The 60,948-nt window shown below is 39.5% G+C and overlaps 1 non-coding gene and 1 pseudogene across 1 annotated transcript; both read right to left on the bottom strand.

Moving 5' to 3' along the window:
• Positions 1-215: 215 nt before the first annotated feature.
• Positions 216-27,631, bottom strand: LOC132494689 (thiamine transporter 2-like; annotated as a pseudogene).
• LOC132495585 (U6 spliceosomal RNA) lies at positions 3,887-3,989 on the bottom strand. Its single transcript, XR_009533311.1, has one exon. It is a non-coding gene; the product is annotated as a U6 spliceosomal RNA (small nuclear RNA).
• Positions 27,632-60,948: the final 33,317 nt, after the last annotated feature.

The following is a 60,948-nucleotide window of genomic DNA, read 5'->3' as shown; positions in this document are numbered from 1 at the left end:
GGAGTCTGTGGCTATGAGGTAAAGCATGTAGTTGTGGATCCTGGTGAGATTTGAGGGTTGGTGACCAACACGGAGGCTGTAAAAATATAAGGTAGGAAAAATGAAAGTGCAAGTGGGCTATTCATCACACAAGCTGGTGTAGGAGCATCTCTAGCCATCACTGAGAGCGCAGAGACCTTGGTGGGGATGTTTGGTGGCTGACTTTCTCCCAAGCTTCATTTGCAACAGGCTTGCTGTTCAGAACCCATTTTGCCAATCTGGTAAGATCGTTCTTCAGGAATTTGAGCGAGAGGAAATGCTGTGTCGTCCCCAGGGCTGACTGTGGTGTTATCAATGATCCCAAACCATTTCTGTGGTATGTGGACCAAAGAGCATTTCAGCTGCTCAGGGGGTGCTTGTACAGGGGTGAGCAGCACAGTGGAGCTGAGATATGTGAACAGATGTGAGAGCTTTTAAAGAGGCAGAATCAAAAGAATTTGGTGAAAGACTAGATATGGGTTGAGAGAAAGGAAGGATTCAAAGATGACTTTTTTTAATAGATTGCCAAGTTGATGGGTAAGGAACAGTGGAGAAATTTACTTTTTGTGGGGGGTGGGCAGGGAAGATTAGGACTTGAGTCTGGGGCAACTGACACTGGAACTGCCTCTGAGATACCCGCAGGGAGAAGGTGGACTGCAAGTTGGCTAAGTTTGGAGTCTGGAGAAGATTCCAAGCTGTATGTGCACACTGAAGGAACGAGTCCAGGCATATACATGTGGAAGTGGAAACCATGAGTGTGGATGTGAGTCCTAAGGGAAAGATTGCAGAGTGAGAGAGGAGAGCATTGGATCCAGGCTTTTACTAGACAACTTTTGAGGTTAAAAAAGAAAAGAGGGTCATTTCATTAAAAAATTTTATTTTCATTTCATTCCAAAAATTTTGGAAATATAGCCATGAACTTGTAACTTCACAAGAACTAAAATGGCCAATTTAATGAGGTGGAAGGCACACAATAGTAACAAATGGGAAAATTTTGAAAGAGAATGGCTTCTTCAATTTGTATATTCATATTTACTCATCTGCATCTCGAAGTTTCTGTTAAAGCAGGGTGATTTCAACTGAATATTTGGAGAGAAAACCATTGAGGAGAAACGGAACAGGCGCTGGTAGTAATCAAGTGCCTTCTTGATTCAAAATCTCAAAGATTCAGGGGCTTCCCTGGTGGCGCAGTGGTTGAGAATCTGCCTGCTAATGCAGGGGACACGGGTTCGAGCCCTGGTCTGGGAGGATCCCACATGCCGCGGAGCAACTAGGCCCGTGAGCCACAACTACTGAGCCTGTGCGTCTGGAGCCTGTGCTCCACAATAAGAGAGGCCGCGATAGTGAGAGGCCTGTGCACCGTGATGAAGAGTGGCCCCCGCTTGCCACAACTAGAGAAAGCCCTCGCACAGAAGCGAAGACCCAACACAGCAAAAAAAAAAAAAAAAAAAAAAAAAAAAAAAAAAAAAAAAAAAAAAAACTCAAAGATTTAGCTGTGTTTCTGTGAAAATGAAGATCCCTTCCAACATGTTAGCATCTCTTGGTTTGTTTCTAAAATGACTTTAAAGAGAAAAGCTAAAATTAGCAAATGTATTGGGTCAAATATAGTCCATAAGAATGTAAACAAGGAATAACCCCAGACAACGCCATTTGGAATCTGCAATGGCAACAATGAGGGAGTGACCACTGGTCAGGAGTCCTGGGTTGCTCCCTCCCCCTTCTCCCAAGATGGTACATAAGGGCTTCTTAGAAGGCGGCATCAGACCTCCCTCCCCTCCTGGGTCTCCCTCCTCACCTCTCCCGAGTCCTCTCTCCCGACACTGTGGGCAGCTGTGGCGGTGGAAGGGCTGTTGCCAGCAGAAGAGCTGCTGCTGGAAGCAATGCTGCTGCCAGATGGGCTGGTGTGCAGGTGCTGCTGGTACCCATTCTGTTGGTAAGACTTCCCTCCTTCCCATTCTGCTTGTTTTTCCTCCATTCTATGGTCCTGGACTCTCTTCCTGGCTTTCTTTTGTACCTCAAGTCTTCCCATCTGCAAAGTTTCCAAACTAATAGGAAACATCTAATGGAAAAAATATGTATGCAGCCCAGCACCTGAGTAACTGTGCAAATCAGTAAACTCAGCTGAATAAAATCATGATTCCTAATGTTTGGTTTTATGGATATGAATACATCCAACTGACTGCCATTCAGCTCCATCTTTCCTCCGTTTTTGCCTGTCCTCATGCATGGTTTTCTTTTCTTTTTTTCCTTTTGTGTTCTTAGTTATCACAGAATATTGTCCAAATTTCCTAATAAAATAAAAACTAGATGCCCATAAGAAAACATTCTTTTTGTCTTCGTTGTATTTGGGCACACTGAATCCTGGTTTGTCTGTTCTGAAACTTAAGAGAGAATTTATCTTTGAACAAAGCCTTTAAAACCCTCACAGTGGCAGCATCACAAGCAAAGGTCGGATAGGAAGCTCTGCCAGGTCAGGGGGGACTAACCTCTCCTCCCAGTGAAGGAGCACTTTGCCTCAGTGACTCCTCCCTCCCTTATACCCACGCGTGCAGCCTCTTCCCTGTTTCATTGATGCAACATGACATGGCCCATCAGCAGCTGCTCCGCAAGCCAAACAAGGCCATTCCCTTCAGGACCCAAATACAGAATTCAGTGGTGGGACTAAGACCACTTGGGCTTTTGACGGGTTTCTTTTACTGACATATTCAATCTTTTTCTTCTCCTCTTCCTATTCTTTGTATATGAAGTTTTCAATTTTTTTCAGTACACTGCAACATTCAATAAAAGATATTGAAACATTTTAAAATAAAACACATTAGATTGCCACAAACTCTCCCAATGCCTCTGTCTTCTCAGCTATCTTTAGCAAAAGTAATAAGTGAAATGAAGGCCTGAAGAAAGGAAACCAAGGGGAAAGGGGGTTTTCAATGCATTTTTTCCGGGAGGAAGTCTTTTCTCCCACTCTTTCAATTTAATTAAAAGCAACAGGGTAACCACTTCTTTTCTTTTTCCTTACCTTTCTATTCCTTTCTTTCCCTCTCCTCTTCTTTCTCCTCCTTTTCCTTACCTTTTTTCTTTTTCTGGTTATTTTCTACAACTTTCTCCAATTGTGGAGATTTTGCTGTTTTATAAGGAGTAGAGATCGTAGGCTGAGGAGATTTTGAATAGCAATGGTTCAGTATTTTCACATTGATGCAACCTCTATGTTCAAAAAAGCGAAAAAAGATCTAGTGTGGATAACAAATAAAAATAAAATAAGTTATAGTATAGCTGGACTCAAAATCAAGATAAATATCCCCATGGAGAAGACACAGAATGAGAATGCAGAATGCAAGGCTGTAGCCATGGCCTTGTTGGGTTTTGGGCTTGAAAATGGGCTATTAAGAGACTGGGGATATGATAGCAGAGACTAGATATCCCACATGAGATGGGAGACCAGAGCCACGCTCACTTTCAAGGTTAGGTGCCAGGGGGGGTCCTCTTGGGTCTTGAAAAATATCTACTGCTCTTTGCTGTCTGGGGCTATGGCTTCTAAACTATTGTCCACCAGAGAGACTGGAGGATGGACACAGTCCTGAGATGGCAAATCTTTTCCTCCTGCTTCTGCTCCTCCTCTTCCTCTCCCCTCCCCTTCCCCCTCTTTCTTATTCTTTGTTTGTTTGTTTGCGGTACGCGGGCCTCTCACTGCCGTGGCCTCTCCTGTTGCGGAGCACAGGCTCTGGAAGCGCAGGCTCAGCGGCCATGGCTCACGGGCCCAGCCGCTCCGCGGCATGTGGGATCTTCCCGGACCAGGGCACAAACCCGTGTCCCCTGCATCGGCAGGCGGACTCCCAACCACTGCGCCACCAGGGAAGCCCCTCTTATTCTTTTAAATATGAAATGTTCCATGACTTTGCATGTCATCCTTGCACAGGGGCCATGCTTATCATCTCTGTATCATTCCAGTTTTATATATATGCCACATCTGAGACCACAGATTGACTTAAATCATCTGTGGTTTGAGGATAATCTATGATATCCCATGACTGCTATGGGATGGGGTCTGCGGGTGGGGCAGGAAAGATAACTACAAAACTTCTAGACAGGAAGAAGCAGGGCGTGGGGAATTGGGGTGAGAAGAGAAAGAAATGAAAACAAAACCGAAACACCTCTCACTTTAAGTAAGTCTGCAAACAAGTTTCAAACACTCTTTGTAGTAGGAGCCTCTAAGATGGCGCCCAATGATCCTTGCCTCCTGGAGTTGACATACTTGTGAAATCACCTTCTCTTGAGTGTTGGTTGGATCTAATGGCTAATGACCACAATGCCACACAAATCGGAGGATGTCACTTCCATGATTAGGTCATAAAGTCTGTAACTTCCATCTTCACGCTGCCTCTTGATTTCTTGGCTTGTACACTTTGATGAAGCAAGCTGCCGTGTTGCAGAGACCCACATGGCACGGAATTGAGGACGGTCTTCAGTCAACAGCCAGCCAAGAATTGAAGGTCTCGGCTCAACAGCCCACAAAGAACTGAATTATGCCAACAGTCACATGAACTTGAAATGGATCCTGCCCCAGACAAGCCTTGAGAGGACCACAGCCCAGTCAATACCTTGACTGCAGCCTGTAAGAGACCCTGAAACACTGAAGCAGAGGACCCAGTTAAGCTGTACCCAGATTCCTGACTCAGAAACTGTGAGATAATCAATGTGTGCTTTTTAAGTCATAAAGTGTTTTAGTAATTTGTTATGCAGTAATAAATAACTAGTGCACATTTGAAAACATCTAATGTTGAGAAAGAACAATGAAATAAAACTTAGGACATGAATTCATTTAAGATGAAATTGACTTTATAGAACTGACAATGTCTTTTTTTTTAAAACATCTTTATTGGAGTATAATTGCTTTACAATAGTCTGTTAGTTTCTGCTTTATAACAAAGTGAATCTGTTATACATATATATATGTCCCCATATCTCTTCCCTCTTGCATCTTCCTCCCACCCTCCCTATCCCACCACTCTAGGTGGTCACAAAGCACCGAGCTGATCTCCCTGTGCTATGCAGCTGCTTCCCACTAGCTATCTATTTTACATTTGGGAGTGTATATATGTCCATGACACTCTCTCACTTCGTCCCAGCTTACCCTTCCCCCTCCCCGTGTCCTCAAGCCCATTCTCTACGTCTGCATCTTTATTCCTGTCCTGCCTCTAGGTTCTTCATGACCATTTTTTAAAAAAATTCCATATATATGTGTTAACATATGGTATTTGTTTTCCTCTTTCTGACTTACTTCACTCTGTATGACAGACTCTAGGTCCATCCACCTCACTACAAATAGCTCAATTTCATTTCTTTTTATGGCTGAGTAATATCCCATTGTATATATGTGTCACATCTTCTTTATCCATTCATGTGTCAGTGGACACTTAGGTTGCTTCCGTGTCCTGGCTATTGTAAATAGAGCTGCAATGAACATTGTGGTACATGACTCTATTTAAATTATGGTTTTCTCAGGGTATATGCCCAGTAGTGGGATTCCTGGGTCATATGGTAGTTCTATTTTTAGTTTCTTAAGGAACCTCCATACTGTTCTCCATAGTGGCTGTATCAATTTACATTCCTACCAACAGTGCAAGAGGGTTCCCTTATCTCCACACCCTCTCCAGCATTTATTGTTTGTAGAATTTTAATGATGGCCATTCTGACTGGTGTGAGGTGATACCTCATTGTAGTTTTGATTTGTATTTCTCTAATGATTAGTGATGTTGAGCATTCTTTCATGTGTTTGTTGGCAATCTGTATATCTTCTTTGGAGAAATGTCTATGTAGGTCTTCTGCCCATTTTTGGATTGGGTTGTTTGTTTTTTTGCTATTGAGTTGCGTGAGCTGCTTGTAAATTTTTGAGATTAATCCTTTGTCAGTTGCTTCCTTTGCAAATATTTTCTCCCATTCTGAGGGTTGTCTTTTCATCTTCTTTATGGTTTCCTTTGCTGTGCAAAAGCTTTTAAGTTTCATTAGGTCCCATTTGTTTATTTTTGTTTTTGTTTCCATTTCTCTAGGAGGTGGGTCAAAAAGGATCTTGCTGTGATTTACGTCATAGAGTGTTCTGCCTATGTTTTCCTCTAAGAGTTTTATAGTGTCTGGCCTTACATTTAGGTCTTTAATCCATTTTCAGTTTATTTTTGTGCATGGTGTTAGGGAGGGTTCTAATTTCATTCATGTAGCTGTCCAGTTTTCCCAACACCACGTGTTGAAGAGGCTGTCTTTTCTCCACTGTGTATTCTTGCCTCCTTTATCAAAGATAAGGTGACGATATGTGTGTGGGTTTATCTCTGGGCTTTCTATCCTGTTCCATTGATCTATATTTCTGTTTTTGTGCCAGTACCATATTGTCTTGATTACTGAAACTTTGTAGTATAGTCTGAAGTCGGGGAGCCTGATTCTTCCAGCTCCGTTTTTCTTTCTCAAGATTGCTTTGGCTATTCAGGGTCTTTTGTGTTTCCATACAAATTGGGAAATTTCTTGTTCTAGTTCTGTGAAAAATGCCATTGTTAGTTTGATAAGGATTGCATTGAATCTGTAGATTGCTTTGGGTAGTAGAGTCATTTTCACAATGTTGATTCTTCCAGTCCAAGAACATGGTATATCTCTCCATCTGTTTGTATTATCTTTAATTTGTTTCACCAGTGTCTTATAGTTTTCTGCATACAGGTCTTTTGTCTGTCTAGGTAGGTTTATTCCTAGGTATTTCATTCTTTCTGTTGCAATGGTAAATGGGAGTGTTTCCTTAATTTCTCTTTCAGATTTTTCATCATTAGCATATAGGAATTCAAGAGATTTCTGTGCATTAATTTTGTATCCTGCTACTTTACCAAATTCATTGATGAGCTCTAGTAGTTTTCTAGTAGAGTCTTTAGGATTCTCTATGTATAGTATCATGTCATCTGCAAACAGTGACAGCTTTACTTCTTCTTTGACAATGTCTTTCAAATAGTAATTTTTTTTTGGATTTTCTAGGCGATAAATAAAGGGATGACTTCCATAAAAAGAGAATAAGAATTTAGAAGGCAAATACAGGTAGAAATGAAATACGAATAGGTTGATATCAAAACAACCAATCTGAAATTTTGGGAATAAAAATATGCAAGTTGAAATAAAAACTCAAGCAACAAAATAAATGTGGGCACCATCAAAGAGAGAATTTGTGAATTGTAAAATTGATATGAGGTGTTTACTCAGCACACAGCAGGGAGAGATCAAGGCCCATAGTAGAGAATAAAGTAATTTGTCTCAACATTCTATCTAATCTGGGAAGAAACGTTTTGAAAACTTTCCCAGTGGAGCTGCCTCCTATGCCCAAGCATTTCTTACCACTACCCCTAAACTCATTCAACTTGGACTTAAATTAAAGACACCTGGGTGGATTAAATTTCGGGCATCTTTTATCCTTGGGTGGATTAGTTTCCAGGCAGCTTTTACTCTACTAAAAACATCAGACTCCAAATTATCACAAAGCAAATGTCAGTGTTTTCCATTACAACTTTTAGTGAATATTGAGTTGCTTAAAATTAATTAGAACACCTCTGCTTAGACAGATCGAGTAAGAATTTAGTAGATTGTGCATCTGTTTATTTTCTGGGGATGCTAACCAGCCAACACCACAGATCTCTGTGAGTTAGGCTATTCTGATCACTGCTTTGGCTCCATTGTGGTAACCATACCCATCTTGTCTTTGGCAATTAAGTGACAGCACTTGGGCTCTGCTACCCCAGGACCCTATTATCTCCATTGCATTTAAGTATCTCATTTCAGTGGTATCAGCTCCCACTGTAATTTCTGACCTGTAGAGAAAAGCAACCACAGAATTCTTCAGGAATGCCGAGCTCCCCTCACAAATGCATTTCTCACAATCATGGTAGCATTTTTTAGCAATAGTGTATTTTTTAGCTAAGATTTGTATGTTATTTTTAAAGACATAATGCTATTGCACATTTAATAGACTACAGTGTAACTTTTTTTTAACATCTTTATTGGAGTATAATTGCTTTACAATGGTGTGTTAGTTTCTGCTGTATAACAAAGTGAATCAGCTATATGTATACATATATCCCCATATCCCCTCCCTCTTGTGTCTCCCTCCCTCACCCCCCATCCCACCCCTCTAGGTGGTCACAAAGCTGATCTCCCTGTGCTATATGGCTGCTTCCCACTAGCTATCTATTTTACATTTGGTAATATATATATGTCCATGCCACTCTCACTTTTTCCCAGCTTACTCTTCCCCCTCCCGGTGTCCTCAAGTGCATTCTCTACAGCTGCATCTTTATTCCTGTCCTGCCCCTAGCTTCATCAGAACCAATTTTTTTTTTAGACTCCATATATATGTGTTAGCATACAGTATTTCTCTTTCTGACTTACTTCACTCTGTATGACAGACTCTAGGTCCGTCCACCTCATTACAAATAGCTCAGTTTCGTTTCTTTTTATGGCTGAGTAATATTCCATTGTATATATGTGCCACATCTTCTTTATCCATTCATCTGTCAGTGGACACTTGGGTTGTTTCCATGTCCTGACTATTGTAAATAGTGCTGCAATGAACATTGTGGTGCATGACTCTTTTTGAATTATGGTTTTCTCAGGGTATATGCCCTGTAGTGGTATTGCTGGGTCATGTGGTAATTCTATTTTTAGTTTTTTAAGGAACTTCCATACTGTTTCCCATAGTGGCTGTATCAATTTACATTCCCATCAACAGTGCAATACAGTATAACTTTTATATGCACTGGTAAACAAAAAATTCATGTGACTCACTTTATTTTGATATTCACCTTACTGAAGTGGTTTAGAACCAAACCTGCAATATCTCTGAACTATGTCTGTATACAATACTAGTATAATAATAATAATCACACATTGATCACCTAATATGTATTGGACCTGTGTTATGTATTTCTTTATCTATTATCCAAATCAAAACAAATCACACTTTTATGAGGTAGGGCACAGACAGCTAATATATATCATTCACTCTAGGATATTTCATCTTTCTGCTCTTGTATATTTCATCTTTCTGCTCTTGGATGATCCCAGTTGTCTGATTTCCATGTTATTTTGGGGACAGACTTGAAAGTATTGAAATAGTATTTTGGGTCCCAGTTGCTCACTGAGACCATACAGATGGTTTGTTTCAGTTGCATCAGCTCCATCTTTTGGTTGTATCCTGTTTACTGGCCAATAGCTGAGGCTTTAATGTGATATTGATGAGGTTCATGATGGTCCTGTCTTTCATGGTATCTTAGTCTAGGATAAAACACTAAAGAACCATGTATTTTAGCACCATACATATTCAGAAAGCCTGTCTTCTGAGTCCATGGTGGGAGAGACCAGACTAAAACTGTGTTACTGGGCTCCTGTCAGGAGTTGAGTCCTCTGATTCGTTTAGTTTCCGATCCATAGTAGAACTACATTTTCCCTTTCTGTATTTGGCTGAATAGATTATGTAAATTCTTATTATTAGGAGAAGTCCAACAATGACAGAAACTTAACTCCCCTAAACTAAAAACTAAAAAAAAAAAAAATGAAAGAAAAGGACATTAATGAGTCACATAAGTCTGACACTTAATATATATAATGATATTTTACTACAAGCTGAGAGGTTCTGCAGGTGTGATTCTTTGTAAAATTAGAATAATAACAATACCTACTCACACACTTGTGAGGATTAAATAAGTTGTTACATGTAAGGCATATAGAAGGGTGCCTATATAGTATGAATTCAGTAAATTTTAACTTTGTATACTTCTGAAACTCTCCAAATATATACATATTCTAAAACTATAACTATATAGTTATATATACAGATACAGTACATATTTACTATATCTATATATATAGTTTATTCTTTTGCTAGAATGTAATATACTTGAAAAAATTGCAGTGTTTCCATCTAGAACCATTGAAATTATATTAATAGACCTATAAAAGTTTTGAATTAATGTATGTTTCTAATGAAATAATTGAACCCTTAATTGTTTTAATGACTCTCTTTATATGTCTCGATCAAGAGGCCTTAATTATATTTTATATTTTAAAAATTGAACTATAGTAACTTAAAAATTTTTTTGTTTGTATGGTGTGAATTTTCTCTTTCCCCCATCTCCCCCTTGAACTTTAGATGTTCTTGTATTTTAGATGTGTTTTCTATAAATAGAATATATTTGGAAACATTTATAATGATTCCATTTATAATTGGAATCCTGTCTGGCAATACCTTTTAGTATTTTACTTTTTTTTACTGGGTAATTTAACTTAAAATTGTTTGAATTTAATTTTTAAAAAATTATAAACATTCACAAAAGTGGACAGAATAGTTTACAAATGCCTATTTATCCATCACCAGGCTTCATCAATTACCAGCTCAGAGCCAATCTTGTCTTATCAATGCCCCAAGCACTTACCCTTTCCCCTCATAGATTAATTTGAATCCTGTATCATATAACTTAATAAATATTTGTGTGTATCTTTAAAAATAAGGACTCACGAAAGCATAACCACAAACTACTATCACACCTAAAAACATTAATAATTCTTTAATATCTCTAGTCAGTGTTCAGATTTCCCTGATTAGTTTTATGGTATGAATCAGGATTCAAATAAAATTCACACATAGCAATTGATTGATAGATCCCCTAAGATACTATCAACTTCTTTTTCTTATCCCCTTGAATTTTATTTGTTGAAAAGAACCATAGCTTCCCAGATTCTGGTGTTTTTGAGTGATATCCCTGGATGTTATTTAATGAGTCCTTGTACCTCCTCTATTTTCTGTAAATTGATAGTTCAGTCTAGGAGCTTGTTTATTATTTCTTACTACTATATTTTTCGTATTTTTTCATGCTCCTGAATTTCCCCCTCCTTTCTTGAATTCTTTAGGGTTATCTTTTTTCCATAATATGTTTTATTCCTCTTTTCTGTATATAAATTATGTAATCTATTTCTAATTTTTTAGTAGTTACACTTGACATATTCACCCTTAAACAAAGCAGGGGTGTATAAGAATGCTGATGGTGGGAGTTGTCTGTCCCGGGTACAGTCAGTAAGGGGGAGAATTGTCCGTAGAGAATTTAAAAGCAATAATAAAACAGATTAAAACTCTGTTTGCATTTTATTATTGCCATGATCCAGCAATTCCACACAATGTTGCTGATAATTCTTTTAAAACCTTTGTTGGTCTGATTATGCTGTTTATTATTTCAGTTGACTTGCTTATGATATTTTATATCCTTATATGATTTTGGATTTTTTAATCATAAACTCATATTTGGTAGAATTTCATCTGTGCCAGTATTTTGATTCTTGTATTGAGGGACACGCTTCTAGAGAGCCTCTGCTTTTTTTTTTTTTTTTTTTTTTTGCGGTATGTGGGCCTCACTGTTGTGGCCTCTCCCGTCGCGGAACACAGGCTCCGCGGCCATGGCTCACGGACCCAGCCGCTCTGCGGCATGTGGGATCTTCCCGGACCGGGGCACGAACCCGTGTCCCCTGCATCGGCAGGCAGACTCTCAACCACTGTGCCACCAGGGAAGCCCAGCAGATGCTTTTAATACATATATGTGCTTGCAACCATTGCCAATACGGACCACTTTTAAAAAAAAAATAAATTTATTTATTTATTTATTTATTTATTTTTGGCTGCGTTGGGTCCTCGTTGCTGAACACAGGCTTTCTCTAGTTGGGGCGAGGAGGGGTTACTCTTCCTTGTGGTGCGCGGGCTTCTCATTGGGGTGGCTTGTCTTTGTTGCAGAGCACGGGCTCTAGGTGCATGGGCTTCAGTAGTTGTGGCTCGTGGGCTCTAGAGCGTAGGCTTAGTAGTTGTGGCACACGGGCTTAGTTGCTCCATGGCATGTGGGATCTTCCCGGACCAGGGCTCGAACCCGTGTCCCCCACACTTGTAGGTGGATTCTTAACCACTGCGTCACCAGGTAAGTCCCTGGACCACTTTAAACTAAATTCTCAGTTTAAGAAAGAAATTAGCTTGCAGGAATTGGGTTCTAGAATTATTTGAGTGCTGGCTTATGAAGACAAATTCTTAGAGTTAATTCTTCCAATTCCACCCAGATTAATCTTCTTTGTTAGGGTTTTCCCCCCGTTTTATTCTATTTCACCACTCACTGAGGATGTAGCCCTTTGGGGTGCCACTGAAGCCCAAATTCCAGGTCAGTGGGAGAATCAGCAGATGCCTTGAGCACATGACAGACACAATGCTTCCTTGCCTATCTGGTTTCCTGTCCTGCTTTGGCCTCTGAGGATTTTTTCTTACTTATTACCAATTCAGACATTTATTTTTAAAAGTTAAATTTATATCCACAAGTTTTAGGTGTTTTGTAGTGTAAGGATTTTCCTGATATCTAGTCGGTTGTTGCTTTAATGGAAGTAAGCCTTTCTTATTTTAATATTTTTAAAAACACTTGTTGAAATTTGTTTAAATGTCAAACATTACTCTCTTCTCCTTCAAGTTCAATCCCTCAATCTTATTCCCCTGAAGATAACTGCATTGAGGCCATCTCCACGAGAATAGAAAGGTAAGAAAAAAAGTTGTCCAAATGATCAGGGCCCAAATGCGTTGAAAATCCATATAAGTCGTTGTTTTGTTTGATATTGAAAATCTGGCTTTCAACTTCAGCTATTCTTTGAGTTGACTCCAAAATAGCTTATGAAATAGTGAAGCCTAGGGCTGAGCAACTGTACACATCACAGGTTTGGATTAATGGATGTGAAGTGAAAACACTCATCTGAGCTACCTGGGCTGGCAAATATTACATGCTTTAAACACATCTGAAAATTTTCAGTTTTGGTGTATGTGAGGCTGCCCCAAATTTGAACACAACCCTATTTCATGCACTTAAAATAACAGCATCACTGCTCTACTTTCTGTGAGGTAATCTTTCTGTTTAGAGTGTCCCTCCCTTAATTAAGCCCTTTGGGGTTATAACTAAAAATCCATTTTCATGATCCTAATTTTATTTAATTTAGGGTAGACGAAGGCACCAGTTATCCTAGCTAGATAACCTAATGGAGTGTGTAATCAGGGTCCATCTGGCAGGTCCTAGAGTAGCTGAGTGCAATGGCTTTCTGCCAGGAGAGCTAGAAAGGATCATTTTGCATTCCCCAGGGAGGACAGGAAAGACAGAGCAGCACAACACTGTGATTTTCATGACATCAAGTGACCACCTTGCACCACTACTCTTCTCTTCTTTTTCATGTGTACTTCCCAAACTTGGTGGTAATGGGGTTTAGGCCATGCTACCCCCAAATATGCATCTTGGCATACGAAATATTTTTTTTAGTAGTTTCTCATTTGTTATCTATTTCATACATAGTAGTGTATATATGTCAATCCCAATCTCCCAATTCATCCCACCCCCCATTTTCCCCCCTCAGTGTCCATATGTTTGTTCCCTATGTCTGTGTCTCTATTTCTGCTATGCAAATAGGTTCATCTGTACCATTTTTCTAGATTCCACATATATGTGTTAATATACAATATTTGTTTTTCTCTAATATTTTTAATAGGAATTTGAGACACTGCAGGTGCAGGAAGGACTTTCTGACCTTCCCCTGAAGCAGGTCATTAGACCCTCATGTGAGAGGTGCCTTCCCTATACCCAGAGGAAAGGAGCATCCTTACCTCCAAAGACAAAGGGACACAGAAAGGAACCTGAATAAACAGGCTATGCTAAGTTTCTCCCAGTTTACTACTCTTAGCTCATATCCTTTCTGTCCTATCACATTTTTTTCATGACTTTCCAGTCTTCATCAAATCTAAGATAAAAACACACAGGTTTAAATATTTCTCTGGGTCTTCATTTCCTTATGAAGGCTCCTGTGGCACATAAAACTTAGATCAAATAAATTTGTATGCTTTTCTCTTGTTAATCTGTCTTTTGTAACAGGGACCCAGCTAAGAACTAAACACGGTAGGAGGAAAAAATATTCTTCTAAAATTACAGAGTTGCTTTTCATATCTTAAGCCTCCAGACCATCCAGGGAGGAGGAGGGCGAAGGCAATGAGATCCATGAATGGGAGGAGGTCCGAACTGTCAACTCTCTTAATCGAGAAGAAACGGCTGTTCACCCAATCTGTTCCCCATTCAAAAGAGTATCTTTGCAAGTTGGAGGTTGGAAGGATGTGTGTGTGTGTGTGTGTGTGTGTGTGTGTGTGTGTGAGAGAGAGAGAGAGAGACAGAGAGACAGAGAGAGACAGAGAGAGACAGAGAGAGTTGGAGAGATAGAGTAACAGGCAACCAATTTGTCAATAGCTGGGTGTTTGGTGTGAAACTAGTGAGGTGTTATTACTTCATTTACTTAGCTAAAGGGTTATCTGAAGAAGTTAACCTTTATTGAGAGGTTGTGTGGTTATTCACCCACTTCCTCTAACACCCCGTGCCCCACCCCCCATATTTTAGACTGAGGAATTTCATCTATCTTTTATTTTATTATTATTATTATTTTTTTTTTGCGGTACACGGGCCTCTCACTGTTGTGGCCTCTCCCATTGCGGAGCACAGGCTCCGGACACGCAGGCTCAGCGGCCATGGCTCACGGGCCCAGCTGCTCCACGGCATGTGGGATCTTCCCGGACCGGGGCACGAACCCGCGTCCCCTGCATCAGCAGGCAGACTCTCAACCACTGCGCCACCAGGGAAGCCCTCATCTATCTTTTAAAAATAAGATTCCCCCCAGGAAATTATGTTACATCATCTATATATCACAACATATTCTTATGCTTTTAGTAAAGATAGAGACTTTATAGTTACCACTCCTTGCCTAATTGGCTGTGTATTTAAAGATTATTATTAAATTACTCCTTAACTCTTTCTAGATGCGGTAAAAGGATTCTTTTAGCTTTCCTCATGGGCCTTTTCTCCCCCTAGCCTTTCAGTAATCTTTGAAGATGTGCTTGAATCATCTTTTTAAGCTCTTCATTGGCTTTTTTTTTAATTGCAAAATTCATAAATAGCCTATGTTGTCATAACGGTTTGAGAAATGCTGAGAAAATAGAATTACTTTAGGATGTTTCAATGCAGTCTTCTCTCTGATAAATCTCTGTGTCATGTGGAAAATGCTGACATTGTACTTTCTATTTTTTTAGATTCCAACCTTTTAAAATGGCATTACATTAAAGAGCTCATGGGATGTCATAAGTGCATAATCAATGATAAATGAACGTTTATGATGGAGATTAGGGAGTTATTAATCAAATATCTTTACAGTCTTGGCACTTAGAAGTTTAACTCAAGCATATTTAATTAGATTCCTACCAAAAATCAATTTTGAAGAAGTTTGCTTTTCAAAACCAGGGATTTGCAATAACACATTTTTGTCTAGGGAAATATTTTATTGAAATAGGATTTGTCTTCTATTATGCCTTTGGATTGTATGTTTTTTTGCTTACTCTGCTCTGGCACCTGGATAAACAAGTCCTTTCTTTGGGAGCTGAGGTTTAAAACAATTTTCAATGAAAGAACCTCAATGAAAGTTGTTCCTAGTGCTGAGGATGTTGGCAGAAACTAGAAGAGAAAATATAGAAATACAAAAAAAGATTTTGGAGAAGTTTCTTAAATCTAGATTCCCCTTGGTTGAGAAGTTAAAAAGATTAAAAATCTTATATTATCAGGGGGAACAAGATGAGGCTTGACTTTTTCTGCCAAATTTAATTTTTTTCTGAGTCTTTGATATTTGCATGAACTCCCCAGAAAGGTCAAAATGATTTGCCAGCAAAGCAGACATTTAAATCAGGTTATACAAAATAGCAGCAGAAGGAGGATAGACAGATTGATGGATAATTTTCATCTCAAGTTCTATTTTGCCTACTTCAGTCATAGGAATATATTCATTTCAAATTAAGACACAGTGGATTTGTGTAAAAAAAAAGAACTATCTGGAGATGATTAATGTAAAAGTCCTTAGAAAAAATAAGTACATCCTAACAGTGTGACTAATGTGAATATTTATTCAATTAGGAGAAAAGAGAAACACACCCATGTATTGAATACACTATGGGCCAGGAATCTTGTGTTTAATAGGCTGGTATTTCGTCTCTGTAAAACTTCATGAAGTAGGTGTTATATTCTCCATTTTATTGATGAGAAAACTGAAACATTAAAAAAGGTGTGGAATTGCATGAGGAGTACAGATGAAACAAGATTGACCACAAAATGATAATTGTTAAAGTTGGGTGAAGTTTCACTACACTATTCTACTTTTTAAAGTGTATTTGAAATTTTCCAAAATTAGAAGTTTTAAAATAGTTACTAATAAACAAATAAGCAAATCTATATTTTTCTGATTTCAAGCTTGTATTCTCTCCATCACACACTTAATAATTTCTGAAAAACAGGGAAAAGAATTGCAAGCCAGATAATAAATCGGGAATTCAAATTTAATTTTAGAGAGTAAAAACTGCTTGCTTTATTATCTCAGAAAGTATTGAATCTATATGAATCTTAGTTTTAATATTTACTAAATGTAGGTATCTTTCCTTCTATTGAACAAGTGGGAGGTTAAAATAGATTTTTAAAATATCCTGGTGTTATTTTATTTAATTGTGTTTTGTGAAATGATTTCTATTTTTTTGTTTTCAAAGAAGATAGCTCAATATTCTAAATATTTTGTATTACATATTTATAGAGATATGTAAAATTGACCATTTTGTTCATGAGATTGAGTAGGCTTATGGAATTTGTGAACTAAGCTTTAATGAGAATGAACTTTAGCCAAGGCAAGGAAAAACCTTTATCTGTGGGAAAGGGGAACCACTTAAACGGGAATGGCTTTATGGTTCTATTTTAGGTAGTTCCTTCATTCTTTCACCTGTTTAATAAAAAGCTCATCTGTTTAATGAAAAAGCTTCTTAAGAAATAGAATGCATCTGAACTACATTATATTTCTATTTCTCAATGCAGAATTATTCCATCTGAAGACACTATGAGAAATGGAAGAAGCCAGAAACAAAAAGCTATATACTATTATAATTCCATTTCTATAACTTTCTAAAATGACAAAGCTATAGGGATAGAAAACTGATCAGTGGGCTGGAGAGAGAGGTTGAAAGAGGAGACTGACGAAAAAGGGGCATGGGGAACTGTTTGGGGTGAAAGAACTCTTCTTGATTTTCATTGTGGTGGTGACTACACAGTTGTATCTTTGCTCAAATTAACAGAACTGTACATAAATTTATTTATGTGTAAATTTATTGTATGTAAATTATGTCTCAATAAATCTGATTGTAAAAATATACATATTTTTAAAGATGTGCCTCTGTGTCAATGCAGGCACAGAAGCAATGCACTTACCTCAATGTGGGCTGGAAGCCCTGGTCCCTGGTTGTCAATCACGGCCACAGTCAGGATGGTTTGGGTCAGCAAGGCAATGAAGGCATTGACTCCCAACACCAGGGCAGAGGGTTCCATGCTGAGATTAATGGCGATCTGAAATCTGACATCGTACAAATGGGAAGAGTTTTGAAAGAGCACATATGTAGGCTTTTAAATACAGAGCAGTAAATCGAGTTGCTCTGCTCAGGAAGCCAAGGCTTTTGTTGACACTTTTTTTGCTAAAAGCTCTTCTAGCAGAGAAGAAGGAAAGAACAAATGGAATAGTGAAATGTTGCATTTTAACATTCCATGGGGGGATGTGATAGATTATGATAAGAATTTAAAACTAGTTAACCTGTTCTAAAATTAAGCCAAATATTCCAACTACTCTACAACTAGAGGATATTGAACATTATGTGATGTAGATGAGGTTCAGAGGTCACCTTTTTTGTTTTTTAACATCTTTATTGGAGTATAATTGCTTTACAATGGTGTGTTAGTTTCTGCTGTATAAAAAAGTGAATCAGCTATACGTCTACATATATCCCCATATCCCTTCTCTCTTGCGTCTCCCTCCCTCCCACCCTATCCCACCCCTCTAGGTGGTCACACAGCACCGAGCTGATCTTCCTGTGCTATGCGGCTGCTTCCCACTAGCTATCTATTTTACATCTGGTAGTGTATATATGTCCATGCCACTCTCTCACTTCATCCCAGCTTTACCCTCCCCCTCCCCCTGTTCTCAAGTCCATTCTCTATGTCTGTGTCTTTATTCCTGTCCTGCCCCAGGTTCATCAGAACCTTTTTTTTTTTTAGATTCCATATATATGTGTTAGCGTATGGTATTTTTCTCTTTCTGACTTACTTCACTCTGTATGACAGGCTCTAGGTCCATGCACTTCACTACAAATAACTCAGTTTTGATTCTTTTTATGGCTGAGTAATATTCCATTGTGTATATGTGCCACATCTTCTTTATCCATTCATCTGTCGATGGACACCTAGGTTTCTTCCATGTCCTGGCTATTGTAAATAGCTTGCATTTGTTTTTAATGTGAGGATTTTGGAAGGGATATAAAAGTAGTTAAAACTTCTCATTTGGTTTTATGTTTTTAAAGAGACTCAAGTTACAAACGTTTGAGTAAATTGCATGGAAGTATTCTAGTTGGTATATGTTAGCTTGGCCTGACTAAATTTAAAAACCAGTAAGATTATTTAAAATGAATTAACTGCCACATATTATCACCTGTGAAAGAAAATAATCTGTGAATTTTCCAGAGAAAAATTCACCTATTAGACTCTGAAACTGCTAATTTAGACAATCAGTGATCCAGTGAACAATCTCCAAATAAGCACAAGTTCATCAATGAACCTGTGTTTTCACTCACTGATACAGCTCGTTTAAAAAGTGGTGGGGGGCTTCCCTGGTGGCGCAGTGGTTGAGAGTCCGCCTGCCGATGCAGGGGACACAGGTTCGTGCCCCAGTCCGGGAGGATCCCACATGCCGCGGAGCAGCTGGGCCCGTGAGCCATGGCCACTGGGCCTGCACATCCGGAGCCTGTGCTCCGCAACGGGAGAGGCCACAACAGTGAGAGGCCTGCATACTGCAAAAAAGAAAAAAAAAAGTGGTGGGAACGTAAACTGATACAGCCACTATGGGGAACAGTATGGAGGCTCCTTAAAAAACTAAAAATAGAACTACCATATGACCCAGAAATCCCACTACTGGGCATATACCCTGAGAAAACCATAACTCAAAAAGAGACATGTACCACAATGTTCACTGCAGCACTATTTACAATAGCCAGGACATAGAAACAACCTAAGTGTCCATCAACAGATGAATGGATAAAGAAGATGTGGCACATATACACAATGGAATATTACTCAGCCATAAAAAGAATCAAAACTGAGTTATTTGTAGTGAAGTGCATGGACCTAGAGCCTGTCATACAGAGTGAAGTAAGTCAGAAAGAGAAAAACAAATAGTGTATGCTAACACATATATATGGAATTAAAAAAAAAAAGGTTCTGATGAACCTAGGGGCAGGACAGGAATAAAGACATAGATGTAGAGAACAGGCTTGAGGACACGGGGAAGAGGAAGGGTAAGCTGAGACGAAGTGAGAGAGTAGCACTGACATATATACACTACCAGATGTAAAATAGATAGCTAGTGGGAAGCAGCCGCATAACACAGGGAGATCAACTCGGTGCTTTGTGACCACCTAGAGGGGTGGGATAGGGTGGGAGGGAGACGCAAGAGGGAGGGGATATGGGGATATATGTATACGTATAGCTGATTCACTTTGTTATACAGCAGAAACTAACACAACATTGTAAAGCAATTACACTCCAATAAAGATGTTTAAATATATATATATATATATTTTAAAAAAACAACAAATGCAAGCATTTAAAAATTATGTGATTCAGTGAAAATGCATTACTTCAGGGCAAAGAATTACCAACTAAACATAACTAAAACCAAAAATAACCCTAGGTCCCACAAAGAGAACAGAACAGGTGGTCCAAATGAGCCTTATAATTTCAGGTATTTCTTGTTAAGATAAAAATTTTTCCCTTGAACAAATGTTATACTAGATTGATGTTTTGAAACCTAGATTAAATCAAATGGCAGATTCCCATTTAGTATGTAAATTATTCCGGGCTGGAATCTTGATTTAATTTGTACAGATGCTTAAACAGCTTGTCAGTGATGACTTGGTTTTGGATAAGACCTATGCACATGGGGGTTTCGGATGAAACCGCAATTCCGATGGCAGGCTGAGAGTGGCATTGACTACTAAGATTTCTCAGTCTAAACCCAGAAATTACTTTCCCAGGTACCTGAAATTACATGTAATCATATTATCTAAGACCTTATTTCAGAATTCCTGCTGGGTCATTTCTCAGTGGCACACACTTGTTCACTGTGGAGCCATAAAGCTACCATGCAGAGTACATGGCCCCAGCTAGTAAGTTCTTTGAAAAAGAACTGTATTCATGTTCTTCTGTTAGGCATTTAACACTAAATACAAGTGAGCCTTTGGGATAGTCTACAATTTAAAAGATAGAACCACCTTGACATTTTATTTAATTGTTTATGCCCCATGTATATGGAATCATGGGATTGGCATTTACCAGCTTACCCTGTAACTTAAAGGAAAGTAATAGGAACACTTTCTAAAGCATTAAAGAACATTAATTTGTACCTATATGAAAATAGAATGGTTAAATTAAAAAAATTCAATAGCCTAAAGTTTTAAAAATATTTTATTCATTCTTTTTTTTTCTCTAGAAAAGCTGGTCAAGTGCTCACCATGGAGCAAGAACCAGGATAAGTACCGGGTGTATAATCATGAACAAGCTTGACACTTGATGTTCCTCACAGAGCTTGCACTCCATCAGAGAATAAGTAATTGGTACTAGATAACTGTTTTGTCTAATATTTAGTTAAATTTATCAGTTTTTGTATCATGAAAAAAATAGGAAGTAAATATATTTTTATAGAAGAATCACAATAATTTTATGTGAAATTTTATATCACATGATGGTTGAAACCATGTTCAATAATTTTTAGAATTTCTTCCAAACCTGAACACTAACCTTTTGCATTATAGATACATTTATCCCACACTTGTTAAGTTTATTTTAAAATTTGCCTAGAAGTTAGAGTAGTAATTAGATATGAGTGAATTTTCAGAGATTGGATCTTGAAGAGATATTAGTACTCCCATGTTCATTATAGCACTATTCACAATAACCAAAATATGGGAACAACCTAAATGTCCATTGATGGATTAATGGATAAAAAAAAAATGTAGTACATACATACACTGGGATATTATTCAGCCTTTAAAAAAGAAAGAAATTCTGCAATATTGGACAACATGGATGAAACTTGAAGACATTACACTAAGTGAAATAAGCCACTGATGGACAAATACTGCCTGATTCTATTATTATTAGGTATCTAAAATATAAAATTCATAGAAGCAAAGAATATAGTGGTGGTTTCTAAGGGCTGGGTAGAGAAGAAAATGAGGAATTGCTAATCAATCTGTATAATTGTGTATATTTCAGTAATGCAACATGAATAAATTCTAGAGATCAGATGTACAACATTGTTTCTATAGGTAACCATACTGTATTGTACACTGAAAAATCTGTTAAGAGGATAGATCTCATGTTACGTGTTCGTACCAAGAAAGAAAAGGGGGGCACTATGAATGAAAAAAATCAATAAAATGATTCTGTTAAAGAAATAAATGGAATACCAAAAAGATAAAAAATCAAAACCTGAAAAATATATCACTGTTTATTAATTGTGAGAACTCTGATATTTTTTTGCCTGCTTAATAATTTTAAATCCCAAGAGAAAGTTGGTTAAAATAAGAATATAGTTCCATTGTCTCTTATACGAAGCATTAAATATAACAATGCAAAATGCTATTTAGAGGAACTGGAAGAAAAAAGAAAGAAACATATTTTGTTGCTTGAGATTTAGATGGTTAAAGAAAGAAATGATACATACATAAGCTGCTATAGTTATAAGAAGCATGTAACTTGACTTGAATATCAAAGACCAGCAGAGCACACCCAGCTATTAGCTGTGGATGCATGAGAAATAGAGAACGCGCATCAGCTGCAGAGAAGATTCCCAAAGCCAAGATTCCCAAAGCCACTCTCCCAGAAGATTCTAGTTGACGTTTACATGGCCCACTGCCATGTACCCCTGAAAAGAGAGGAAACCCCAATCATCCTGTTATTCTATGCATAATAAAGTAGTGTACTGTTTTGCTAAAATCTACATTGCATAAGCACTGAAGCATTTCCAGGCTATGGTAAATAAGGTTGACTTATTGTGAACTTTGATTGAATGAAAAATCACTTGATCCAGCTCTGCAAACTGTACATATCTTTTTTCTCTCAGCGTTTGAAATAGACCAACTATGTTTGGGTTTTCATAAATCATAGACTTGAAAGTACCCATAGAGGTCAGTTTTTCCTTCCTTTTCCCTTTGCAGAAGGTAAAACTCAGGCTCAGAAGCCTGGTGTCAAACAAAAGCAAATCCAGACTTCGACAGGGAGAGGCTTATTTATAAGAAAAACGATTGGAATCTGGAGAATGCTACAATTGCCAAAATCTGAAAGTATCTTAAAATCAAACTGAAAAAGGTTTTGCTTTTAAAAGAGAATCCTTTGCTATTGGGCAAGCAGAGATATACAGGATCTTTGGAGGGGAAGTTGGACAAGCAAGGGGAAGTGACCAATAGAGTCTGACAGGAAAGTGTCCCTCTGTGGTCAGCCAATTCCTGGGAGAAACAGATAAGGCAGGGGGTGGAGGCCTGTAGGAAAGAGAGGAGTCTGATTAAAGTTTGGTCAAGACAAGGCAATAGGTAAGAAATGGGGAACTGTTAACCCTTGGTGACCGAGTGAGGTACCAAGTTCTTCAACAAAAACACTAGCTCTTTCTAGCACACCCTTTCTCTGCACCATGTAAGGATGCTCTAGTAAGAACGGCCTCTCTATTTGTCCTTGTCTCTGTTTTTCTCTTTCTTCTCTTAACATTGTTTAAAATTTTTTTCAAGGTCCCTGACAGATACCAAACTTCCTTTCCAGAATTCTCTCTACACACTTCTTCCCCATTTGTGTGTTTGTTCATTCCCTTCTTTGTTTGGTCATTAATTGACTTACTTGCCCACCAAGCATTTTTGAGCTTCTCTGTGGGAAAACATGGTAGTAAACTATGGATACTTGTTCTTGAAAATAATACACCCTACTGAAGAAGTGAGACAAAAAAGTTTGTAGTTTTTTAAAGAAAAATGTTTTATTGAAGTATAGTTGAATTACAATGTTGTGTTAATTTCTGCTGTGCAACAAAGTGACTCAAATATACATATATATATTCTTTTTCATATTCTTTTCCATTATGGTTTATTACAGGATATTGAATATAATTCCCTGTGCTATACAGCAGGACATTGTTGTTTACCCATTCTATATATAATAGTTTGCATCTGCTAATCCCAAACTCCCCAATCCAGCCCTCCCCCACCTTTCCTCCCCCTTGGCAACCACAAGTCTGTTCTCTGTGTCTGCGAGTTTGTTTCTGTTTTGTAGATAAGTTCATTTGTGTCATATTTCAGATTCCACATATAAGTGATATCATATGGCAATAAATTTGTAGTTTTTTTTTTCTTTTGGTGGTACGCGGGCCTCTCACTGTTGTGGCCTCTCTCATTGTGGAGCACAGGCTCCGGACGCGCAGGCTCAGCAGCCATGGTTCACGGGCCCAGCCGCTCCGCGGCATGTGGGATCCTCCCGGGGCACGAACCCGTGTCCCCTGCATCGGCAGGTGGACTCTCAACCACTGTGCCGTCAGGGAAGCCCAATTTGTAGTTTTAATAGAGTGTGACAAAGATTGTAAAAGTTCTGATCCTAACTCAAATCGAACGTAACCCTAACCCAGTGGTTCTCACCAGGGGTGGTTTTGCCTCCAGGGGACAGATGGCAATGTTTGAAGACATTTTTGGTTGTCATGACTGGGGGAGCGGCTGGCTGCTGGGATCTAGTGGGCTGGAGACTGGAGATTCTGCTGAACACCTTACAATGCACAGGACAGGCCCCATGACAAAGAATTACCCCGCCCAAAATAGTCAATAGTGTGAGGATGAGAAACCCTGACCCAAGCCCTGACCCAACTAATGGAGTGCTTGGGAGCATATGTGGCCACAGGACAAGCCATTTTATAATGTGCATAATATAGACAAACTTCCAGTGTGTTCCCACAATGTGCTGGGAGCTAAGTAGCCAACTGTCAGATTTCTTACTACCCTCAGCTTTCTTTCTTAAAGACATAGTTTAATTTGCGTGAGGCCTTAGGTCAGCAACCCAATCCTACCTCACCTGGTTTTGCCTAAAAATTTGACACTAAGTAAGGTCTTCACTATTACCAAGAGACTAAAGACTATTTGTGTTTAGAGGGTTTGTCAAGAATACATTTTATGAAAATTTTATCTTTTCTACACATTACCTGGAGAGAAGAGGAATTTTTCCTGCTTCTCCCCAGGAGCAAGTACTTACAGAGGAAATAAGTGAAGGGGAATCAATTCCTAGAACAGTTTTCTAGGACTCAAAATAGAATTTCCAGAAAGGGAAATGAGAAGAATATGAGCTCAACAATGGACCCTGATATGTTCAATAAATACATGGGTGTGGAACACACCAACTTCAAAAGTAAGTATCTTCAAAGTCTTATTTGATGTGAAGGCTTTGTTTCATCAGGAAGATCCGTGTGCATTGTTGGGCTAACTTCAAAGATGGCTCTGGGCTCTGCCTTCTGACCGTAGAGTACTAACTTCTGCATCAGCCCATCTTCCCTCTCTCTCTGCAGTTCCCTCCTTTTGGAAAAGTGTTTCAAATTTCACAAAATATGTTCTGGGAAAAAGGAAGAGTGCTTGGACATGCATCTAAAAAACCCCAAAGACTGTAGCTTCTCAGCTGGGAGGGAAGTTTTGCCAAAACAGAAAGTCCAGGAAGGGTTGAAGGGTGACCCAGTAGCAGAAGCTGGATACCCTCCATCCCCTAGAGACCTTCTCAAGGCTTCTCCAGGCCACTCAGGCTCCCTCCCTTCTTCCTACTGGACAAGATGCAATATCAGAAATCTGTAGTAAATAAGGATGAAACAGGCACATACCAGCCAACTCAAGGAAAAGCCATAAATGCTCAGGTACACCATATCCTCTTGGAGGGCCTTTCCCTTTCCAGAAGGCTCTTTGTCCTCTGCTGCCATTTTCACCAAAATCAAGGATTACTGTTTATTTGTTAAGGGTGACTATGTCCTCAGTTCTTACTAATGACAATTGAATGAAAGTATTATATGCACGAAAGGCCAGAGAGAAAATTATATGGGATAATACAATAACTTGGTTGTGGAGAGAAGATTGGATGGAGGGTTGTGAGAATCCAGTCTGGATGCACTTTTATTCTAGCAGATAATTGGATATGGTAGGGAATGGCATAAATGGGTATGGAAAATAGTCTTAATAGAAGGCAACAAACTTTGGCAAATCCCCACATGTATAGTTAAGGAAAGATACAGATATTTAAGTTGTCTCAACTGGAAAACTTTGAAGTGATAAGACAGATCCTAGAGCAGTAACTTTCAAACCTCTTTGACTAAAGCCTGAGAAAGAAATATCTTCTATATGTTGACCAGTACATATATATGTGTGTGTAAACTAATTTTCACAGAACAGAATTTATCCTTACAGGCTGATACGCTCTCTATTCTACTCTATTCTATTCTGGTTAGAAATCCACTAAGTTGATTTCAAGATCTGTATGTTATAAAGGGCCAGTGAGTAAATATTTCAGGCTGGTGGGCCACATATCTTTCTTTGTTTTTATTTGGTTGTTTGACGGGATCTAGTTATTTATTTATTTATTTATTTTTATTTCTTATTTATTTTTTATTTTTACGGTACACGGGCCTCTCACTGTTGTGGCCTCTCCCGTTGCGGAGTACAGGCTCCGGACGCGCAGGCTCAGCGGCCATGGCTCACGGGCTCAGCCGCTCTGTGGCACGTGGGATCTTCCCGGACTGGGGCACGAACCCGCGTCCCCTGCATTGGCAGGCGGGCTCCCAACCACTGCGCCACCAGGGAAGCCCCAGTTATTTATTTTTTAAAACCCTTGTCATATATTCTTTTTTCCCCCTTACAATGTTTTAAAAATGTAAAAACTATTAGCTATGGTAGCCCGTGGGCCATGATTTGTCCACCTCATATTAATGGTTTGCAAATCACAGTTTAAAGACTAGAGTTACTAAAAGGTTAGAGAGAGGAAAGAGTTTTGATAGTTTGACCTTGAACCACCTAACTCGCCATGGCCAAACCATGTTTGACCAGTGGGACACCAATTTGCAGCCCCTGTTTTTAGGGATGAGTGAAACTCTATCTTCCATGTATAGCTTCATCAAAGCCTTTTGTTAAATTTTGTGACAATAACTCGTTTCTTTTTCAAAGTAGTTGGTATTCAATGTTGAAATCACTACAACAAGATTATCCAAGAATACAATTTGAAAGAATACATTTCTTGCACAATGATAAGATATAACTACACGTACCCCTAAAGATAAATTATAGCTACCCCCAAAGTTTGCAAGGGCTTCCACTGCTCCATTATATATTGTGGAACTCTGGGACAGTGCCTTGTAATCTCACAGGATTTGAACATAGTTTAAAACCTGGTTAAAACCTGCTGTGGAAAAAGCCCACCATAGGGACCAGTAAAAAATATGTGTTGAGGAACTTCCCTGGTGGAGCAGTGGTTGAGAGTCCGCCTGCCGATGCAGGGGACATGGGTTCATGCCCCAGTCTGGGAAGATCCCATATACTGCAGAGCGGCTGGGCCCGTGAGCCATGGCTGCTGAGCCTGCGTGTCCGGAGCCTGTGCTCCGCAACGGGAAAGGCCGCAACAGTGAGAGGCCCACGTACCGAAAAAAAAAAAAATGTGTTGAGGAGTAGCACTCCTTCAAGTCCTAGAACTACTGCAGAAACTCTCAAAGCTACAATTTCTGGCTTTGGGTTGCTCAACTAGCCATCATCCAGGTCCCCTGAAATAGTGATTTGTTCTTGGCAGACTGGTTTGTGATCCTTTTGAGGTTCCTCTAAGACAGCATCCTCTCCTGCTGGCTTTGGAGGAGCTTCTTTGCTGGGTTTTGCATGAAAAAACATGCTCTTCTTAGGCATTGGTAGGAAAAGTGAGAAAAGGAAGGTCATGGAGACAGAGGCCAAGGATATGACGTTGAGGTAAAAGTATGATAGGTTGGCCAGGGATACCAAGAGTTGGGCCAGCACTGAGGCCGCCGTGTAGGCCACCAGTGTGACACTCCTGCAGTAGCCACTCACTTTCTGATAGTGCTCTGGGCTGACCATGCTGTAAATGTAGGCATAGTAGGCCACCTTGGTGGCAGTGACCATCCCATAGAAGAACTCTACAACCTGCATGGTCTTCACTCCTTGGCCAAACAAGAGCAGCAGCCAGGTAATGATGAAGCTAATCCCTTGTAGGATGCTGACTGGCTTGTAGTGGGTGTGATCGGTGAGGAAAAACACCAGGAACAGCACCAGGTAAGAATTCAAAGTGAAAGATGTCTTTTGTGATCTATAAGAATAAACGGGCAGGGTGTGAGGACAAAACCCCAGGAAGAGAAATGTGCCATGGCTCTCTGACATATGCATTATCCGGATGGAATGTATCAATCTGAAGACACATTGCTTGGCCCCTGCCAAAGTGGGTCCACTTTGATACTTCACATGCATTTCTGACAGGATAATGAAAAGCAAAGGACAACTGAAATTCAAGGAAACAAACTGCAATGATGATAGATGTTCATCACATGTAGATTTATTCCTCCAGGTATAAAGAAAGAGCAGCTATTGCTCTTCGTTGTGCTTCTTACTTTTTTTTTTTTTGCCGTACGTGGGCCTCTCACTGTTGTGGCCTCTCCCGTTGTGGAGCACAGGCTCTGGACGCGCAGGCTCAGAGGCCATGGCTCACGGGCACAGCCGCTCCGCGGCATGTGGGATCTTCCCGGACCAGGGCACGAACCCGTGTCCCCTGCATTGGCAGGCGGACTCTCAACCACTGTGCCACCAGGGAAGCCCTGCTTCTTTCATTTTAACATGTAATTTGACCTGCATAAGCTATGGAGGCTGGGAAAAGAGTCCACGATGCATACATTCATCTTTCACACTGCATGGTATTTCCAGGGCAATTCAGGGCTGCTCAGGTACTCTTGCCTGTGAGCACTTAATAGTTTACTCTTCTTCAAAGTCAGAACCACAAGGGTAAAAAGGATGTTTCAGTCCTGAAGAACCTGAACATCTTTGCCTTTGATCTGCACCAGTGTGCAAGGACAGACCATCGAGATGTCACCATGGTGATCATGCAAATATAAAACAAATGGTCAGTTCAAGATTGAGAGTCAAAGAAACAAATATGTTTGTGTATCTTGCTCTTCCACATTCTTGGCCTTATTTTACTGGGCTGCGATGGAAGAGCCATGAGAAATTGCTTAGTAGCTCTCTTGCTTAAGTCAATTTGGGTCACAGTTTCCCACAGAACACTGGCTGTGTTAGCAAATTATCTGACCCCATCAATAGCACATGATTATTTCAATTTCCATAAGAGTAATGTATAGTGGGCAGGAGATGACGTAGAGGAGGTTGGGGTAGACCCTCTCGAATCTCAGTGTCTCTCAGACCTCTGAAATAAACCCACTGATTTACTGAGCCTGAGAATGTCCTTTGTTTTGACAGAACCTGTGTCCTCACCTCTTGAGTTTCCTGGTAGACTTTTTTTTTTTTTAATTTATTTTTGGCTGTGTTGGGTTTTCGTTGCTGTGCGTGGGCTTTCTCCAGTTGGGGTGCACGGGCTTCTCATTTTGGTGGCTTCTCCTGTGGTGGAGCACAGCCTCTAGATGCACGGGCTTCGGTAGTTGTGGCACTCGGGCTCAGTAGGTGTGGTGCAGGGGCTTAGTTGCTCTGCAACATGTGGGATCTCCCGCACCAGGGCTCGAACCCGTGTCCCCTGCATTGGCAGGCGGATTCTCAACCACTGCGCCGCCAGGGTAGCCCTCCCCGGTAGACTTTTATCTAAGTGTTCTTAAAGTTTGGTAGAACATTATTCTTCCTCTTCCTGGCCTTTAGGCGTAATTACCAACCTGAGAAAATGCTGCATTCCAGATCTGCTTTTTATGACAGTCTGGAGTCTAAGTCTGGAATCTAAATTTAGCTGGGACATCTCCCAGCTAAACCAGTTTGCAATTAACGGCATTCAAGGTTGACATGTACTTGTGTTTGGTGTGAGGAAAAAAATGGTGGATTGGTTTAGGGGGCGAGGTTTCCTTGGTGTGGGGTGGGGGGATGCGGATGGTGGCCAGGCAGGGCAAGGAAGCAAAGGGAGATAAAACTGTCATGCCCCGTTTGCTGAATCACCAGGATGTAAATCAGATGGTAGTGATTTTTTTTTTTTCCCTAAAGAAAAGTGAACTGATTGAGTTCCTTGTCTGATCTTCTTATTGCTCAATGGTTCAAAACAGTGGCTCTCAGGCTTCCCTGGTGGCGCAGTGGTTGAGGGTCCGCCTGCCGATGCAGGGGACGCGGGTTCGTGCCCCGGTCCGGGAGGATCCCACATGCCGCGGAGCGGCTGGGCCTGTGAGCCATGGCTGCTGAGCCTGCGCGTCCGGAGCCTGTGCTCTGCAACGGGAGAGGCCACAGCAGTGAGAGGCCCGTGCACTGCAAAAACAAACAAAAACAAAAACAAAAACAAAAAACAGTGGTTCTCAAATTTTAACATATCTCAGATTTACCTGGGGGGATGGCTAAAAACAGATATTCAGATTCAACAGATCTTGGCTGGGGCTTAAGAATTTATATTTCCAACAACTTGCCACATGATGCTGATGCACTGGTCTGAGGACGATACTTTGAGATCCACTGACTAATGGGCTTCTTGAGATTAGATCCTATCACCTAACAGTTAAAACTGCCTTAATATTTACAAATAAAGAGGGGAAAATCTTCAGAGGATTTTTCACATGGTTTTCCAGTAACTTTTTCCCCTCTAAATCTTACACTACCTTCTAAGACTTGTGCTCATAGCTAAGAACGACTTTATTTTAGGTTAATGATAATAAGCAATGAAGTCCTCAAGTATTATTTTTGTATAACTGAAATATTATTGTATAACTGTATAATATTTTGTATAACTGAATAGGGTGTTTTGCACCCACCCTATTTTTGTTGTAGCTTGAGTTTATTGTCTTGCATGACAAATACATGAAAATCATTCAGGCCCATTTGTTCACATTTGAGATGTAGGAAGTGCTGATATTTTGCTCCTACCCAAGGCTTTAGACATTGGTTCTAACTAGACTTAAATCTAAGATCAGCATGGTAGCTAACTTACCACACTGAGGCTTATATTTTCTTCTGGTCCTGCTAAGTAAAATATGGCAAATGGCTCTGATAGTGTCATCATTGAGAAAAATCCAAATAAGCAGAGAATGATTGGGGGAAAAACTCAGGAATGGCTTGGTGAAGTTGGGCACCAATTCAAGGATGGTTAAACCACTGCAGAAAGAAGAGAAAAGCAGGTAAGAAGAGTGGTCATCAATCCAATTGACTTCTTTTCATAAAACTTGCATTCTCTTCCCCATGCTCCATTGTGACAGTGAGAATGTATCACAGATCAAAACACAAAACTTGAGTCTTTTCTTTTGGATTTCTTGGTCTAAAGAGAAAACTAATGATTATTGGAAGAAACTGTAGTAAGGGATTAAATATCATCTCAGATGGAATGATGGGGTCGCTGATAGAAAAGTACTCTCAAGATTTGCCTGAGTAAGTCAGCCGCACCCTCCTTTACTGGAAATTCATTTTACTGAGTATTTAGAAGTGGTGAATAAAATGGCCTTTGGGAAGTAAGGATTTATAAAGCAGTTAGACCCCTTGTTTTTTCTAAGTACAGTCATCCCTCAGTATCCCTGGGGCATTGGTTCGGGGTGGGGGGCAGGGTGGGATGTGGATACATATGCTCAAGTCCCTTATATAAAATGGCACAGTTAGTCAACCCTCGGTAAGGATCTGAGGTTAGTTGAATTCAAGGATGTGGAACCCGCAGATGCTGAGGGCCGACTGTATCAAACTCAAAGTGAACATTGATTTCGTGTAAAAAGGCTTAATTAATTTCAACTGTCATCCATCGAGGTGATTTGATTTGTTTTTAATACCTATTTTCAGAAGAAGAATTCTCATGCCATCTAGATAATATCATGTCATGGGTAAAATGAAAACACAACACTTAGAAGTAATTTTAGGAGTTGATATTTAGCCTGTGCCCTGTTCCTATTTTTTTCCATTTATGTTGCTAATACTGAAAAGTGAGAAGTTATGTTCTGGATGATAAGCCTTAAGGTTGGCTGACAAAAAAGAAAGACCTTGGGTATCCTTTAGAAAGGCAATACACAACTCCAGGCGAAATCTCACTCACTTGGTCATTGACTGGGTTTTCCTCTCTGAAGCCTCCTGACTCTCTCCTGCTTCTCTCCCTCCTTACTCTGTGTCTCATCTCAGTTACAGCCCTGGGCAAGACATTATGGCACAGCAGTCAAAGACAGGGCTCTAGAGTCAATTAGGTCCAAATCCTTCTCTGCTACATACAGCCATATGATCTTAGGCAAGTTCCTGGACCACTTTGCACAGCTTTCTCATGTGTAAAATGAGGACGATAATAATTCCCTTATATGGTGAGGATTACATGATTCAGTACCTGATAGAACAATGCCAGTTCATAAGCACGAGCTCTACAGTCTGTAATATTGATAGCTTGAAAGGCACCGATGTATGGCTGTGCAGTTCTGCTCCTTGGCCTGGGAGCTCCTCGGGAGCAGGGATTCATCTTTGTCACCCAGAGTCTAGCACAGGATCTGACACACTGAAGGTCTCCTGGAAAGTTGTTGTAAGTACAGCCATTGGACCAAAAGGAGTTTCTAACTGACCAGAAAAATTTGAAATAATAAGAACAAGAAGTTTTCCAAGTGTTCAGTTATTTAAAGTTGTTCTCTGGAGTGGGAACTACACACCATTTGATTTTCAAAAATATGTAGGTTACTCTTAGAGCAGTTTTGGAATAAGGAAAAGAGGATTTCCTGGTGGGAAGACATCGGCTTCGTGGTTGAGCAAATTCAAATCTTTAATCTGCCCTCTCAAGTCGTGTGACTCTGGACAAGTTTCTTAGCGTGTTGGGACCTCAGTTTTCTTCACCTGCACAGGTGTATTGTAATGTCCATCACATGAGTGTAGCTGTGGGGAGATTTCCTGGCATAATGCCTGTCATTGTTGCAGGTACATAACATGGACTAGATTCCTGCCTCTACCTGGAGAATCCACATCAAACTTCTGTGGCAAAGGATAGGGAAAATACTAGAGAGTGCTGGCATTTGACACCATTGCGCTGGTTTCTGTTGGAGTATGACATGCTTAATCTGTGGGTAGGTTCTAGAACCTGGGACAATTAGGTTTTAAGTGAGTGAGTTTAGCAATTGAGATGGTTTTTACACAGATCAGTCCTACTGGCAGTTAAGGGGAACAGCCAGGGGAGTTTTCTATTCATCAGAAAGTAATCCCCTAAAGAGCAACATACTAAATAATTGCATACTTTATAAAAATTCATAATTTCTCACTGTCAGACCCATTGAAGTTTTTGAAAGTGTTTTTGAGAGAGTAGTAATTCTTGGGATACTACTAATAAAATGCAGAGTGGAATCAGATAGTTTCTAATAGAGGTTGTATCGAGGAAATCTCAAATCCCCCTCCTGAAACTATGTCTCGGTTGTTGGCAGGAATGAAATAGCATCATTTTTGAGATCAGGGACTTTGATTTCAAAGAAACCATGTCTCAGGTTTTTATGTTGGAAATAACTTCCGATTCTACCCCTAATGTCAGCAGCCAGTTGGTAAAAGCAGAATATTGGGCTCAAAATGTGTGGATTGGTTTGACTAGATTATGGAATACATTACCACCACCATGAAAAGACTCCTATAATAAGTGATTGCATGGAGAAATAGTACAGCAAATCCTCTAGAATGTGAGATTTCCACTACAGTACTCCAGTTAGGACAGGCTCCAAGTTTGCCCCCTGCTGTTATCTTTATTTATTGCAAAAAGACGGTGTGTTTTTATTTTACCTATCCATGTTCTGCCTACACAGCCCCTCTGAATTGAATGAGTTTCCTATGGTCTGCGGAAACCTAATGGCTTCTTAGGAAGAACTTTGAAAACATGAGGAGTACAGTAGTCCTTGATCTGTTGTCTCTGCTAAGATTGAAGGGAGCGGGCTTTCCTGGTGGCACAGTGGTTGAGAGTCCGCCTGCCAATGCAGGGGACACAGGTTTGTGCCCTGGTCCGGGAAGATCCCACATGCTGTGGAGCGGCTGGGCCCGTGAGCCATGGCTGCTGAGCCTGCGTGTCCGCAGCCTGTGCTCCACAACGGGAGAGGCCACAACAGTGAGAGACCTGCGTACCGCAAAAAAAAAAAAAAAAAAAAAAAAAAAAATAGATTGAAGGGAGCAGAAAAACTCAACCTGAAAGATGAAACACACCTTTCTTAGAGCTCTTTTTCTAATTCTAAGGCATTATTATTTTTTTAATTTTAAAAATTAGGGGTGGAGTTGTAACTTTAAAAAAGGCCAGATACTGAATTTACAATCCCAGATTATCTTAGTGGTACAATTTTTAATATTTCAAGCAGGTGATAATTTTTAGTTAATTTTTAACCTGTTGCTTCAAAGGTTACTGGTAATCAGTTAAAATGTTACCAAACAAATGCCTTGATATGCTCCTAATTATGTTAAAATGCAAAGTTGGGTGCACTGAAAGCGGGGGCTTCTGGTTCAGGACACTGATCTATCCTGGCGTCATTTCAGCTCTGGCGTCTGGGAACCTGGAGGCCCTGGCTGTTTGCGTAGCTGGCTCACTCCATGAGTGGGTGGGAATTAAGTAAACATCCCAGCTATTAGGTGATGTGGGCCATCAGACCACATATATTCTTTTTTTCTGTTGTACTTAATCATAGTTGGCTGAACTCACTCAAATCCCTTAGTCTTTCTGAGTCCCACTGATTAAAAGAAGATAAAAATGATCTACTTTACCATTTGTAGGAGTAAATGAGGTCAGTAGGAGAGGGCTCAGAGCAGCGCCTAACACAACAAGTACCAGGGTCTTTCCCTTGCCTTTCTTTGAGAATCTGATCTAGTCTCAGTGACCCAGGAAATCACAAGGGCCAAAGAATTGCTAATAAAGTAAAAGCTCATAATATCAGAGCCAGCTAATTTGGATTGTGGATCATTAGTACAAAATGTATAATTAATGTCAAGGTTATTTTAAGACAATAAGGAGAGATTGAAAAAGTAAATTTACAGTTTAAATAAGGTTGCAAGGAAACTATTTCTGGAAGGAATTACCTTGTCTGAAAACCCCTTATAAATACTAACTTACATAAAAAATCATAAGTCATACTTATCTGCCCTTTAATCAAATCTTTATGGTTTTTCACTACAAGAACACTTGGTCAGTTTAGTTAGGTTTGCTCAAAATACATGTTGTCCACACACATACTTCTCCATTCAGATGTTTTACTAGTTCATTTAGATTCTTCTCCTTATAGTCTAAATTAATGAACATTTACTGTATGTACTTTTTAAAGAATTGAAAGAAAATGATCTCTATATTCCAGCTCATCATGACTCAGTGCTAAAAATACTTTTTACCCAGATTACTTATATCAGCATTCCATAACAGCATTCTCCATCTGGACCCTGCCTTGCCCTTTTTAACCAGTAGTGTTGGTTAATACACACTGACAATGGAACCTCATCATTTTTTAATGGCGATTAGACAGATTTTCTCCTAGTTCACTGTCAATGCTCACTTAACTCATCTCACTATGTCCATGCTATGAGCTAGCTGTAGGGACTCATTTCAATAGCATGTTTCCTTCACACCCAGGAAATCACAAGGATTGATGAATTGTTGATACCAGTTTTGGTACTGGGAAGTGGGATGCTGCTGTGACAAACATCTAAAAATGTGGAAGTGGCTTTGGAACTGGGTAATGGGTAGAGGCTAGAAAATTTTGAGGTACTTGATAGAAGAAACTTAGAATACCTTAAGGAGATTGTTGGTAGAAATATGGACATTAAAGACATTTCTTGATGAGGCCTTGGAAGAAGAGAGAGGGACTATAGAGAAAGGGTCTACTGTCTTAGAGAATACATATATCATCATGAACAGAATATTGTTAGAAATATGGATGGTAAAGGTGCTTCTGTAGAGGTCTTAGATGGAAAGGAGGATCATGTTATTGGACCCTGGAGGAAAGGTGATCTTTGTTATAAAATGGCAGAGAACATGTTGAATTCTGTTCTACTGTTGAAAGTATAATAGAACTTGTAAGCAATGAACTTGGGTATTTTGCTTGGAGATTTCCAAGCAGTGTGGAAGGTATAGTTTGGCTTCTTGAATTTTTGATAATTTGGACAAAATGGAAGATGTATTTCACATTAAAAATTTTCACTAAATATACTCTATCCTGGATTTCCATGTATACATACTTTCATTATTGTTAAATATAAATAGGACAAATGAGTCTTTATTTATATGTGGAGTAAAATTTCCCAGTTTGTTTTTACAGCTATGGATAAATATCTTTAGCTAAGTAATAAACATCATTTATACCCCATATGGTGGTTGTTTGAAATCTTAAGTATTCTCATAAAAGACTGAAATGTTAGTTTTTAAAATTTAATGTTATATGAATTGCAGAAATGATACTGCCTCGCCCTTTCAGGTGACCTGCCTTTTTAAGCAAACCATAATTTTCATATAAAAAATTATAAATTTACTTATAACTTAGTCATTACTCTACTTGTAAAGTTATCTTATACTGATTTTCTGCTTGTGAGACTAATGTGTATAACCATTGCTCTGCTTTTTACTGGCTCTGTTGTCTTTGTCAGATAATCAAGTCTTGGAAGCAAGTGTGCTATGGTGGCAATGAAGGTGCCTCTTGTATGGGAGGCTGGTGCTCCCAGAGCATTTAGTGAATTCATGCTTTCAGCCAACAGAGCCCTCATCCATCCTAAGTATTCAGACAGCCTCTGGGGGAAGGAAGAAGGGAGAAAGACTTTTTTTCTTGTCGTTGTAGTGAAATTGCTTTAATCCATTCATGCAGCTTTATCTGGTTTCCCTGGTCATGAACAGAACATAAATTCACGATGGCTGGCCAGAAAAAAAAACTTATGCTGGAAATACCATCCTTTATTCGTCTTATCATAGATCAGCTTTATAGGGTTTTCACCACTACTTCACAATGCAAACCCTGTTTTTTACAATGGGTGTTATCACCACAGAAATTTTCTTTCAAAGTAAAGTCGATCAGGTCCATTCTAGAATGTTCTTTTGTCATTCATGGCAGTGCTACAAAAAAATTGGGTCCAGTGATTTGTTGGAATAGATGTAACTCCTATGGCATAAAGTGAAAACTGCTGAACAAATGTTAAGTATGGAAACTCTTCTGTTTATGAGGGTTTGGGTTTTCAACAGGCTGTTCCCAAGTTCATTTTTTCTTAATTAAAGGCAACATGGTATGGGCTTCTCTGATGGTGCAGTGGTTGAGAGTCCGCCTGCCAGTGCAGGGGACACGGGTTCGTGCCCCGGTCTGGGAAGATCCCACATGCCGCGGAGCGGCTGGGCCCGTGAGCTATGGCCGCTGAGCCTGCGCGTCTGGAGCCTGTGCTCCGCAACGGGAGGGGCCACAACAGTGAGAGGCCCGCGTACCGCAAAAAAAAAAAAAAAAAAAAAAAGGCAACATGGTATAAAAACTTGCTATCCACCTGTGAGTGATAGGCTGAGTTGTGATTTTGCTCCTTATCTGGGAAGCGTGTTTAAATACTGATTTTTGGGTCCCTCTCCCATTAACTGACACAGTGGGTCTTGGGGAGGGAGATGTGGGTTCATACTGAATATTTTCATTTCTAAAAAGTTCCAAGGTGATGCTGATGTTGCTGCTTGGGGACCTCACTTTGAGAGTCACTGCTTAGCAGACAGTCATCTTGGTCAACTCTTAGTTTGAAAGTTTGAAGGAGATTTCTGTAGTAATTTTAGCTTTATTTTCTTTGAAGATTAGACACTAGAGGGCGGTGTGACCACAGCACACACACTAAATCGAGCCTAGTGATTTCCAACTAGTCTAAACTACTGCTTCAGCCCAGGCATCTTTGACTTTAACTGTTTTGTTTATTGATGTTTCACATTGGAATATATATGTAAGAAAGGTTCTGCTGCTAAAAATAACTTTAAAAGCTGCACTCTCTCCAGTCCCTTCTTTTTAAAGTCATAGGTCCTGTTATCTGGAGAGCTGGGGCTCTGGGGGGAGTGTGTGTGATTTTATGTCCCATTATTCAGACAATTTTATTTATTTTTTTAACTTTTAAAGAATTTTTTTAAAATTAATTTTTATTGGAATAGAATTGACTTACAATGTTGTGTTTCTGCTTTACGGCAAAGTGAATCAGTTATACATATACATATATCCACTCTTTTTTGGATTTTATTCCCATGCAGAGTATTGAGTAGAGTTCCCTGTGCTATGCAGCAGGCAGGCCCTTATTAGTTATCTATCTTATATATAGTAGTGCATATATGTCAATCCCAATCTCCCAGCTTAGGTCCCTCCCTGGGACCTTTCCCCCTTGGTAACCATAAGTTTGTTTTCTACATCTGTGACTCTATTTCTGTTTTGTAAATAAGTTCATCTGTACCTTTTTTTTTAGATTCCACATATAAGTGATATCATATGATATCAAATTCAGACAACTTTAGAATTGAAAGATGAGTTAGCTCTTTGAGGCTCGCATTTCTAAAAGTGCTTTCAATGAACCCAAGTTCAATTAATAATGGAAATAGGGTTTTGAGACCAAGTAAGTTCGGAAACATTGGGTTAAATAAAGTTATACAGGTTCCTTTACTGGAATGTTCCTCAGAGCCTTTATTTGTCAACTGGAAACCACTGGGACGGGGTTGTAGAGTGCAGGGTGACTGTGGGTATTTTGGACAGGCATCAATGATCTGGTCCTAATCTTTCATCTTTTCCAGAAGGAATCACAGACCAGTAGATAAAATGACTGCTGGGCAGGGACTTTCCACAGGATCAAACACCTATGGGACTGCGTGCAGTGACAATGCCCAGCCCAGTCACATGCAACTCCCTACGGGCTTTTGTGTCTTCATTTCCACTTGTTGGACTATCCTTCCTCCAGGTACCTGCAGGCCGTGCCCCATCACTTGGTACAGACTGTGCTCAAATGTCCCTTATCAGAGACAACTTCTCAGACCACCCTGTTCAATATGGCCCTTCTGATGTCATCCTCTGTTTCCTTGCCTTGCTTTGTCACCACCTGTTATGTATTAATATGCTTAATCGTTTTTATCTGTTTATTCCTTCTAAAATAGAAGTGCCATAGTGGAAGGGATTTTTTTAAATTGAAGTATAGCTGATTTATAATATGTGTTAATTTCAGGTGTACAGCTAATGACTCAGTTTATATACGTATATGTATATTCTTTTTCAGATTCTTTCCTATTATAGGTTATTATAAGATGTTGAATATAGTTCCCTGTGCTATACAGTAAATCCTTGTTTTTTAACAGAAGGGACTTTATCCATCTTGGTGTCTGCTATATTCCTAAGTAGATGCTCATTAACCTTTTTTGGATAAATTAACTAATGCTGTCCAAGTACATAAGATGATTATTCTATCAATCAGGATTCTCCAGAGAAACAGAACAATAGGAGTTTTATATTCAATATTATGTGTTAAAATGGTAAAAACTGGAGTGCTTTATGAAATAGTTCTAACAGGATCCAGATAATCTGAACACTCTTTAAATTTATAGGAAAAATTCCACTTGCATTTCTGGGGTAAAAAGTCCAATATCTAACACTTTTTAGTTTAATGGTATTTTTAAAAAATTTGTTTATTTTATTTAATTATTTTTGGCTGCACTGGGTCTTTGTTGCTGCGCGGGCTTTCTCTTTGTGGCGGGCGGGGACTACTCTTCGTTGCAGTGCGCGGACTTCTCATTGCGGTGGCTTCTCTTGTTGCGGAGCACAGGCTCTAGGCATGCGGGCTTCAGTAGCTGTGGCACGTGGGCTCAGTAGTTGTGGTGCACGGGCTTAGTTGTGCCGTGGCATGTGGGATCTTCCCGGACCAGGGCTCGAACCCATGTCCCCTGCATTGGAAGGTGATTCTTAACCACTGCACCACCAGGGAAGCCCTGGTATTTTATTTTTATACCCTCTGGTTATGTTAGAAAATATTCTTACAGGCTTCAGGAAGTTTGAATTTAAATATTTTTAAGATAATGGGTATTTACATTTATGCAAAGGCATTTCTGAGAAGGAAATCTACACCAGGTTTGACTGCGATTAAAAATAATGCTATAAACCAGTATTACTTCAATGAAAAAAAAATAGCAGTATGAATGTAAGGGAAGTATACAGTTGGAAATAATTAAAAGCAGAAGTTAACAGACAGAAAATAAAGAGATGACAAAGGATTAAGAACTCATTGTGACTTAATGGGTGGCCTTAAAAGACAATGTGTTCAAGAAAATCTGCACCAAATTTTTCAATAAATGTACAGCTTTCTTAAAAGAAAAGATAACTGCCTTGGAGAATATGGGTCATTTTAAAACCTTCCCCTCTCGGAACCTCACAGGAGTGCCTCTAATGGGCAGACTGACCTGCAGCCATACAGGGAAGTGAATCCAGGCAAATGTCTTTCCAGGCTTCTTCGATGCAGGAGGGAGGGGCCCCCGGAAGGTGGTGGTGATGATGGTAGTGATGATGTTGAGTTGCCAACAAGCAAGGAAGCATAGGATCTTTCAAAGTTGTTTTTGAGGTTAACTGCCTTACAGTGATAAGGTCTACCTTTCCTGCCATACTGAGTCTCAAAGGGCTTTATCTTTTCTCCCTGAATCACAAGACCCCTCTCACACTTCTCCTGCTGACCATGAGGTAATAGGGTAATAGAATTGAGGAGTGGAGGGGTGTGTGTGTGTGTGTGTGTGTGTGTGTGTGTGTGTGGTCTCTGAAATAAAAGAAAGCTTGAAAATAGATGTGGTGTGTCAAAGAACTCACCTGTTAAATACCTGGCTTCTGGTATTAGCTGGAGCAATCCTGTCTACATGAGAGATGAAATTATCTTTATAAATGTATTTACACTAACTTGCTAGTGACAGTTGATTAGTCCTCTGGTAATTTTGCTTTGAAAGGAGGTTAGAGGTAATGCTCACCATGAAAAATGATACTCACCTGAAAAAAGAATGAGGGTGGTTCCAGCTCTCAACAGGAGAAGAGCTTTGGGAGGGATGGACCTTCCAGGTCACCTTGTATTGTTCACCACCCACTCTACCCTTTCAAAAGCTGGGTCCACATGAAGATGCCTTATTTGGGGACCTATTAGATGAACTGACCTCTTTGAGGTAAAATAAATACTGATCCAATTTATATCAACAAAGTTCTTACTTAGAGTAGGTGGTGATGACAATCAGAAACAGGCTTATGTCACTAGAGAACAATAATGACAATGAAAAAATTTGCCAATGATTAAGTGGAGGTGACTGCTTTCCATCTACCTCTATTTCACAGAAAGTAGGGAGTTGCTCTTCTACACAGGATGCTTCTGGGGTTTTCCAGGTCTTTCTTGTGTAAGTAACTGATGAGTCATCGATGAGCCTTACTGGGGTCATCTCTTTTCTGTGCTTCTGGAAGCCCAGTCTCTCCTTTTGTCCATTATATTTCTATCTATTCTGATCATGAGTTGTTTGCACAAGTCCAAGGTTGAACTTTGAGCTGAACTTCTTGTCTTTTCTTCTCCATGTCTCTCATGGACCTACGACTATTTCTGCTGTCCTGGAGATGCTGAAATTCTGTCTTTTCTCATCTTTTTATTGATTCTAGCATTCTTGCCCTCTGAATTTGGCTTGAGAAAATCAGAAATAAACCTAACAGAGAAAAACATAATCTCCCACTTGATGGGGATGGGAGAGGACCAGAGCCTCCTTGAAGAGAGGAGAGGATGAATAGGAAAAGGTGCCAGGATCAGGCAGAAATAGAGGAAGATGATCTTGAGGAAGAAGGGAGATGGAAGTTATTTTGCCCAGTTGATAAGGATACCAGTAATGTTGCCAGGGTTGTTCAGGTTCTTGAGTTCAAATACCAACTTTATCCTTTTCTAGCTGTGATTTTGGGCTTTTAACATGTGGTAACTGATGTTCTCCTTGCTACTCATTGCTGCTACGGTTATTCCCAACCTCCTTAAGAAAATATCAACAAGCTCATTTTCTGGTAACTCATTTAACTTGACCACTTTCTCCTAGTTGCTGGTATCTGTTGACCTCCTGATCACTTTTCCTTAGTCATCAACCTCTTTGGCATCAACTCTTCATCCCAAGTCCTGCTACTGTCTTGCAGTTCTTCAATAGCCACATGGAAATGTATCTTGTCTTTCTAGTTCCTTGATCTTCTTATTTCCAAAGAGCTCTTTCTTCATTTGACTTCAGCTGTCCATTCTCATGGTCACACCCTATTCCCCGTGAATTAGAGAATTCGGTCATCTGGCTCTGACTACAATCATCTCTTCTGGCTTATTACTCAATCAACTAGTTCCATTGCACCATTCTTCATCAAGATACCTCTATTCTCCTTCCAATCTCCCAGGCTTCTCCTTTCTTTCTTTTCCTTATTATTTCTATAATAATCATACCAATGCCCTAAATTCCCTTGCCTGTAAATGTTTTGATCACACCTGTGTGGAAAAACCCAATTCTGGGGTTTTTACAGAGCCCATTTCTTAGCTGGTGATTTCACATTCATTATTGTGTCTATTGGATTAATAGCTGAGTTCTCCCTTAGGCTATGAGCTCCATGACATCAGGGATTAAGTGTGTTATTTTATTTGCATGTTTATTCGCAGTGCCTAGGAAATGGTCTGGTAGAGTATGGGCTTAATAAATATTTTTTAAATGAATGGAAAATCTACTGAGCCCCAACTGCTTCATTTTTTAAAGTAGGGATCATAATATAGACTTCAGCAGAGTAAGGCTGGTGAAGATTAACTGAGATCTGTGCTTGTAAGGAACCCAACACAGTATCTGGCATAAAGTTACTGCTCAATATAGTTTTGGTTCAATTCTTTTCCTTCTTCTCCCTTTTTCTTCCTCCCATTTTATAACTAGCAACTGCTTACCTGCCTGCTTGAATGTGTGGGTGTTCTGTGGTCCAGACCCTGGTCTTGGCGGATGAAAACAATGAGTAGTGGCCTAGGGAGGGGTGGAGGGCTCATTGTTGACCTCTGGGGAGGTTCAGAGGCTCCCTTAGCCTATATTTCTCCAGAACCTTGACCATGTACACTGTGCCTAGAGCAGGTGTTTCTGCCACAGGGAAGTGACAGGAAGACCATTTGCTCAGAACAGCCAACAGACCTTTGATCTTGGGAGGATGGGCAAAGAGGCCAGAGTCCAGGACTGCAGAGAAGAGCTGAGGTTTTCAGCAGTCATCAGAGGATTCCTTGGTAAGAAGCAATTTTATTGGCTTTGACCTTCGACCTTAGCTCTGAGATCAGCTGGGAGGTTTCTGAGCCTGAATCCTGCCTCTCAAATGCTCAGATGTGGACACTCCTCCAATTCTGCCTTTATTCCAATGTTTGGGTGACAGTCCGAGTTGATTCATTTATGTTCCGGCCTTATCCTTTGATTCTCTCACACACAGGCCATTTACCAGGACTGTGATGAGTAGCTTTTAGCATTGTATTCACTTGGGGAACTTGGTAAAAATATAAAGGTCCTGGTCTTATCTCTATAACTTCTGATTGAATAGATAAAGTTTGAAGTCCAAGAATCTGCACATTTACAAAGCAGTAGTTTTACTGATGGAGTGGTCACAGTTTGTAGCAGCAGACCAAGGGGCACTGCATTTCATGCTCTCCATTGGCCCAGGTCTCCCAAAGACAACCTCCTGAGGTATGTACAAGGATGGCCATTCACAAAGGTAGGAGGTGAGTTTATTACAACTATTGTACTTCGCATTTTCCCCATCTCTCATGGAGATCCTGGAGTGCCCTTCCAAGAAGAGGTACTAGAATCTCCTATGTGCAATTTTCAGCTTCTACTTTGTGATTCTTCTGTTTCTGATGTGCTCCACCCCTAAGCTGAGGACCACTCTGGTGCCCCTGCCCAAATCGCTTTCCCAGAAAGGGATCACCTGAGTGTCAGGTCTGCATGCTGTCCTAGTTTAGTGCTGCACAAAGTGGTATCGCAGGGCTACACTGGCTAAAGGAGACATGCACATAAATATCTGACATTCTTCAGCCCACAAAAGACTTCTACCACCTACACACCTCCTGGAAGTCCCTCAAGTAAAATACGACTTGTCTTCTTCTAAAACCTCTTTAATTTTAATAACCACCTATAAATATGGCTTCTAGCAACCTAATTCAGTCTGCTTGTCCCTGTCTGTCCACATTTCCTGAGATTCTGAGCATTCAGCTTGTCTTCCAAGTATGCAATTCTCCATCAAAACCAAATCAATTCTGGGAATTCCCTGGCGGTCCAGTGGTTAGGACTTGGTGCTTTCGCTGCTGTGGGCCCGGGTTCAATCCCTAGTTGGGGAACTAAGATCCTGCAAGCCGTGAGGTGTGGCAAAAAAACAAGAAAAACAAAAACCAAACCCCCCAAAAAACCCCAGATCAATTCTTCCTAAGGAATACTATGAACAAGCTCATAAAAGTAACACTGCTGGTAATTGCCCTTTTTTTTTTTTTTTACTTAATTCCTACTTGGACAGCTATTTATACCACTTGCTTTCCATGCCTTGTCTCTAATCCTTTGAAAAATTTGCAAAGTAGCTATTATCTCCATTTGGTGGATGAGAAAACAGAAATTCAGAGACAGATAAAGTGGCTTGCCCGGGGTCATAGAATTTTAGAATCCAGTTCTGTAAGGATGTAAAGCCTGAACTCTTTTTTCTTTTTTTTCCTACTGGGTTAGGACATGACGATCTCAGTTTCTTTCTCTTATTCCTTTCAGGCTGATCCACAAGCTTGTTTACTTCCCCTGTCCTTGCTGTCTACTCCTAGAGATTGAACCTGGGATGAGTTCCCAATTTAAGATTGTCATCTAAAATGATGAGTATCATAAATGTTCATGTATCACCCCAACTGATAAGAAGTGGAGCATGCATTCTTAAGATTATTTCAGTGGACTTTTATAGAAGATCTTCTTTGACTAGTTTAAGCACCCCATCCCCCAAAGCTGTTCCTTATACCAAAGTGATACTTGACTATACTGCTGGTGACATCTACCAGTGGTCAGGCTTTTAGTGGTAAGACACTTAATTACCATCTGGAAACGTTCCTAAATTGAAAGTTCAGATGAAAGGGAAGGAGCATCTACACTGAGAGCCGCCTGTGTCTGTGAGGCCTGGGGATACAGGAAGGGGGAAGACCCCTTTTCTTCCCTTCCCCCAGGACCCCTGTTCCAGTCTGCTGCTGGTGCTACTAACAGAGTTTTGGAGGTTGCTTCAAAAATGTTTTGCCTTTATTATTGCACCTAATGGTATCTAATTTTGAGTATATGTTGTAGACCCTCTCCAACCTATGGCAAATTACAAGATCAACAACATTTAAATCATTATTTGACTCATGTAAAGACCTCCATAACAAACCCAATGAAGAGTAGAAATAAGAATTCATACAAATTGCTGTTTTGCTATTGCCCTCTCTGTTCTGATGTAACATTTTTGTTCTGATGTAAATTTTTTCTTCCCTCTGGAAAGAATAATTTTTCCATACTATATTTTACCATATTAAGATCAAGCAAGAGTGGTTTGATATTTGGTGAAACCAATGTCTGAAGCAAAAACTAGAAAGATGTCTTTCATCAGCTGCCTCTTCCAGCAGATTAAGTCAAGCTTGTCTGGGCTTACCTTTGTGGTCTTGGAAGAGAAGGCTTTACACAAAGGGAGAGTGTTAGCCAAAAAAAAAAAACCAAAAAAAAACAAAACAGAATTAACAAGGTGAATGTGGAGTTCTGTACTCTGTTCCATTGGAACACAAAGGCCAGCTGCAATCAGTCACAATCTCAAAGTTCCCATCTATAGGGCAGATGGGATAACACTTGCCAGAAATCTTTATTGAGCAATGAAGCATGCCATGGAATGCCACCATCCTCAGCAAACAGGAAGGACCACGTCAGAGTTCCATTACCACAGGTTAATGAAACGTCTGCTGTTGTGTTGGAGAGAATTGATTTTTCCTCGTATTAAAAATAAATTACTACTATTATATCAACAACTTCTTGAAGAAGTTAAGTTTTTGGATTTTCTCAGCACCTAATTTTGTTAGTGACAAGAAGAACAGTCCCATTCTTACTATTTCACTAGCTTCATATGTTAATCTTATGCCATAGGGCTTTTCTAAAGTCACAGTTTTCTTCCTGGAACATTTAATTGGGTTGAACTTTTAGAAGTCTGCACACTTATCCTTTTTCTCTATGACATTTTATTAATTCCTATCTCCAAAGTTGGTTGTGTTTTTTCCTCTACCATTTTCTTTGATAAAGTCTTCCTTCCAGGATTGCAAAAGCATTTTGGTCTTTTAGGATTAAAATTTAGACATCTACCTCCTTTTACTGCAGTTATTAGTGTGTTGCCTCATTTTTCCTGTTATAACACTTACAACCTGTTCTTGAATCACCTCCTTTAAGACATTTGCATTGGCTCCAGGCCAGCATTCCTCTGTCTGTACGTGGGTATAGCTCACAGGGCTAGATGTTTCCCTGTTAGAACTATGTATTTTATATAATGGCCCTGAAGCCCACAAACATTCTTAGGTTTGGTCAGCTGTCTTTATACAGCCATCCCTTGGTATCTGTAGGGAATTGATTCCAGGACCCCCTTGGATACCAAAATCCACAGATGCTCAAGTCCCTATATAAAATGGCATAACTTTTGCATAGAACCTACAAACATCCTTCTGTATGCTTTAAATCATCTCTAGAGTACTTATATATCTAATACAATGTAAATGCTATATAAATAGTGACCAAGGAGTGGCAAAGTCAGGTTTTTCTTTTTGGAACTTTTTGGAATTTTTTTTTTGGCCTCACCACTTTGTATGTGGGATCTTTTTTTTTTTTTTTCCTTTTTGGATTTTTTTTCGAATATTTTCGCTCTGAGGTTGGTTGAATCTGTGGATGTGAAACCCTCAGATAGGAAGGATCGACTGTTATCATTTTGAAAGATCTGAAAGAGAAATGACATTCATGAAGAAAACAAAAAGGAACAACAGTGTTGCCAAGATCCCAATTTGTGCAAAGTAGAAGGGAACTGGATGTGGGATGTACATTCCACCAAATACACTTAAGAATTTGCTTTGGGCAATTTTAGCCTCCCCTTGCCCTTCAAGATTCATCCCTTATCTTCCTGGGTCATCCTGGGAGAGAAACTCAAACGCAGTACCTCTAATAATATTGTCTGTGGAGTGGACACAGCCAAATGCCCCAATATTTTTTCACTCCTTCCCTCCGTTTTAATTCCAAAGGTCTAGAGGAGCTAAGCTGGGGATGATAAATTTGTAAATGATTGATTTTCATTGCCCCAAATGCCCACATTATTTTGGCAACAATGTTTTACACCCTTCTTCATAACCCACTATTTCATTATACTGTCCCCAGAATAAATTCTGAAAATAAAGTTATAGATTGGGGGCTGGGAGTAGGGACTACAAAAATTGAATACCTAAAAATGGAAATTTAAGGATTTAGTTGAATTTCATATACATTCAACTAAAATAAATTTCTAATTTACTCCTAGTGTTAAAGCAAGGAAAATCCCCCATGCATTTAGATAAAGCCATCATATGATGTCCTAATCTGGGCCAAGATCTAATCTGGTCCAGTTGAAGCAGAAGAGAATGCTAAGGGAAGAGAAGAGAGCTGTTTGATTTCTATTTCTCTGCTGAAAATGGGAAAACAGAACGTGGTTTTTTAAAGCCTTCTGATTAATGCAGGACCTAGAACAATGACTGGTTCATATCAAGCACTCCATTAATTACTAGTACATAAAAGGTCTTACTTTCGTTGGGATCTTCTCCAGGGCAATTCAGTATTTTCAACCTCAAGAAGACCGTCTCCTTTCAAGACCTCTAATTTTCCCACTAGTGCAGTGACAATAGTTTCCAAAACCCAAACTACTGCTCTGTTACATAATTACTCAGTACAGTGAGATATTTGAAACTTTGACTGTCCTAGAAAAATGCTAACAATGTGGTCTCTGGGTCAAAACTTGGGTAGCTCGAGAAAACATGTATAGCTTACTGTGTCCTGGGCTTTCTGTGTCCTGGGCCCTCTTGGGTATATGACATGTATGTCTTAACCCATTTAATCCTCACAGCAATCTTATGATGTAAGATCATTCTTGTCCCCATTTTGTAGGTGAGAAAACTGAGGTACAAAAATGTTAAGTATCTTTCCCCAAGTCGTTCAGTGCACAGGGATGGGAAGCTGGGCAGGTTGACTGCACAAATAAAACAAATCCCCCTGAAGCTCCATCAGAATACCATATCAAATCACCCGATTCCCTCTTCTGTCATCAAGGAAGATAGGATGTTGGCAAATGGATGGAGTTACCTTTTCTCAATTCTGTCTGTTTTGATTCCTTTCTGGATGAGTTCTTATTTCTGCTTCTCCTGCTCCCAGTATCCATGATCGTCCAGCTTCTGAGACCCCCATAGCCACCCCCCACTTCACTGCTAAACTGTAAGGGCATAGTCTGGACACTGATGCATCCACCCAGCTGAAGTCAACTTCTTTTGTAAAGTCACACAAAAACTCGATTCTTGGGTCCAGTTCTTTCTGGAAATATGGGTAGCTGGGGAAAAAAGCATAAACCAAGATTTTTCCCAGACTGATATGATCAAAGAAACCTAATTCAGAATTTCTTTGGAATTTTGTGTTCAGTGGCCTAAAGTCCTAGAACCTCAGATTTAGAAAAGATTCCCAGGGTAGCTTCCCACCCAGAGTCACTGCCACCAGAATACTCCCCCCACCTCCCCGTCCCCCCGTGATGTTTTTCCAGCCTCTGCAAAGCAAAGGGACATGGAATGGTGGGGTTAGAATGCTGTTGCTTTTATCTGGCTTTTTAACTTTTCAGTTGAATATGAGGTGTTTTGATATATAGGGAAGAATTTGTGCATCCGTGGAGAACTAGACATTATCTAGACTCTAGAGCAGGGGTCCCCAACCCCCGGGCCGCAGACTGGTACTGGTCCATGGCCTGTTAGGAACCAGGCCACACAGCAGGAGGTGAGTGGCGGACGAGCGAGAGAGCGAAGCTTCATCTGCCGCTCCCCATCGCTCCCCATCGCTCGCGTTACCGCCTGAACCATCCCCCCACCTCCATGCTCCGTGGAAAAATTGTCTTCCACAAAACCGGTCCCTGGTGCCAGAAAGGTTGGGGACCGCTGCTCTAGAGCACATGCATTCCAGTTACCTGATTCTAGCCTTTCACTGCCAAGTGGGCTATTTCACAGAGCTGTATATTGTAGATAACTAAAAGCAACAGGAAATAATTCTCATCTGTAAACGTGCAAATGAATTCTGTCCAGTAGAGGGACCATCCTTCTTCCTTGTGGTAAAAACACTTGAAAGGGAGTTTCTTTTGGATACAATTCTTGGTTGACTTTTATCTTCTACTGTCTCCTGACTTTCATTGTATTGAGTTATCTGCCTTTGATTTAGTAATCATTTCTTTGTAGGTAATTTTCCTTTTTTTTTTAACTGGCTATGTTTAGATTTTATTTTTGTGTGTTCTTCAGTTTCACTGTGATGTGTGAAGTGTGGGTTTCTTTGATTTTCTCCAACTTGGTATTTGTTGAGATACTTGAATTTGAGGATTGGTATCTTACATCACTTTGGAAAATGACCAGCCACTACCTTTGAATATTAAGTCGTCTCCAACTTCAGTTAGATATTTATTAAACTAATGTTTCTCAACAAAAGTACTATTGTAAATTTGGATAGGAGATTCTTTATTGTGTGAGACTGTTCCTTGCATTATAGGACATTTTACATTCTTGGTTCCCAGACACTAAATGTTATTATTGTGATGAAAGTGCCTTCAGACATACCCAAATACCCCTAAAACTAAGTATCTCTGCTTGGGGACCACTGTGATAAATCTTCACTCTTTCATCTAAGTCTTTTCACCTTCATATTTTTAATCTTTATGCCTCTCTGTGCTGAATTGTAAGTAATTTATTAAGCTGTGTTTTCTGTCTCTGGTTTTCTCTTCAGCTGTGTCTAATGATCTGTTTAACCTTTCTATTGGGTTTTAAAAGTCAGTTATTTTTCATTTCTAGACATTCTAGAAATTTGCTTCTTTTGTAAATGTATTTAGTAATTGTTGATAACCTTGTGTTCCTTTGTCATATTTATATTGGCTTCTTTTATTTCTTTATACATATATTAACCTTTTTATATTTCTATATGTCATTGAACCCAAGATATCATTAATTATAAGAAATACCACTCATTCATGTATCACTAAGAAAGATAAAAGACTGTGTGACAGACAAGTATCCTTACAGTACCCCTCTGTAAAGAAATATATTTTCTTCTTCATTCAATATCTTGAGGGCATGGACAGACTCTTACCCGTTTTTGTTTTTGTTTTTGTTTTTTTGTTTTTTTATTAGTCTCTGCTTTACAACAAAGTGAATCAGTCATACATATACATCTGTTCCCACATCCCCTCCCTCCTGTGTCTCCCTCCCTCCCACCCTCCCCATCCCACCCCTCCAGGTGGCCACAAAGCACCGAGCCGATCCCCCCACGCCACGCAGCCAGCCCCCACCAACCATCCACCCCACGCCCGGCAGTGTATACATGTCCATGCCTCTCCCCCACCCCGTCACAGCACCCCCCTCCCCATATCCCCAAGCCCACCCCCAGTAGGTCTATGTCTATATTCCTGTTTTACCCCTAAGTTCTTCATGACATTTTTTTTTCTTAAATTCCATATATATGTGTTAGCATACGGTATTTGTCTTTCTCTTTCTGACTTACTTCACGAAGCCGATCAAACATCTAGCACTTTTTCTTCAGATTCCCCTGCCATCTGAATTAAGGTTTACATTTCTTTAAGGCTTACATTTTAAGACTGTAGTGGGAGAAAGCAGAGAGATGATGACTCTCATAGAATTCAAAATTCAAAGGGAAACTTGGTTCAGATACAAAATAAGATTTCAATTGCACAAGTTATTTTCATAATTTCTTTAATTTTGTTTTGTCCATCCATGATCATCTTTGTGTTTGCAAGTCAACACATCAGATATGGATGACAGGATGAATGACATTGCCATATTATTGTCAGAAGGATATGTACTTTCAATTGTGTGTCTAGAGGTGGTAATGATTTGCTCTGAGTAATACACATTTCTTCGCCCAAGTCAACCTGCCAACCCATGGTGTACATTTATAGGACGATAGGGAGATTTAGATATAGTCTGTGGTTATGACGATGGAATAAAGATAAGTGGCCTACATATGAGTAAAACCTGTTCTCTGGCCCCAGTCAAGACCCAGTGGTCCTTCCTTGATGACACAGCCCCAAGTGGGCTCTCTCTGGTGCTGCCGAAAGCCTGGAAGATGGGCTGTATCTCCCATTTGATCCTAATCCTGGATGTCTGCCCTCAAGTCCTTACTTCCAGGATCATTTTATTCCTGCCCAACCTCAGGACCCCTGGCAACCTCAGAAGTTGGCACAACCAGCTCTCCTCCTTGTATTTCCTCAGTGCCAGGGGACACTCAGCATTACTCTTTCAAGGTGAACAGAGTACCCCAGGGAGAAGGTAAGATACACGTCCACTCATTCCTTCTACCACCATTTTCCTTTCTTTTCTTCTCCCTGCAGTGTCCCTGTGGTCTGATGCCACCATAGCCACACCTGTAGCTGCAACTTGTATGGCTGCGGGTTTGGGAAGGGCTGTTGCCAGCAGAAGAGCTGCTGCCGGAAGCAATGCTGCTGGTAGGTGGCCTGGCCCGGCCCTGCTTCTGGGGTAAGAGGTGCTGGAAGCTGTTCTCTGCAGTTAAGGAGACTTCCCTTCCTCTTCCCACTTGCTGTCACCTGGATCTCCTGGGACTTACTCTTTTGGACAATATCTCTGGTTTTTGAACTCTGTGCCCCTCTCTTTCAAAATGATGGTCTTAAACCTTTTTATTTGAAAAACATTCCAAACAAACAAGAAATAGTTTGAAAAACATTCCAAACAAACAAGAAATGGCCATTACAGAGCTGTAAACCCAGCCAAAGGGATCACAGCTCTGAGTGTTCTATCTGATGGGTGTTTTGCAGCCTTCCAGCTTGGTACTTCTACCTCTCTGTGTGCACACTATGTCTATTACTCTTACCTGCTCTAGTCCTATTACTATTGTTTCCAGTCATCACATAGCTCCTGCCTAAATTTCCTAATAAAACATGAAAACCGACCCTCAGGAATTCTGCTTTTATTCTACTATGGCAACAACAGATTTCCATCTTCTTGAAAAATTTGAATGACCCACATGCAGAGACAGCAATGCACACACAGGGCCTCTGGGGTCCAGGCCTCCCAGCCACATGCCATTTTCCCATCTCATGAGATGGATGATTCCCTATGATAATTCAACTCCTGCTACCTTGTGTACCTCTTCCCTAAAGGCCCCGTGACCTTGCTTATCTGTCAAAAGCGCATCACATGCCTCTCCAGTGACAACTTTCTCAACCAGATCTACAGATTACACCTATGTCAAGGCCTAAATATAGGCAAAGGGCAAGTCCAAACAAGCTAGAACTATCACCTTACTTTTTTCTTCTCAGAAATGGCTATTGTCTTGCCATTTCTATCCCCTTATTTCTGTTGTCTATGAGTTCTGTGTCTGTTGTTGTTTCTGAGTCATTCTATGTACAAAACAAAACATTTAAAATATTTCTCCATAAGGCGTTCTTACCAGTCACAAAACCCTACACCTTACAAAGCAAACCTATGTTTTAATTCAAAGGAATAATAATCTTACTCTTTAATGAGATACCAAATAAAAATTTTTATTTAAAAAATATTTGATTTTCTTCTTCTGTGTTTGTTCCTTTTAATTATAAATGCACATTTACTTTTCCATGCATATTGCCAAAAATGTAAAAACATCAGAATGGTTACATATAAAAAACTAAAAAATTCTAGCTCCTTATTCTCCAATGTTAATTTATTTCCCAAGACTTTAAATGTGTTTTTGAAAATTAATGTTTTAATTTGGGGGTGGGTAATTTATATGGTGCAAACATCAAAAACCATCATGAGACAACATCTCCCTCCATTTCCCATTACCCCACAGCAGGGAATTATTATTATTAGGTGTTTGGTTTTTTTTTTTTGGTACTTCCAGAAAACTTGTATGTGTATATAAACCAATATAGATATTTTCTCCTTACTTTTACACAAATGATGAGCTATTGCATTCATTATTATTTTGGCATTTGGCTTTTCTCCACTTAATACTAATAATAAATTATTATTATTTACTTAATAATAATAATATATTTTAGAGCCTTTATCACTATGAAAAATATTCCTCTTTTTTTTATCTAGTTAATATTATTACAAGTGAATATACTGGTGTCCCATAATACATCTTCCCTGTCCCCATTTAATGAAATTTGAATAGTTTCCAAACCTTTGTGTTTAGAAACTTTACTGTAATTAAAAACCTTTTAAACAAATCAGTTCTCAGGCATGCAAGTATATCAGAAGTATATATTTCTATCAGAGAAATCTGTAGGTGGAAAGATATATACATTTCTAATCTTAAGAATGCTGAATTTTCCCTTGTAGCAATGAAATTAATGTACACTCCCACCAAAAATCTTCAAGACTGACTGTTGACCCATTCCGAGAGAACAAATTCTGTCATCACACATTTAGATTATTTTCTACTCTGATAGGTGAAAAACAGTGCTTCGTTGTAGTTTTTTTTTTAATACATTACAGTTTTTTTAAAACAGATCTTTATTGGAGTATAATTGCTTCACAATACCATGTTAGTTTCTGTTGCACAACAAAGCAAATCAGCCATATGCATACACATGTCCTCATATCCCCTCTCTCTTGAGCCTCCCTCCCATCCTCCTTATCCCACCCCTCTAGGTCATCACAAAGCACTGAGCTGATCTCCCTGTGCTACGCTGCTTCTTCCCACCAGCCAACTATTTTACATTCCGTAGTGTATATATGTCGATTCTACTCTCACATCGCCTCAGCTTCGTCCACCCACCCCATGTCATCAAGTCCATTCTCTATGTTTCCCTCTTTATTCCTGCCCTGCAACTAGGTTCATTAGTACCATTCTTTTTTTTTTTTTTTTTTAGATTCCATATATGTGCATTAACATATGGTATTTGTTTTTCTCTTTCTGACTTCACTCTGTATGACAGACTTTAGGTCCATCCACCTCACTACAAATAACTCAATTTCATTTCTTTTTATGGCTGAGTAATATTCCATTGTATATATGTATCACATCTTCTTTTTTTTTTAATACTCCTCTGTAATGTGATTATTTATTTATTTATGTATTTACCTATTTATGGCTGTGTTGGGTCTTCGTTTCCATGTGAGGGCTTTCTCTAGTTGTGGCAAGCGGGGGCCACTCTTCATCGCGGTGCTCAGGCCTCTCACTGTCACGGCCTCTCTTGTTGTGGAGCACAGACTCCAGACACACAGGCTCAGTCGTTGTGGCTCACGGGTCCAGTTGCTCCGCGGCATGTGGGATCTTCCCGCACCGGGGCACGAACTCGTGTCCCCTGCATCGGCAGGCAGACTCTCAACCACTGCGCCACCAGGGAAGCTCCGCACATCTTCTTTATTCACTCATCTGTCGATGGACATTTAGGTTGCTTCCATGTCCTGGCTGTTGTAAATAGTGCTGCAATGAATATTGTGGTACATGTCTCTTTATGAATTATGGTTTTCTCAGGGTATATGCCCAGTAGTGGGATTGCTGTGTCATATGGTAGTTCTATTTTTAGTTTTTTAAGGAACCTCCATACTGTTCTCCATAGTGGCTGTATCAATTTACATTCCCACCAACAGTGCAGGAGGGTTCCCTTTTCTCCACACCCTTTCCAGCATTTATTATTTCTAGCTTTTTTGATAATGGCCATTCTGACAAGCATGAGGTGATACCTCATTGTAGTTTTGATTTGCATTTCTCTAATAATTAGTGATGTTGAGCATTTTTCATATTCCTCTTGGTCATCTGTATGTCTTCCTTGGTGAAATGTCTATTTAGGTCTTCTGCCCATTTATTAACTGGATTGTTTGTTTTTTTGATATTGAGCTCCATGAGCTGTTTGTATATTTTGGAGATCAATCCTTTGTTGTTTCATTTGCAAATATTTTCTCCCATTCTGAGGGTGGTCTTTTTGTCTTGTTTATGGTTTCCTTTGCTGTGCAAAAGCTTTTAAGTTTAATTAAGTCCCATTTGTTTATTTTTGTTTTTATTTCTGTTACTCTAGAAGGTGGGTCAAAAAAGATCTTGCTGTGGTTTATGTCAAAGAGTGTTTTTCCTATGTTTTCCTCTAAATGTTTTATAGTGTCGGGTCTTACATTTAAGTCTTAATCCACTTGGAGTTTATTTTTGTGTATGGTGTTAGGGAGTGTTCTAATTTCATACTTTTACATGTAGCTGTCCAGTTTTCCCAGCACCACTTATTGAAGAAGCTGTCTTTTCTCCATTGTATGTTCTTGCCTCCTTTGTTATAAATTAGGTGCCCATATGTGCATGGGTTTATCTCTGGGCATTCTCTCCTGTACCATTGGTCTATATTTCTGTTTTTGTGCCAGTACCATACTGTCTTGATTACGGTAGCTTTGTGGTATAGTTCGAAGTCAGGGCGCGTGATTCCCCCAACTCCGTTTTTCTTTCTCAAGATTGCTTTGGTTATTCGGGATATTTTGTGTTTCCATACGAATTGTAAGATTTTTTATTCTAATTCTGTGAAGAATGCCATTGATAGTTTGATAGGGATTGCACTGAATCTGTAGATTGTAGATTGCTTTGGGTACTATAGTCATTTTCACAATATTGATTCTTCCAAGCCAGGAGCATGGTATATTTCTCCATCTGTTTATGTCATCTTTGATTTCTTTCATCAGTGTTTTATACTTTTCTGAGTACAAGTCTTTCACATCCTTAGGCAGGTTTATTCCTAGGTATCTTATTCTTTTTGTTGCAGTGGTAAATGGGAGTGTTTCCTTAATTTCTCTTTCTGATTTTTTGTTTTTGGTGTATAAGAATGCCAGAGATTTCTGTGCATTAATTTTGTATCCTGCAACCTTACAAAATTCATTGATTAGTTCTAGTAGCTTTCTGGTGGTATCTTTAGGATTTTCTATGTATAGTATCATGTCATCGGCAAACAGTGACAGTTTTACTTCTCTTTCAATTTGTATTCCTTTATTTCTTTTTCTTCTCTGATTGCTGTGGGCTAGGACTTCCAAAACTATGTTGAATAAGAGTGGAGAGAGTGGACATCTTTGTCTTGTTCCTGATCTTAGTGGAAATGCTTTCAGTTTTTCACCATTGAGTATGATGCTTGCTGTGGGTTTGTCATATATGGCCTTTATTATGTTGAGGTAGGTTCCCTCTATGCCCATTTTCTGGAGAGTTTTTGTCATAAATAGGTGTTGAATTTTGTCAAGAGCTTTTTCTGCATCTACTGACATGATCATATGTTTTTTTCCCCTTAATTTGTTAATGTGGTGTATCACTTTGATTGATTTGCATATATTGAAGAATCCTTGCATCCCTGGGATAAATCCCACTCGATCATGGTGTATGATCCTTTCAAAATGCTTTTGGATCCTGTTTGCTAGTATTTTGTTAAGGATTTTTGCATCTATTTTCATCAGTGATATTGGTCTATAATTTTCTTTTTTTTGTGATACCTTTTTCTGGTTTTGTTATCAGCATGATGGGGGCTTCGTAGAATGAATTTGGGAGTGTTTCTCCCTCTGCCATGTTTTGAAAGAGTTTGAGAAGGATCAGTGTTGGCTCTTCTCTAAATGTTTGATAGAATTTGCCTGTGAAGCCATCTGGTCATGGGCTTTTGTTTGTTGGAAGAGTTTTAATTATGGTTTCAATTTCATTACTTGTGATAGGTTTGTTTATATTTTCTAATTCTTCCTGGTTCAGTCTTGGAAAATTGTTCCTTTCCAAGAATTTGTCCATTTCTTCGTGCTTGTCCATTTTCCTGGCATATAGTTTGTAGTAGTCTCTTATAATCCTTTGTATTTCTGCAGTGTCAGCTGTGATTTCTCCTTTTTCATTTCTAATTTTATTGATTTGTGTCCTCTTCCTTTTTTTCTTGATGAGTCTGGCTAAGGGTTTATCAATTTTTTTATCTTCTCCAAGAACCAGCTTTTAGTTTTATTGATCTTTGCTAGTGTTTTCTTCATTTCTATTTCATTTATTTCTGATCTGATCTTTATGATTTCTTTCCTTCTACCGACTTTGGGTTTTCTTTGTTCTTCTTTCTCTAGTGGTTTTAAGTGTAGGGTTAGAGTGTTTACTTGAGATTTTTCTTGTTTCTTGAGGTGAGATTGACTTGCTATAAACTTCCCTCTTAGAACTGCTTTTGCTGCATCCCATAGGCTTTGGTTCGTCATGTTTTCTTTGTCATTTGTTTCTATGTATTTTTTAATTTCTTCTTCAATTTCTTCAGTGATCTCTTGGTTATTTAGTAGTGCACTGTTTAGCCTCCATGTATTTGTGTTTTTTACAATTTTTTCCCTGTAATTGATTTCCAATCTCATAGTATTGTCGTCAGAAAAGATGCTTGATACAATTTCAATTTTCTTAAATTTCTGAGGCTTGATTTGTGACCCATGATGTGATCTATCCTGGAGAATGTTCCATGTGCACTTGAGAAGAAAGTGTATTCTGCCACTTTTGGGTAGAATGTTCTATAAATATCAATTAGATCTATCTTGTCTATTGTGTCATTTAAAGCTTGTGTTTCCTTATTTATTTTGTTTGGACGATCTGTTCATTGGTGTAAGTGGGGTGTTAAAGTCCCCTTCTATTATTGTGTTACTGTTGATTTCTCCTTTCATGGTTGTTAGCATTTGCCTTATGTATTGAGGTGCTCCTATGTTGGGTGTGTAAACATTTATAATTGTTATATCTTCTTCTTGGATTGATCCTTTGATCATTATGTAGTGTCCCTCCTTGGATTTTTCAGAGTTTCCACTGAAAAATCAACTGATAACCTTATGGGGATTCCTTTGTATGTTATTTTTTGTTTTTCTCTTGCTGCTTTTAATATTTCTTTATTTGAATTTAATTTTTGCTAGTTTGATTAATATGTGTCTTGGTGTGTTTTTCCTAGGGTTTATCCTGTATGGGACTCTCTCTGCTTCCTGGATTTGGGTGACTATTTCCTTTACCATGTTAGGGAAGTTTTCAACTATAATCTCTTCAGATATTTTCTCAGACCCTTTCTTTTTCTCTTCTTCTTCTGGGACCCCTATAATTCAAATGTTGGTGTGTTTAGTGTTGTCCCAGAGGTCTCTGAGATTGTCTTCAATTCTTTTCATTCTTTTATCTTTATTCTGCTCCTTGGCAGTTATTTCCACCATTTTGTCTTCCAGCTCACTTATTCATTCTTCTGCCTCAGTTATTCTGTTACTGATTCCTTCTAGTGTATTTTTCATTTCAGTTATTGTGTTGTTCATCTCTGTTTGTTCTTTAGTTCTTCTAGATCTTTGTTAAACCTTTCTTGTATTTTCTCAATCTGTGCTTCCATTCTATTTCTAGATTCTGGATCATGTTTACTACCATTACTCTGAATTCTTTTTTAGGTAGATTGCCTATTTCCTCTTCATTTATTTGGTCTTGTAGGTTTTTACCTTGCTCCTTCATCTGTTATGTATTTTTTGCTGTCTCATTTTTTTTTTTTTATGAGTAGGGTTATGTTCCTGTTTTACTGGTTGTTTGGCCTGAGGCTTCCAACACTGGAGTTTGTAGGCTACTGGGTAGAGCTGGGTCTTGGTGCTGAGATGAAGACCTCTGTGAGACCTTACCCCGATGAATATTCCCTGGGGTCTGAAGTTCTCTATGAGTCTAATGGTTTGGACTTGGAGCTCCCACCGCAGGAGCTTCTGCCTGGCCCCAGGCTTGTGAACCAAGATCTCACAAGCCACGTGGGGTGGCAAAAAAAAAAAAAAAGAAAGAATAACAAAATAAAAAATAAAATTAGACTATGAAACTAACAGATACGTTAGAAAGAATGTAAAAATAAAAATATACATGAATCAACAACTGGAAGGTACATCAGTATCACAATAGTCAAAAAGAGGAGGGAAGAGAAAATAAAAATGATGGGGGGAAGGTCTTGGCTGTGGAGGGCAGGGACTAAGCAAGGGCGAGGTTTCGGTGGTGGGTGGGGCCAATGCTCAGGACCCACAGGGCTGGAAAAGGCCCTGGGGGCTGTGGGGGTTGGGGTTTAGGCTCAAGGAACAGCAGGGGCCCAGGCGTGCCCCCCCCAGGGGACCTCCCCTGGGAGCCCAGCAGGCTTCCTGGGCTTGAGAGGGCAGGGCAAATGCCCTCCTCTCCTCTCCTGCTCCTCTGGTCTGGGGTCTCAGAGGGTCCCTCCCACCTGCCTCTCCTGATCTCCCCGGCCTCCCTCCTATGACCCCAGGACCCATGTGACCTGGAAGGGGCTTTGGATTGCAGGGGACTGGCCTGGGAGCTCAGCAGACTCCCCGGGCCTGAGTGGGAGGGTCAATTGTCCTCTGTTCCTTTCCCACTCGTACTGAAGGGCCCTTCCCACCTGCCTCTCCTGTTCTCCCCTTGGCCTCCCTCCTATGTCCCCAGGACCCATGTGGCCTGGATGGGGCTTTGGAGTGGGGGGAACTGGCTTGGGAGCTCAGCAGGCTCCCCAGCCTGAATGGGCCAGGCGATCACCCTCCCCTCCTCTCCTGCTCTTCCTGGAGAGTCCCTGCCACCTGCTTCTCCTGATCTCCCTGGGCTCAGGGGCACCAATCCTGTCTGGCCTCCACTTCTTCTCCCTCCTGAGTCCCGCTATGTCCTTCCAGTTCAGCCTGGGATTCCTCCCGTCTCTTTGGGTGTCAGAGTCCCCCACTAGTGGCCGGCAGGCACCCTAGTTGTGGGGAGATGCTAATTCCATGTCTTCCCACATTGGCATCTTGAATCCATCTTCTTCACTGTAGTTTTTGTACACATTTCTCTTATGAGCAGTTTTTCACGTCTGAGCCCTTTCTCTGAATTCCCCATTCACATCCTTTGCCCATCTTCCCATCAGGGTTTTGACCTTTTTTCTTACCAATTTGTATTGATTCTATATAAATTAGGGAAAGTAGCTTTGATGAGTTGCAGTATTTCTTCCAGATTATCACTTGTCTTTTGGCTTTGCTTATATTGCTTTTTCTTCCATGCATATGTTTAGTTTTATGCTGTCAATTCACTTTTTTATGACTTCTAGGTTTTCTGTTACTTTAGACAGTTTTGAAGTTATAATTTTTGCATGTTTCCTCCTGGTACTTTTGTAGTTTCATTTTTCACATATTGATACACATCCCACACTGATGGTTATTCTAGCACTCTTGGGTCCAACTTAATTTTTCCTTTGAAAAAAATTGTTCCAATCTTATTAAATATTCCATCTTTTCCTTCTTGTATGAAATGCTACCTTTATCATAGTCTAAAATCCCATATGAATTAGGGACTATTTCAGAACTTCCTACTCTGTTGCATTGGACTGTCTCTTCATGCTGACTATGTTACTGTAATTAAGCATTTAGAGTAGGATTTTATTCTCTGCAAATAATTTAATCTCATTTTTCCACTTAAAAAATATTTTCCTCGTTCTTCTTTGTTAATTTCCAAATAAAGTTAGAATCACCTTTACTAGTTAAAAAAGTATTTTTTTTCTCTGGGATAGGATTTAACATATAAATTTATTTAAGAAGCCTGATGTCTTTATATATTTTTTTCTTCCTAACCAAGAACAAGGTAGGCTTTTCCATATGTTTAGGTGTTATTTCATAATCTCCAAAAGTGTTTTCAGGCACATTTATATATGTCTTACACATTTATTAAATGAGTAAATAGATTAAATGTAATCTTAGGTATTTTACTTTTATTCTACTATAAATGTGGTCTTTTACTCCCATATATCTTCTAAATGGTTGTTGTATAATGAAAGCTTTTGATTTCTATTTACTTACTTTCTATATTACTAACTCAGTTTTTAGTTGAGACTCTTGGGTGCATACTTTTAGCCTCTGGAATTGTGATGGTTTTGCCTCTTCCTTTCTAACTTTTTATTTTTTTTTCTTGTCTAACTGTGTTGGGTAATATCTTCAGGACAATGACCAAGAAGGATAACAGTGGTCATTCTTTTCTTGCTTTTGATGTAATTAGTTATTAGTTTTCTCCATTGTATTGGCTTTTGGACTGAATTTTAATTTTTTTTCCAGAGATTGAATTTTGAGATTTGGAGAAAAGTCTATTTGAAACACAAATCTTGAATCAGCATTCATTATACCCAGTGGCAGACTGTTCAATAAGATTTTTGTTGAAGTTTCAAATGACAGATAAACTCAGACAATTTTCAGCACAATTCACCAAAAAATCAGAAAAACTCTTTACTATTTTTGCACAAATTTATTTTATTTAGCACAATCTCTGTCATCTAAAAATTAGGTGTTTTCCCCCATCAGTGTTTCCTTATTTATGACTATTTCTAGAAATCCCTGAAAATTTCTACTTAAGTTTTTCTGTTTTAGGCAGACGTCACACTGACATGACATTAAAACAC

This window comes from Mesoplodon densirostris, chromosome 8 (assembly GCF_025265405.1).
Source record: "Mesoplodon densirostris isolate mMesDen1 chromosome 8, mMesDen1 primary haplotype, whole genome shotgun sequence".
NCBI classification, from domain to species: domain Eukaryota; kingdom Metazoa; phylum Chordata; class Mammalia; order Artiodactyla; family Ziphiidae; genus Mesoplodon; species Mesoplodon densirostris.
This window is presented reverse-complemented; position numbering and strand designations above follow the sequence as displayed.